The 71,381-nt window shown below is 36.7% G+C and overlaps 2 protein-coding genes across 2 annotated transcripts; one reads left to right on the forward strand and one right to left on the reverse strand.

Moving 5' to 3' along the window:
* Nucleotides 1-3,306: 3,306 nt before the first annotated feature.
* Nucleotides 3,307-41,440, reverse strand: LOC119798154 (myosin-1-like). The gene is made up of 12 exons (XM_038307519.1): nt 41,206-41,440; nt 32,795-32,899; nt 20,831-20,913; nt 19,760-19,978; nt 16,641-16,692; nt 13,246-13,328; nt 11,501-11,594; nt 11,308-11,381; nt 8,124-8,351; nt 7,920-8,009; nt 5,466-5,565; nt 3,307-4,001 (listed from the first exon to the last, which is right to left on the reverse strand). The coding sequence occupies exons 1-12, from the start codon at nt 41,245-41,247 to the stop codon at nt 3,684-3,686; spliced, it is 1,488 nt and encodes a 495-aa protein (XP_038163447.1). The 5' UTR covers nt 41,248-41,440; the 3' UTR covers nt 3,307-3,683.
* fgl2a (fibrinogen-like 2a) lies at nt 27,711-39,752 on the forward strand. The gene is made up of 5 exons (XM_038307518.1): nt 27,711-28,583; nt 29,212-29,416; nt 34,453-34,672; nt 37,099-37,269; nt 38,263-39,752. Exons 1-5 carry the CDS (start codon nt 28,005-28,007, stop codon nt 38,576-38,578), a joined length of 1,491 nt encoding a protein of 496 aa, XP_038163446.1. The 5' UTR covers nt 27,711-28,004; the 3' UTR covers nt 38,579-39,752.
* Nucleotides 41,441-71,381: the final 29,941 nt, after the last annotated feature.

The raw sequence follows: 71,381 nt of genomic DNA on the forward strand, positions 1-71,381 counted from the left end.
TTCATTGTGCCATATGGCTTGTAGCTATGACCCAAACTCAACCAATTTCTTCAAATTACACTACCAAGGCCTGTTGACCCCACACCTAAGTGCATATTTCTTAATCAGGTTCTAAGATTTACACTCTAATAAAGCATCTGCTAACCTCATAACATGCAGCCTAAGCCTGCCAACGGTGCTGTCATCAACACAGTGGCTCATAACATGCAGGTTAGATTTTTTGATAAATTCAGCTCCTTAAATTTTATTAGCTCTCATTTTATAAGCTTCTCTCTTTGTCCTTCCTGTGCTTCTTATGGTCAGTCTTGTACTTTGGTTTGTGGATTTTCAAGCTTCTAAGGATGACACTGTTTTCTCTATGCTGATCAACTGACACATTTTAATTAATTTAAATTTTGTTTTACAAATCTTTACTTTTCCACATATGATTTCAGACTTTAATACTTATTATACATATTCAACATTTATCTTCCTTTCCTTAAGCTACTAATTTTTTTCTTCAACTAGTTAAGATTCAACTTTTTTACTGTTTATGTTACCGTTTTTGCTATTTTATAAAATTTCTGCATATTTTTTCCAATTTTGGCTTGATTCTGCTCTCTTTCTGGAAAGGCATTAAGCTTTTCTGCTTGCTGTTAATTGATAACATGTCTGCCATGTTTCTGCTGTTGGCTTCAGCTACTTTTAAGAAACTAATTAGACATTTTTTGCTATTCCATACCATTCCAGCAGCTTAAATTTCAGCTTGTTTCTGCCATTTTAACCTTACAGCTTACAGTTTAGCGTACAGCATTCACACTGCATTTTCGCAGGAAATGCAACTTTTTCTAGTTATTATTATTCTTCCGAGGTGCAAATCTTCGTATCGCTACTACTTCTGCATACTTTATGCTATTTCAACCATTCAAATTTCACAATATTCAGCTCATTTAGGACATTTCGGGAATGTCTTGCTTTATTTCTACCTCTTTTGCTTTTTAAATTATTCTGCTTTTTCTGCAAATTTTTGCCTCATTGAAATGAATGGCATTTTGCTAAAATTCTGCTAAATCTTCTGCTATTTTGCTCTTTAACTACTTCTGCATACTTTCAGCTAGAAACACCATTCAACTTTTAAAATGTTTCCGTATCTTTCTGCTATTACTGTTTAACTCGGCTTTCAGCTAACTTTTACAGTTTTGCTTCAGTGAAGCTTCAAACTTTTAAACAATTTTTACAGATTTTCAAATTTATAATGGAAGTCTATGGACGGAATGTTCAGCTGCTAGAGTGTGCCACTCTAGCGTTTTCAAACATTTCACTCATGCCGAACAGCTTCAACTCACTCGCTCATTTTTTACTCTATCTAGATAAATTTTACATCAAAACGTAGGGATTTTTGTCAGGATTCAGGAAATGTAACCCTCATTTGTGTGGCATTTACGGTTTTCCGACAGTTTGGCCCAGACCACGAAGAAGTCCACACTTCTCCAATAGAAATCCAATGAGAGCTCTCTGAAAATCCGAAGTGAAAATTCAAAAAAACAGACTTTTTCGTATCGCTCCCATTCGGGAACCGTTCGACGTAGCAACATGAGCCTTGTGGAAGTTGTTCCTCAGACCTTCCTAGCACTCACATTGAAGGAAGTGTGTCGATATCTTTTATCGTTTAGCTAGGAAAAAGGTTTGTTCGGGGGTAACAAATCTGTCCGAACCCCAAAATCAAGATTTTGACAATTATACACTTTTTTACATCGTCACCACGCCTAGACGAAATATTGTAGAAATATGAAAGTTACACCAGTTGTAGTCCAAAGATGGCTGACGCTCACGGTGAAAGAATTTTTTGAATACCTAATACGGTTTTGGCTCACCGCTCGTTTGTTCGGAGGGAAAGTTTTGCTTTTGAGAGTTCTGCTCTACCATTAAGCTGCATGTTATTCAATGAGACCAGCAGGATTTCTCAAACCTTTTTATTCCTCCTTCCCATTAAGGTTGTGAATGAGCTACATCCATGAAAGTTACCCCAATCGGAGACAAAGGATAGCTCTCGCTTAGACTGAAAGAATTTTTTAGATACCATTTACGGTTTGTCTTCAGCACTTGTTTGTTCGGAGCTGATAATCCCATTCAAAAAAGCCTGAGAACTAAGGAACGAAAGTGATGCGCATGTCTCTCTGTCACTGACAGGCTCGTTAAGCGTCGTCAAGGTAACCGTGCTTCAAAGAGATTTTACCTCCACCACTTTAAACAGCACATTTTAATCTAATGGAGGGAGACAACACTGATTTAACATTAGGAAGTGGATACAATATGACTACTGGCCATGACCCTTCCCTTCACACGCAACCCTGATAGACTTTCAAAATAAGACTCCGGGGACCCTTCAAAATAAAAGCCCCTACATTAAACTCATATTTTTTTCCCAGCATATGGGTCAACATTATGACCCAAACTCAACCACTTTTTAAAAATTAGACTCTAGGGGGGTTTTCAAAACACACCCCACAGCAAATTTCAAAATAAAAGCCTCCCATTGCCACTTCATCTACTGCCCTAATAACAGGGGAAAAGAGTGATTTAATGATTGGAAAGTCATCAAGTATCACTGCTGGGTCTGACCACTTTACTCAACACACAACCATGCTAGACTTTCAAAATAAGACTCCAGTGACCCTACAAAATAAAAGCCTCTATATTATACTTGTGTATTAATTGATGCAAATGGCTCAGCATTATGACCCAAACTCTACCAGCTTGTTTCTATTAGACTATTAAAGAATTTTTTAGATACCTTTTACGGTTTGTCTTCAGCACTTGTTTGTTCGGAGCTGATAATCCCATTCAAAAAAGCCTGAGAACTAAGGAACGAAAGTGATGCGCATGTCTCTCTGTCACTGACAGGCTCGTTAAGCGTCGTCAAGGTAACCGTGCTTCAAAAAGATTTTACCTCCACCACTTTAAACAACACATTTTAATCTAATGGAGGGAGACAACACTGATTTAACATTAGGAAGTGGATACAATATGCTCTCTTTCTGGAAAGGCATTAAGCATTAAGCATTAAGCTTTTCTTCTTGCTGTTAATTCATAACATGTCTGCCATGTTTCTGCTGTTGGCTTCAGCTACTTTTAAGAAACTAATTAGACTTTTTTTTTGCCATTCCATACCATTTCAGCAGCTTTGACTTTAAATTTCAGCCTTTTTCTGCCATTTTAACCTTACAGCTTACAGTTTAGCGTACAGCATTCACACTGCATTTTCGCAGGAAATGCAACTTTTTCTAGTTTGGCCATTACATTGGTCAGACCTGAACCACATAGATAACCTATGGATTATTAAGAGGAAGATGAAGCATTAGCATTGCTGATCACCTCCACGTCATGCTACATTGATGCACTAACTCATGCAAAAGAAGCATTTATCAACAGTTGAGTACACAGAAATGAATATATTTTAGAAGCATAAAGGTGCTGTAAATGAATTATTTTATTGATCTCATGTGGTTTTCTTATTCCCTTAGACATATAATTGTTTGGGGTTTTTAATAATATGTAAGCCATGATCTCAAATCATAAGTCATCAAAATTAAAAGTAATATTCTCAATATTCGCATTATACTCTATGTGTGATGAATCTATGAGATAGTAGTTTCTTTATTAAATGAGTGAAAACAGTATTGAGTTTTTAATGGTCTTCTAATTTACTTGAGATGTAACCTTGGAAATGACATAAGGAACAAGAAAGTAATAATAATAGGAGGGTGTAAGGATAGAAGGGAGGAAGACCATAAAAAATGATGTTTTTCTATACTTGTCAAGTAAAAAAAATACTTAAATGAAATTCCGAATTCTTCCAGACTGTGCAGGAACCCTGGATACAGATAAAACTGCTTTAGGCTGTTGCTGTTATAAGAGCACATCCCCACCTGCTTTTCAAAGCTGGCTTTGAGAGCATCCATCTCCCTCTCAAGCTCCCTCCTTTGCCGAGCGCTGGCCTCTCTTTCGGGAACAGCATCCAGCTGAATATTTAGACCAGAGCGCAGTGGAAATCAAAAGCCTGTTTAAATTTTCATCTGGATACAACATCTTTCATCTGCTTAGAGTTGGTCCTGGATCTCAGCAGCAGAGCTTGTAAGAGATTGTGATTGCAATGAGTTACATGATGAGATAGACGCCTCTTTATGATACAGTCGACATTCTCATAACAAATTTAATCATTCTTTGCATACTGTTACCTTAATCTTAATGTAATAAGCTGTAGCAAAGCACACTTTTAATGGATTAATCCTTTCAGAAAGAATGGGATAGCATCAAATGCAAATATTTTAAACAGGACAATTTAATGCCACAAGTTTGCATCAGCTGCAGTCAGAGCTTAATTAAGGTAAAGCCTTATAATAAAACACAGTACTTTTGAAATATTAAACTCCTTAATTACAAAATAATGTGCATTTCTGTGGTGAAGCCTTAGTCATTATGAGAAATGGCTCACGTGAAAATCAGTAATGGGAAAACTTACTAAATAATTCTGTACAGCATATTTGTTTTGCAGAACTTTTTATTCCCCATTGTGCCGTTTTAATTTCCTTTGCTTTTAGTTTGTGCATGCCAAATGTGCTGATGCATATCCAATCGAGTCTGGTTCTCACCCTGGCTTCCTGCATTCTCTCTAAAAATCTGTGCAGAACAGTGAAAAGATGGGAAGATGCAGGATTTCAAAAGTCCTCTGATGATAATAAATGCCTTTTATGTTCTGATAACTGGATATGACTAAAGCCTTCTGTAACTGCCCCAAAACACAGGTGCACCACTAGGCTTACATTTCTTTGCAATTTTTTTATTTAAAAAGGCTAAATGTCACTCTGAAGAATGCGTTACAGTTTGTGTCTAAACTGGAAGAAATTAATATTTTAGTTACCTGCAATATGTTCTAAAATTATGCAATAGCTTCTCAGGTTTTCTAATTTTCATTTTTCAAGAAAAAATTAGGTTACTCTTTAACAAAGTAACTTTTTGTCAGTATGTTGCTTTTCTGTCATTTTATTGAGATGTAATGTCCCATAAGGAAACTGTAGTAAACTTAAAAATAAACCCAATCACTTTTAAGGTAATAAAGGTTAATAACCCTAAATTTAAGCCGTTTCATTAACCAGCTCTGGCTGTAGGTTCACAGCAGAGTTAAACTCAAACCTCTGAAGTCTTGCCGATTAAAAGATTATTTTCATCAGGACTGTTTTTTTTTTATCTACATGTCTTCATATAATTTTTGACCTACCTCATTGTCTTTCCTTAAACAAAATGATTCCTATAGAGTAATGTTGCTGCTGCTGTTTCATAGTGAGGACAGTGTGTTCATGGTGATGTTTTACAATTTTCTACAAGTTTGCAGTGTTTTCTTTCTTTCCATCCCTCCACAAAGGCTGCATTTTGTAAAACGAATAAATATGCATATCTGTAAACTATGCAAGAAAAATATTACAAACCAACTGCACTTGAATCTGCTTGTAGGTAGATTGTGTGAACTCAAGCTGCTCAGTGGCCATGGCTACTGCTTGCTCCATCCGTCTCAGGGCTTCCACCTGCCTAAGGAAAAACAACAGAACCTTTGAAATATTTATTATATCTATTGCAGGCTCTACTTTCTACATTTTTCCACAAGAACTCTTTTAGAAAAGTCAAGTAACTAGTCGATTTTGTTCATAGATTTCTGTCAGAAATAAAAACAAAAGTTAAAGTCATAGATACAATCTAGAATCATTATGTAACGAGTGATACATTCCAAACATTTGTTTGTTATAATTTTGATGATCGCTTACAGATAACAGAAATTTAAATCCTTTAAAGGATTATCAAGTGAAATTGATTCAAGTTTTGGGGGAAACTTTACAAGTCACAGAGGACTACTAGAGAATACAACCGTCACATTTCTCATGTTAAGCCACTCTTGAACCAGAGTTGATGTCAGATGCATCTTATCCGAGCTTCAGTGAAAAATGTCAGGACTGTTATTCAATGATGCAAAGCTTTTAGTTTGTTTTCATTTAAATATACAGCCATCCTGCATCTGCAGGTGTCCTTTTGTCATTTTAGTCCTTTTTTCCCACCAAAAACCATGTCAGCCAGTGATGCTTTGGGGTGCCATGTCATCTGCTGGCGTTGTTCCACTGCGTTTCCTAAGTCCACAGTCAATGAAGCAATCTTATGGGGGAATTCCAGCACTTTATGCTGGTCTATGATGAAAGGCTGTGTGAAGCAGCCGATTTTATTTTTCAAACAGGACTTGGCACCTGTCCATAGTGCTGAAGGTAGCGCCACAGTGATCCTGTTCTTGACTAGAAAGCAAACTTCCCTGACCTGAACCCAATAGAAAATCTATGGGCTGTTTTCAGGAGCACGATTAGAGACATCAAACCCAGGAAGGCAGATGACCTGAAGGCAGCTATATAGGACAGCAGGCTTATTAAACCTACACAGTGCCACAGACACCTCTATGCCACAGCACATTGACGCTGTAACTCATTAAATAATCGTTTCAGTTTCCAAAGACTCTGCCAAAAATATTCTTTTATCAAAATTTTTTTTTCAGATTACTTATGTAAAGATATACACTAATTAGTATAGCAATACTAGAAAAAAAAACGTCAATATTTTATTTTAAAGTGAGAATTTGAAGAGAAGTGTAGAAGAGAATTAAGTTCAGACACCGTCCTTTGTAAAACCACCTTTTACTGAAGTAACAGCTACACAATTTAGGGATTTGTAAAGATAATCTCCGTAAACCTAGATAATTTTTACCATTGTTATTATTTTATTTCTCAATGCAAAAAAAAAAAAAAAAAAGCTTGAGATTATTCAGTAACACTTTCAAAGCTGGGCTTATTGCTTATCATCATCCAAACTTTGCTTTAATCTTCTTTATTTCTTTATTCTGGACAATTCTGCTGTGTTCCCTAGTCATAACGGTGTTTTATTTTCATATCCTATATCTAACAACCCTAAGAGACCTTTGCACAGCTAATCCCCCCCCTCCGGACACCTTGTTTTCCATACTATAGGGAGCACTGGATTATAAGGTGTTATCAATAAATGGTTTGTTTCTGAACTCTTTTCATATACAAGGTACACCAGACTATGGTGTAGGTCATTATCTTACGTCTCCCACTTCTGTACTATTAATCCATTAACACTCAATTCACTCTTAGCATCTACTGCTTAACTGATAGTGGTAAGTTTAAAGTCTGCTTTGTAAGCATTTTTCTTGTATAAATGGATTATAAGGCGCACAATCATTTTTTGAGAGCATTAAAGGCTTTTAAATGTGAAAACTAGGAGAAGTGACTACTTAAGTTTCCACCAGATTTATTTCAGAACATCAGTTTAAGAGGTGGCCCTGTTTCCTTGCATTTGGACTTTCCAATTTTTTCGACTTTGCTGGAGTCCTTAGGAAATAATGACAGTGTATGGTTGTTCTGTAACTGTTAGAGATGGGCAACATTTCCGCCAGCAATCCAAGGGCAGGTGCCTATAGCGAACGGATGGATGCACAGTTTACAGGACTATTGATGAATGCATTACACCTCAGATCATCTGTGCACATTTATTCACCACTTTGTGAGGGTCCATCACACTAAATGCTAAGATAATGAATAAAGGTTTTTGGCTGATCAGATACTCATTTTCACAAAGTGACAAGAAGGTAGAAATATTTTTTCAAGGTTTTGTAAAGTTATACCTTTTTTTTTTTAAAGTGAATCTTATTACCAACTAGGCATTCACTGTGCACATTTGTTTTATGGTGATGTTATTAACTTGAGAAAAGCCACAGTCTCTGTAACATCCTTTCATGTTGACTTTGAGCTGTGTAACTTAAATGAACAGAGGGAAAATGCATAGAAGGAAACCAAAAAGTGAGAATTAGATGGACACAGGAAGTGTACCTATGTTTCTTTCTGAGCTGAACAGATTGGCTGTTGCAAATCTGCTTTCTGTCAATCATTAGGTTCAGCAACTTCATTTCTAAAATACCACTGGAAAAGAAAAAAACACACACACACACTTATATGAACACTACTACATAAAAAAAACCATAAAGCATCTCATTCCAGTAAATATTTTTATAAGTTGAAAGACAAAAATGCCACCTGCTGCCCATGATTTCAGCGAATTCCTCCCTGCTGATCTCCTGCTCCTTCAGTAGCCGTCTGTTTTCCTTTTGACATGCCTCTATTTGGGCTCTGAGCTGCTCCAGCTCCTGCATTGCCTCCTGTCTCCTCATCTCCAGGGACTGATTACCCTCACTCACACTCCTCATCTGATGCTTAGTTTCTGAAAGCTCCATATTCAGGGACTCCATCCTCTTCATTGCAACTCTAGGGTTTATTTAGAGACATGACAAAAAAGATAGTTGAACATGTGAAGATGCTGTTAAAATGAACAGCATCTAAAAAATAACAATAATAGTACAGGAATCTTTTAGGTTTTAAGTTTTAAATTTTAAGCCATTTTTCATGGTTAGTTCCCCAGCCTTGCTCGAAAATCAAAATATAAATATAGAATCAGTAAAATAAATGATTAATGCTTGAGACATATGGTTGATTTCAGCCCGGTGGCACCAGTTCTGAGTGACTTTTTGCTTTGGATTGTGACAACAGCTAAATAACAAGCATCTTTTAGTTCAGCGTTTATGTGAAACATTCTGGAAAGCAAAAAATACGTATTTGAAGCAGTAAACCTTTTAAAATGAGACCCTGGAACACTGTCAGAGGAAGTTCAGAGGAAAAAAAAAAAGAGGAAATGATCCAGTTAGACTGGAATAACAGAGGGGTGTAACACTGGTAAAAAAAAAAAAAATCCAAAGACTTGAAGCATATGGGGAACAGACTTGTTTCTAATACACTGTAGCTGCATAATATACATTTTCTATGTTGTGTCAAAAGTGCTTTTCTTGGTTCCCTCTGTTGAAGTTCATGTGGATAGTTTAGTTTACACTAAATGAAAAACATGTTTCAATGATAAAGTTTGCTGCAGTTTAAAAACTTGGTTGAAAAGACCATTAAAAAATTTGAAAAACTTAAGCAAATGCATCTCAACGCGTTACTAAAATTAGAACTCAGACAATTGCAGGGAAAGCAACACACCAAACAGCATGAAAAGGGGATTCAAGTGGCTTATAACATGGCATGGTTGTTTATTACTACACTGGTTAGTTTGAGAAATTCAAGAAAAGCGGATCTACTATGATTTTCAAAAACAAAAATCCCTTGGAGTCACATAAACTGGGGAAAAAAGGAGAAAATAGCAGCTGAATGTATAGAAATCAGTGATGGGCAGTTATTGGCTTATTGGGCGATAAAAAATATTGCCACTAAACTATTCTTAAAGTTGGGTTGGGAGCTGGGTCTATACTAAGTAAGCTATGATGACTTTCACCTTAATATTTTAGCGTGGATGTTTATCTGGACGCTACAATGACTCAGTCTTCCAACCTGTGTAGACCTACTGTGAAAAAACCACATCGAACATAGATGCAGCTATAAAGCCACTGGGTTTGCCTCATGGAGTTTTTCTTTTTAAAGAAGCTACCCGATTGAAACTTCGACAAGATAAAAGCTGTGCAAAACAGAATTAGTTTACTGCAGGAGTTGCAGGAGTTCTTGCAGTCTCAAGTACCACCTAAATGCAAGCATCCCTTAGCCACTGCGGAAGATGCTGGGCCAAGCACTGATGTAGCGCAGAGGAAGATTCGTGTTCATCAAACTACAATATTTGAGTGCAACCGATATACATATGTCAAATATCATGAATGCCTTTGGCAGAATTCAAATGAGCCATTTTAATCTAGATTAATTCCAAGATTACAGTGAGATTAATCTAGATAAAAGAAAGAAAAAAAATTTGTGCCGACCACTACTAGAAATTCATTAGTATATTAGAAGAAATTGATTCTAGATGACAGAAAGGCAACCCTGTTAAACACAAGAGTAGATGAGCTGCTGTACCAGAGGATGCCACTCCTTTTAACTAAAAACAGGAAACCGAGGCTACATTTGGACAACAGATTGGGAAAAACGTCATCCTAAGCAGATGGAGCACTTCTGGGATGGGTTGAAAACTGGAGGGTTTCATCAAAACTAGAAAACAATTGTGTGATGTGATTATGTGAAGGTGAACCAAAATCTGTTGAATTTATGCCAGGAGGAACTGAAGCAAAAAGGAATTGTGTGATACCAGCTTAGTGAGGGTATTTTACCTTGATTCTGAAAGAAGATTTGTAACTGAAAAATATATATTAAATTTTAGCAAAATGTTCTCCTTTAAGGAAGCATATAAATAAGCTATTCTAATGTCAAGGTTTTGGTTTTAAGGTTTGGGCTCAGATGACCATAAAAGAAGGTTGATTTTATCTGTGATGAACAATGGATTCTAATAAGAAGCATGGCCTTTGGAAGGAAAACAAGCCCACAGCATCAGAGATCCTCCATCACACTTATCAATGAGGATTCTTACCACCAACTTTCCCTTATTTCAAGAAGTACATACATGTAATATTTACTTTCTTCAGTTCTATTTGACATTACGGGGCAAATGAGCTCTTCTGATGTAAAAATATATCAATTTTAAAGCCCATCGCAGGACCTATAAGGGCTTCGACTCTAGAAAGGTGATTTATTCATATGTATTTTGCCATTTTATCTATTACATAGATGAGCGCAGTTTTGTAATATCTTTTTGAAGCTACGTCTTCATAAAACACATCATGCTGCTTCGCTGATTTTGCTGTTCCGTGTGCTCCAACCTTGTCCATTTTCTTCGCCAGCAATCTTCCTTTCCCCTCGACAACTCAGAGAGCAAAACATTTAACTCTTTCTTTTCCGAGCCCTTTGGTCTACCCCTGCCTCACATCCGTGTTGTTGACTTGTAGCAGAATCTAGGGTCATTTATGAGATATTAATTGGGTAGGATCTATTAGCAGCTCTTTCCATGCAACAATAACAGCAATTTTCAATATGCATAGATGAGCTGTATAAATCTTAGAAGCATCTCAGCATCCACACCAGCTTAAAAAATGCTTAAAATATAACTATTTCTACAAACTACTGGATAAGAAATGAAAATGTTTTGATTTTGGGGATTGTTTCTGTACATCAATGAAAGTTTGACCATGTGCAACATGAAAGAAAACAATCCTCATATGCAAAACTGTAATAAGATCCCAGTGGATGGAGGGAAAGCTTGCTAAAGGAAATGTACAGCAGTTCTGAATATAGACATTTTTTTCTGTCTAACCCATCAAGTAAAAATTGACAAAGGGTTGAAATCACTTACTTCCATACAGAGCGTTTTCTTTCAATGTCCCTCATTATCTGGTTAGGTATGCAGGCAAGCTGCGCTTTCTCAGCCTTGAAACAACAATATAGAGAAAGGCGATCAAAGGCATAAGAGGACAGATGTTATGTATGTATTCTATTCATGGTGTTAAGGCCACCAACTGAGCCCAGTCACTCACACACAAACAAACCTCTTTGATTTTGATGATCATCTTATTTTCCTCCAACTCCTTTTGTTCTTTTAATAGCAGCGTTTCAAGTGTTTCCAAATCCTCAATCAGTTTTCTGTTAATTAAATAAATGCAGATGGATATATTACCATATGTGTTTGTCTTATTTTTTATTTCTTACCCGCTTAGAAACTAGAAAGAATCTGGTAGAGGATCCAAGAAAGGACACAAGGAGGTACAATTTAAAAATCACAAAGTGGACATGTCAAACTTGATTTTATAAGCCATAAGACATTTAGTTCATTGACGTTTTGAAGCCTATTGCAGCAGGGTTAACCTGTTCCTGGCTTCTATTTTATCTCAGGACACTTGACATACGCTCATCTTTATCAAAGTATTTACCTTTTAATATATTTTCATTTTTATTTTGTCGCTTTTACTTTGATGAATTCTAATGGGATTTAATATCAGAAACCAGCTTATTGTCTTTGTAAAGTGCCTCAAGATGACATGTGATGTGATGTTGGCGCTATATAAATGAACTGAATTCAGTCTGGTGACTGCAGGAGTCACCTTCTTCATTAATGTAAATTAACTCAACAAAAAAAAAATACAACTGCTCAGCAAAGACTTTAGAGATTTTTCAAAGAACAAAGGAGAAGTAACACTTTCATGAAGGAACCAAAGAGGTTCAATCAGGAATAAAGATGGAAGGTTTACTATGAAAAAACTTCATGCTGTTTTCAGTGAAATTAATCACAGATGGGAAGGAGAAGAACAGATGTAAAAAAAAAAAAGTTTTGATAAAGAATAAAAAATAGAAGCTTGTTCAAGGCAAACGATGTGAAGATGGAAATAATTAAACAGAACAGAAGTCGCCAAGATAGGTCAAATTAGGGAGATTAACAGAACAGAGGAATGCATTCTGTTAGCAGGTCGCAAGTTAACAGAAGCTTAGAGGGGAGTCTCAAAAGGGCGAATGGGTGTACATAAATGAACACGCAGGACAAAAAACAGAACATTCACAAAGCAGAAAAAAAGCTCAGAAACAAAAGCAAAACTAAAGTCAGCAATAACAAACTCAATGGTAAAAGGGATCAAACCATCAAATTAGATTTACAAAAACAAAGCCTCAAGTTTTAAACATTATGACATGTGTTTCAGATTAATAAACAATATTCCAAGTTTTGGGCATCTTATACAACGTTATTCAGAATCCCAAAACAATGAAAAAGATATGAGATGATGATTATATTTAGAGCCATAAACAGAACATTTCTGTTTAGAGTTTCCTGCAGTGGAATAAAACAGAGGCTGTGTCAGAATGTCTGCCCTAACCCCTAGATCCCTCAATCTCTATAGAGTGGGAACTATATAGAACACTTTATAGTGGACTTAATTAAGTCACCTTTTGGACATATGATCACTACTATTCGCTCCATCTTGGTCATGTGACTCCGCCTCTCTGGAAGGGTGTCAGGCTGTGACAAGAAATCCCATAAAGCTTTGCGAGGAGAGCTCTTCTCACAAAGCATTCCAGGATATATCTGCTCATCTAGTGACCATCGATAATCACTACTTTTCAAGGTGGATTATATGAAAATTCGAGTCCACTACTTTTGCATCCACTAGACATTTGGACACCGATTTAAAATGGCGTAACCACTTTATAGTGCCTTATATGGATGATTAGGGCAGACATCAGGATACAGCCCCAGTCATGGAGCTCCACCACTCAAGTTCTGCCCTCATGAAAGATTTATTACCTTACATCTTGTGGTCTCTGAGCCACTTCATTCTTCAAAACATCAAGTTTGCCCTTCAACAGGTTTGTGTTGCTCTCCATGTCCTGAAGGATAAGCCAAAAAAATTACAATAGGAATAAATATCATTATTGAGCATTTTCAACAGACCTCAAAATTCTCAGAGGAGTTATCATTATTTATCCATATAGACTTTAGGTTTAATGTTTGAAACCCGAAGCATTATTCATAGTTCAACTGAAGGAATTTAGCCTATATTGTCTTATATAATTAATTCTTAATCTCTACACAGGGATACATTTTCTCCTTCAGCAAAATGTAAATAGTAGTTAATGGTGTAACCAATGTATTCCTGGAGTTGCTGCTATGAAATATGCATTTAAACAGTGCAAGTACTTCATTTAATAGCATCTCTGCCCATAACAAAGAAGTTGGCACGGCAGATAAATATGCAAATATTATAAGTCCATTTCATCAGATCATCCTTTGAGTCTTAATAAGATGAAAGACAATTCTCTGAAAGACAATCACTTGACATGTGAAAATGTTATTCAGGATATTCTGCACAGAATTCAGGCAATGCATCAGACGCAACAGAAATAAGGTGAATATGTAATTAAATTTTTATGGAAGAAGGATATTTATCTTATGGCCATTTTTGGCTCAAAAGCTGCGATCAAAAATTAGCCATGAGTGGAATTGCAACCAGCCAGAGAAGCACATTTGGAAGCATCTGAAATTACATAATCAGTAAAAAGTTGCAGCAATATATCTCTAAAAAGATATGGCCAGCAGCTGGTTTAAGTTATTCAAAGCTCAAACTCCGCTCTTTAAAAGCAAAAGCGGCAAAATATATTCTGGTGCAATAATTCCGAGAGTCACTAAAGGGCCTTTGGTTCATTCAGGCAATACTTGTCATATTCTATTCAGCAAAATTCATGTTTTTATTATCGATCCCTAAAATAATATAGTGTCACTTTACTACATTCAGTAAAGTTGCACAATATTGTGACTAAAAAAGACTAAATTAAAAAGATTTAAAATGCCCTGTGGCATTAGAGTTCTGTACACAAAGCACAGCTTTAGAATACACTAAAGAGCAGTAGGAGCCAATGACTTAATGTTTTTCTCTTAATTAAACATAACAGTAATTGCATAAAATGGATATTTACTGCACCCTGCATAGTAACTGCCACCTCTGGTAAAGATTTAATTAAAGTCTTGAGATCTGTTGAAATCTGTTATTGAGAGTAAAAACAAAAAACAAAAAAACAAACAACATAAAACCTTTAAGTATTATTCAGTTAGAAGAAATCTCATGTTAACTATAACATATTTGGTGAAATTAATTTTAATGACCTCACAGAATTTGATCATATACTATAGAATGAGATAGTCTAGAGTTTTGAAACTCCCTTCAGCTCATTTCACATGTTTATTTGTTGTATTTTGGTCTTGGGACTGAGATAACCTTGGAAATAGTTTTTTGTTGTGTCTGGTGAACCATGCATTGGTTTGATCTATTCATATGCTTTGCATTAAGATGCTGGCAGACGCCGGGTTTGTAATCAAAATGTGATTCCAAAGGCATATAAACTGGCCTACAGTATTATAGATAAGTCTTTATGGGTGACAGTAGGCCTGAACTGCTCCCCAAACTTATTCATAATTTTTTTATGTCAGACTTGCCTTTGTTGCTCAAAAACTTGGTATTACTGTAGTTCTCCATGACTACAGTACCTTGTTTTAGTTAAAATGAGTAGAAATAGTCTGCAAATTCCACAGGTTTACATTTATGATGGTAGAACAATAGAAATACTTCTTTGGCATACTTTATGCCTGATTGGCATTTAGATGGGGTCTATAGTTGTATAGGAGACTTTGGGATCCTAAGATTGCCTCTCTTGGCTGCATTTCTCCAATAGAAGGCTTTTTAAATAAATGTTTGGAGGAAAAAAAAAAGTAACATATTTTCTAGTTTCTGTAAGAGCTTTAGTTGTTTTAAAGGGTAAATATAATTTACTGTTGACTTTTTTTAACTCTTACATAGATTTTATAAAGTCTAAAGTTCAGGGGGAAAAAAATAATTTAATCACTCCCGGTCTTATGCCTATACATCTTACTTGCTCAATATGTTGTTGCTCAGGCCTTTAGCTAGTGATGCGTATAACAAATTGTACACCCTGTGTTTCCCCGGGAAATTACGCTCAATTGTTCAAAATCTTACGAGCAGATGTTCGAGTAGGAAAATTGTACATTTTGCTGCTCAACGTGTCACATCAACCAATCAGAAACTGATCTGTGAGCTGGCAGAGAGAAAGAAACCGTACTGCTGAAATGAAATGAAAATATCTAAATCTGACAGAAAAATATGTTCTCTCTTATTGTTCTGTTAGCTGCTGCAGGGGATTCCCGGTGATAGAACACCTTGGGTATGGGAGGGTCTGTGCGGCTCCGACAGAAAAATAATATTTTAAGACAGGATCGTAATCTCGATGAACTGACTGCACAGACCATGTTTTAGGTTTTCTCGCATAAAAATATATTACAACTACTTTCCACCCACTTATCAAAGCAATATATAGCAAAGCCGCTCTCTTCCATTGAACACAGGAGCAGCAGAAGCAAAAGACGCATTTGTACACACTTTATTGAATGTGTTTTTTGTTGCTCATATCGCAGTGTGAATGTAGCATTACACTTCATGATTGTCCGAATGAACCTATAAAACATAATATTTTACTTAAAAATTATTTAGTTTCTGTCTCTAGTAATGCACACATGCTTCCCATAATCAGGACAAAAGTGTAATTGCAACAAAGGCAAAAGGTTTTCTGCATTCCACTTCAAAATGTGGAAAATGGCGTTTCAGAGTCTAAATTTCCAAATTTAGACCCCCCCCCCCATGCAACACAAAGCCTAAAGATGTGATACACCAAGGTGTACACCCTATAAACTATTCTTAGCTAAAAGCCTGGTTTTGATGTTCCCGTAAATAAAAGTAGTTTCTTTGAATTAAAACAGAGGCTACAGGAAGTCATGGATCCTCAATTAATGTATGAGCTTAAATAAAGGCTTGGATTTATGCTGCTGCTATTAAACGGGTATATTTTTCAAGCGCCTAAACACATCTTTAACCAAGGGTACCAAAATCGCAGAGAACAAATTCTAAGCTTTGCAAACTTCACTGCTTTTGGGTTAAAGCAGTATAATATATTATGGATTCACATATTTTCATGTTACTTTAAATTAAACAAAAAAATATATATATATATATGGGGATTAGTCTCAGGATAAATATACATGTTACTTTAATCCTCCAACTGTGTTAAAATTGCTGTTACAGTAGTAATCCGTGCCTCTGAACCTAATTCCAGATGGTGCAATGATGAACTTACAGCAGGTTGAGTTTGAATTTCTTTCTCCAAGTACTGCTTCTCCTCCCAGAGACTGCATGGCGGTGCATATTAGTAAGATAAGGTGGGGTAGGGTAGGGGTGATGGGTGGGGGTTCAGTCGGGAGAGAGAAAAGGCATGTTTCAGTTCCTGATTCCACAGAAAGAGGAATGCACTACGACAAAGTTGGAGTCACGTTTTTTAAGAATTTGACTAATGTGCATTTTCTTGTAAATACGGCCTCCAAACCAGGCTAATAAAAAAGTTGATTACCAGTAAAGTATAAAAACCTTCTTTTCTTTGTAAAGACACATATAGCATACAGATGGTTGTAAACGGAACAATCTCGATCTTAAAAAAAAAAAAAAAAAAAAAACACACACACACTTCTTGGTTTCAGAGTATGAATGTGCCTATAAGAGGATGATTTCTATGAATTTTTCATCTCCCTGAGGCAGATGCTTTTTGAGCAGTCCATTAAAGTTTGTATGAAATAATTTCAAGTCAGCTTTGTCATTATGAAAAACCTTACAACAGCACATACTGTACAGCTGCACATTTCACAAGGCAAATGATAATAATCTTCCTGACAAGCTAAAATATTGGATATTAACTGATATAGAGAGAACTGGAAGAATGCTGCAATGGGGGGTTGGTGGAGTAGTGCTGAATTCCTGTGGGTCTGTATGGATACAGATAAACTTTTATTTATTTTTAAAGGGGTATTTTTATGTCGAGTGTCTGGTTGTCATGTGTGGACTGATAGTGTGGAAAAGAGGCGAAAGAGGAAAACAAACCAGAGAAGAAGGAAGATAGAAGAGCTTGAGCTGGAAACGGGGGAGAAAGAGATAGTGAGAACACAAGAGAGCTCACTAGTAGAAAAAAAAAGTAGTAATAACTAACATGCACTCTGTATATCCCATGCAGATATTACCGCATCTATAGACAATGCCCTGCAAGTATTTTTATTTAATATTTAAATTACTTCTTCATACCAGAGTCTGCACTAAAAAAAACCACTGTCTCCTAGTGACATTGTTCCCATACAATAAACACACACTCATTAAATGGTTTAATGATGTAGATGGAAGGAGGAAATTGTAAATATGAATGACAAACATATCAAGGTTTATTAGAGCAATTTAAACTGCTATTTCATCCTTCTAATTTTGTTTTCTTTCCACAGTTTCAGCAAACCCAAATTGGTTTCATAAAAATAATAATAATAACACCCTGCTGACTGGTTGCTAACCAGCAAAAGAAAGAAAATCATCAATATGATAATCAGTCTTACAGTTGCTTTAAAAATAAATCTTTTCCTGAACTCTTTCATGATAGAATCACATAGTTCAACATTTTTCTGTGACCAGGTTTTATTCTCTGTGCCCAGAACAAGATTAAAGACAGAGGCTGATAGAACTTTTATGGTTCCGGGCATCTCTTGTGGAATGCTCTGCTACTAAACAGACCTCTTTAATGGATGTTTTTAAATCTCTTAAAAACAAATTTCTATAGATTTCCATTTATATGGTGATTCTATGCATGTTTTAAGTATCGCTATTCATTGCTGATTTTTCTAATGCAATATAAATCCATTAACAATTACAATTTACAATTAAAAAGCATTATCATCGTATTTTATTATTTTGTGACAGGCCACCACAAAGGAGATAGTATTGTGAACAAACTGAAAAAAAGGTCTTCCAAGTATTCCACAAGCAAAAACCTACAAAGTGAAACCCGTGTTTGTCGTTAGCCTAAATTAAATGATGTGCAGCTAATTGCCTTTAAAGATCACTTAATAATAAACAGTCATTAGGTTTGATCTCACTTCTTGGCAGGAAATTGAAAATCATTAAGGTACAGAATCACCACTATAAAACATGGTGCTGGCATAATCATGCTCCAGTAATAATCTGTTTTGTAGAAACAAGGAAGATTACAATGCATGATGGGAGGAGAAAAGGTGTTAGAGGCTAAAATTAGACATTAAGCATTCATAGAATGGTCCAGTAAAAGTTGGCATTTATGTATTGGTCCAAGCAGGATGTTTTCTCACATATCTTGGAAAAAATAAATTAAATTAAATCTAATTACTCTTTTTAACAATACATTCATAGAGCTTAGAGGGTAAAGCATCATATCAACTTTGAATAAATGCATGCAAAACTCTTTAGATCCTAAAATTAAGCTAAGTACGTCACCCCACAGACACACTTTAAAACTTATTTTGTATTGGTTTATTATATAAATTCCCCATAAATTAGATTCAAGTTGTTTTCTTCTTGTGACAAAACATGGAAAGGCAACGGATTTTCATTCCACTTCACTCTAAACAGTTGCACAACATCTATTTTACGGCCTCTAACGTCAGATCACAAGTACATGTTTCACTGTTTAAGAGTCAGAAGCCAAGATATTTGGCAAAATATTCTGGAAAGGGTATGTTATCATGTTGCCTAGTAATTTTCCGCTAACCTCCCGTTGACACTTGACAATGTGAGGTTTGTGTATGTAGATACTAAAGTAAGTGGTTCTTTTCCATAACTGTGGGTGTGTTTGACCTTTTGGACAAGTGGAGCAATAAGCTTAGGGAGGAAGACAAGAATCCTGCAGCAAAAATAAGAGGGTTATTGGTTGAGATCATGAAAGGGGCTCTAGAGAGTAAGAACAAAAGAAAGTTAGGGAAGAAAAAGAAGACACAAAATCGTCTATGAAGGCAAGTAATAAAGCAATATACTTTATTTTTTTTTTGTTTAGGTAAATCAAAAATGATGTTAGTATTTCTATGGATATATCAGTATGTGTACATTAATCTCTTTCACCTTCACCTCAATCTAAAGTCACTAAAAAGATGCTGCCTCATGGAGTTAACCTCAGTGTTTGTCCCTAGTTACAGTCGTGTACATTAGTGTGAGTCTTAGTGCGCACGCAAGCTTTCTTACCACATCAGTTCCTCCTTCAGCACTCCAGTTTCACTTCTGTCTTCTGTTCTTACTCACTCCTATCCCTTGTGTTCTTTGCTGTTTCATGTTTGTGTTTCTAAGTTTCCTTTTACCTGCATGTATTTGATATGAATATTGCTGCACATGTGTGTAAAGGCAGGCATGCATCCATCTCACCACTGCAGGTCGTGCTGTGCTGTGTGCCCCCTCTCCTCAGCAGCTTTTAGTTCGTTGTACGCCTGCAGGAGCTGTCGCCTTAGTTTGCTGACCTCACCATCAGGCTCCTCAGAGGGGCTCTGCTGCTCCTCCAGACTCTGTACCTTAACCTGGATCCGCTCCAGCTCAGCCCGACACCTCTGTGCCTCTTCCAGTACATGCATCTCAGAACTGTGCGCACTGCAGAATATGACAATGAAATAAATGTGTTGCACTCGTACAGTCTTTTAATTCTGTTCCTTTCTTCTTTTATGAAGAAAACTGAGGACAAGCCAGCATTTCTCCTGCAGTAGTCATTTATTTTCCTATAGAAAAAAATATTGGTATTTAAATTGTTTGGTTATACTAAAACAGTATAACTAAATGTAATATGAATATATACTTTATAGGATAATATTAGGAATAGTAATGTTTTATTAAGGCAGATTCCATAATTAAACCTAAAATTCAACTGCAGAATAATAGGTAAACCTTTAGTTTTTTCCTTGGTTTTTTATTCTGCTTTTTTGTAGTACAATTGTTTTATTTGCTCTACAAATGTTTTATTTTTCTTCTATTTTATTATCAATTCATGTAAGGCACTTTTAATTGTCCATGTACTGAATTGCACTATAAAAATAAAATTGCCTTGCCTGAAGAATAATCTCGACATAGCAAATTATTCCTTTATATTTTTAGAATAATTAAAAGTAATTTGGTACAACACAGCTTAACACAGTGCCAACCCAACAAAACAAAAAAAAGGGTCTGGGTTTGGATTTTTTTCCCCTTGCTTAAAATATGTAATTCAACTTTTCATACATCAATTAACTTGGAATATTTAAAAACTCTGATCAGACGAAGTCAGAATAGCAAAATATTCATTGACCTAGAGATGCCATCTTAAAACATCCCTCAGGTATAGTTTGTAGTTATGTTGTTAGAATTATGAATCCCATTATAAAAGCAACATGACTCATGACAAACTCTCATAAAGGTAATCAAATCAACAGTTCATCCAAATATATGGAGTCAGAAAAAATAAAAACATACCTTTTTAAAGTGTCGTGCAAATGCTTGAAACCATCTTTTAGTTTTGTAAACATTGTCTGGGAAATTTTGCCCAAGGATAACATCTGAAAAACAGAAAAAAAATATTGCAGATTTTAAACACCCTTTCTTAAAAATTTATTTTTATTTTTCAACAATTAAATGCATTCCTATAAGGCTTCTTTGTGAGATTAATGGTAGGTATCTTTTCAAATAAAGCAGGTATTAAACATTTATTTAATTAAGTGTAATTTCAATCCCAGTTTTTCTCAAAAGATGGCCACTCATACTTAATTCATAGAATGAATCTTCCAGTAGAACCAGGCTCAGGAGTAATTTCTATCTATTGTGTCTATTGTTTGCTTTCTCAGAACCAAGGTAACCATTCAGCAATAAATAATGGGATAACTGAATGGTTATACATAATAATTTGGATTAAATTGGATTAAATGTAAAATGGACTGTGACTATAGGTTTGTTTTGCATTTAAATAAACTGGAAATATTGTTCCACATTTGATTCCACATAAAAAAGCATGAGCCATGAAGGATCATTAAAATTCCCCTGAGATTACATTTAGAGATAAAGTAAGCTGTAAAAATAAACAGAAGAAATAAAGAAAGAAAAGGGAATATTGGACCCGGGGATAACTTTTAAACTACAGAAAAAATGGTTATTGTGTTTGAATCCTTCACAGTACATTTGTCAATCTTCATTATAGAATTTGCTCGTCTTTAAAAATCTGATGCTAGAAAACTGCTTACAGCTCAAAAGTCTAATGTTATTTTGAGGGAGAATTGAGTCCTGGAAGTGCACCACTTTAGTCCTTCCTGGCTTCAGAGTTAATAAAAGGAAGTTTTTTTTTGTTGCTTTAACACGCAGACATTTCTGTTTCCAGAAAAGCTACTTTATATATTGACTGAAATCTTCAAAGGAGAATCTTTTTTGATCGCAACAAAATAAGAACATCCCTTTTTTAAAGGAATTAGAGCAAGCTGAGGCAAATACATTTACACAATACTTTTTCATAGTCTAACGGTCAAAACTTTTTTATTATCTGGGAAACCACCTCAAGAACTGTGGGGAAACTATTTGAAGGGGTCATAGAATGATTATATAGGGTATTTCATGCTGGTACTTAAGGTCTCTGAATAGGGTGTGTAACATTGGTTGGGCTGAAAATGGCATATTTGCCATTCTATGCGCCCCAATGCAAGCCTGGTTAAAAGCCCTAGAATGAAACGACAGGTTTTCTTCCTTTTATGGTATGTTCATGAATATTTAGATGAGCTGTGCGCTGATTGGTTGGTTTACAACGATCAAAGCTGCTAGCAAAGATGCATCATAGCAACAAGCACTCAATCACTGAAACATAGAAATTGTCGATATGGTTGGGTGACTAGATGTCCTTTTTTTCCCCAGACATGTCCTACCTTTCATACCAAAAAAAAAATTTCCGGGGGGAATTTCGAAATCCTCCTGGATTTTGGTCGACTACAGTGCAGCACGTAGGTGAAACACACCGGGCATTCGAACCAAGCATTCAGCTCCGGGAATCGCCAGTGGACGGAGGCAGGGAGCCAGCGGGGACGGAGCGACCAAACCCGACCCAGTGAGCTGGCCCCGTGCTTGCCCCCACCTTCCTTACCAGCCCCCAGCCCTCCTCCTCTAGCTGAGGATGGGCGGCTCATGGTTCTCTGCAGAGGTCTGGTCCCGTCAGCGGCCCAGCAATCGACACTTTATATCAACCCCCCTCCCTTGGGCCAATAAACCAGTGAGGTGATCTTTATGTCAATTTCGGGTCGTGACAAAAGTACAGGCCAGAACTAAAATAACATCCCAGAGTTTACGTCAATTCTGGGCCTCATTTGAATTTGCCCGTTTTATGGTGGAAGTTTAGAATTGGGAAATTTGCAGAGAAAGGAGGTGTCGATGGGTTTTGAACTTCTCTGTACGTCCATTTAACCCACTGAGCTATCGTTATTCATCTATGGCAATCTAAACTCGGTTTTGCATTCTATGGCCCCTTTAAGGCAGTACTCATTGAAGCTCAACTAGAGAATACCAGGAGTGTGCAGACCAGCAATCAAAAAAAGGGAAATCTAAACTATAAAATATGTCTTGGATTATATCACAATTTTAGTTTCCGGTAAAATAAGGTATACTCTTAAGTTTTGCCATTTTATCGCTGCATCTACAATGTAAAGAGTTATAATTAAGAAGACCTATTGAATGGCAGATGTGTATCCAAGCGTTTGACTACCTAAACAAAAATACTAAAGGGAAATAAAATCTACCACATCAAACTGTTTGCAAACTTCAGCATAAAACAGCTTTGATTGGAACTGCCTAATGAATGGATCTTAGTGTCCAATATTGCAAGAAAACAGCTGCTGATCGATTGATACAACTGATTAAACTTAAAAACCAACAACAACCAAAAAACTAAAAAGTAAACATGAACAACACTATCAACTGATAGGAAAAACAAAGCAAAACCTGGATCAGATATCAGCTGGCAAACAGAGGTGAAATTATCTCCAGGTGTTTGAATTTTCTCTCCTTGCAACAGGAGCTTTTTTTGGGTATGTAACAGAGATAGAAACAAAGGACAGGTGGTGTTCCTCTCTTATCTTTAGAGCCAGGTTGGTGAAGGGGAGAGTAATGAAGGATAGCCTTGTCTGTATCACAAAGCTGCAGAACTAAGGATATCGCTGGTGAGACATTGTAGTAAGTTTTCCAAACAGCATCTGCACACAAACACTCCCATTATATATGCACTCCTGTGGACTTATATCTAGCTCCAACTCTAAACAGTGAGGATGGATGGTTGTGTCTTTAGTGTCAACCTTTATAAATTGTTGTCACCCGTGTGTTTGTAATACGCTCACGAAACACCCAAAGGTTTGAACGGATGGAGATATGAAAGGGATAAATGTTGTGGCATGTTACCATGATATGTTCAGATCGTTTCTTTCATACAGTCACCAATGGTCAAGTTGCATCCTCAATTATAGAAACTTCTGACATGGGGATGTAGTGACAAAAAGAAAAAAAGAAAAAGGAAGGTAATTTGCAGCCAAAATATACTCTTAAAATGGGGAGTTTGTTTTCAGCAGCCCAGATGACATCAGTGAAGGAACAAACAACCTGGCTGTACAGCGAGAATTTATCTATGAGAAGTAGCCTGAGGCACTTTCAGCAGCCTTCTCTTATTCCATTGCCAAAACTGATGTGCTGCAGTAAAGGAGGTTGGCAGCTTCATGAAGTGCTTGCATGTGGCTTACATGTGGTAATGCACCTTTGAAATGAGCGATAAACAGTGACCAAAAAAAATTATGAGTTCATTGTTGATATTTTGCCAACACAAAAAAGGAATGCCATCAGAGGATACAAGTGTTTTTCAGTAGGTATGTGAGGTATATATATATATATATATATATATATATATAAAAAAGCTGGAAGCTTTAGCATTCTGCACCCTATGGGAAGAAAAATAATAATGACAATAGCCATGAGGCATAGCACTGTGTTCCAGTTGGTGACTAGGAGGATATACTCCTTTTAATAAATAAGAACAAAGGTGTTTTGAGTTTCCTGGGATATTGGAGCTCCTAACTCTCTTTATCCAAGTCCATTTCAGTCTCTAAAGTTTGGAACCTACCATTTTCTTACAGTATATGAACAAGTATTGGATTGTTTCCATCACAAACCCGCTCAATAATAGTTTTTTATTCACTGATATGAAAAAAAAAACTAAACTAAAATAAGTTGTAGACTTCAAAGAAAACTAATGTCCCCAGACGTGTTCTAACAGAAAACTGTATTTTACCTCATTGATCTCAGTATACAAACACAATTAAAGTACCTGAATGCAGCAGCATCAGACCAACTTCAAGAAGTTTTGATGATGATCCACAAAATCACCTTCAATGCATTATGTTTAGATCCGTTAACAGTAACAGTGTCACTTTCTGGTTCATTTCCTTATTCAATACAACAGATCAAAGCAGCACCAACATTGCTGCAGATGAAGCCCTGGTCTGTTTAATCATCTCCTACTCTGTCCTAAAGTTATTTGTGTCACAGCAGGATACTGACCCTGTTCTACTTCAGGCTGGTCAAAACCAACCAAGAGCAAGTGATCCACCATTTTTGGTAAAGAAAAACAAAAAACTATGGCCTGCAATGAAAATGGAAGGATGTGGCCAAAAAGTTGCCAATAGAAGAATTGTATTGGCAAAAAGGTCAAAATGAAAGCTTAAGGTTTCCAAGTCAAACAACCTTCCTCTCTAGAACTACCGTATGAGCATAACAAACTGGATCGTTGACAGAACAGCCATGGTGTTTTTCAGCCAGAATTGCAAACAAGCTTTCTGCTGAGAGAGCATGGATAAGTCCTGCTTTGGATCAATACATTTAAAATAGCTCTAAGAGCAATTCAGACACTCCTTTAACACTAACAAAATGACTAAAGAAAAATGTCTCCCACCAACTTCTGTAAAACAACTGAAGCCCCACTTCAAACCACCCTATTCCGACACTCCAACCCAGACCAAGAGCTCCTCACCGTACTCAACAGAACATGTGCAGCCCCCCCATTCTACATCTCTCTTACCAAAACCTTGACCCTGAACAGAATCACCTGCCCCAAACTCTATTTACCCTGACCGCTCCAAAATCCACCCTCTCTCCATCAAGCCCAGTTTTATCATCACTTGATTTCCCTGACAATATGAAAGAAGTTTTTTCTAAGATTAGAACCTAGATGAGATTGACAACCTCCCTATACAGTTCCCTCCATGGAACAGAACCTGCAACTAGATCAGCATACCGTATCATACCATACCAATTTATTTATAAAGCACTTTCAACACCCAACAGGTATGCTATACACAGTCATCTTCAGCATCTTAGAAGTACCACTTTTCTAATATAATAATTTTATTTTGCGGTGTCACTGTAATTCTCTTCACTTCATATGTTTCTGCAATGTAGGCTTTATTTTCTCCTCATGTATAAAACTATAAATTGTCTTGCCAATAAATTGTGCTTAATAAACTTCCCTTAAGGGATATATTTGAAAAGCTAATCCAGATCTAATAAAACACGCATCAGACAATCGACTCCTAAATCCTCTGTTGTAGGTTTTACAGTTAATCAAAAATTCAAAAACTTGAAACAAAAATTCTAAAAACAAATCACTATGAAGAGTATGAATAATTCAAACTATATCTAAACTGATATATTTTTTTATATTTCAGAAAAAAACTGGACATTTTATTCCAAACTAAAATCAACTCTAAGTATATTAGCCTGGGAGAGAACTGCTTTAGGAAGATGTGTGGTTAACTGTAGAATTAAATTGTTGATGTGTTTTAATTTATATAAGATGGTAACTTAATAATGAATGTGCCTTTCAAAGTGTTAATTTATTTATGGCCATTCTAAACAAAACCACAGAGGAAGACTACTATAATATTGTGATACACAAAACAAGTCTACTGTTTATTGCTTAACAGAACTATTGTTTGTGTTTCAGCAAACAAACTATTTCATAAAGCCACCACTGGTTACAACACAGCAATTAAAACATGCAATCTTATTATCAACTGGTGCATATGAACAATAACAGTGAGGCTACAAATTAGGACTCCTCAAGCTCCACCAAAGCATACTTGAATGAAAACATATTTTTTTATAGTATAGTTTTTTTATATTATATATATATTTTTCTTTTTACCTCAATATCCCTTAAGAATGTTTGAATTTAAGCATTAGATGAACAACTGAAACAAAAGAACAATTAGATTAAAAACAAACTTACATCTGTATGGACTTAACCACATCTTGGACTTTGGATGGCTTGCACAAATTAAATGTTTCATTATATGTGCAGTTTTTAAAAATATACAAAAAGGTGTTTTGTAAGATAAAAAAAATAGAGGAGACCTGGTGACCCAAGATGTCATTTTTTCTGCACTTTAATCTGAAAGCCCCCTCCCCAATGATATTTGTATTGAAAATGTAAACTTTATCATACAGCCTTTTTTGTCAAAGGTTCAGTTGTTTAAATATTTACATTTGCTCTCGTTGGAGATGAAGGTGAGATTTTCAGATTTTCTTGGAGATAGAAACACATTAGATTTTATTCAATAACATGTTTTCTTGTATTTCCTTTGAGACTAGCTTTGACAAGTTACCTAGTGTATCATATAATCTTAATACCTCAAAGGAAAGGAATGTATAGATTGCTTGTTGACTTTGAAAAAAAAAAAGTGTCTAGCAACATTTAAAGAATTGAAAGTAAAACAGGTTCACCTTAAGGTCTTGCTATTCTATACACATGTTGATTTTATGTATACACATGCATATTTTTATGCGGGTAGTGCTTTTATTTTTTTATTTTTTTTATTTACTTTTATTTATTTTAGTTATTTTATCATTTTTGTGCAGCACTTTGGAAACCTTGTGTTTATTGAAATCGTGCTATATAAATTAAGTGGATTGGATTCTAAAGGTCATCAATAAAAAAAAAAAACCTAAAAAAAACCCCCTCCAAATCAAATCATTTCTGCTGAGTTCTAATTAATAAATGCAAAAGTATTTTACCCCACCCAACTGCGCAAAATTATCTTAATGACAGTAAAAAACCAATCTTTTATCACTGTTCATCCCCGTTTACATTTTCTCTGCCTCTCTTTTCCCCAATGTAAAACTCACTCCAATCTTTCTTAATTTTTGTACTTTCTGTAAATGCTGTGGAAACTGTTTTGTAATACGCAATAGTACAGCCCCTCCCAATCTCCTATACTTGGTGTTGCTCTCTCCCATCACTCTCTCTACCTCTCTCCCTCCCTCCCATGTCCTGATATTAATGACACAGCTATCTGAGGCAGCAGCAGTTCCCCTGCACTCTCCTCCTCCTGCAGGCTGCACTCTTACACACACGCGCTCGGAAAAATACAAACAGAGCAACCCGCTCAATCCAGAGAGATACTGAACAGATATTTGTGTTTTTTTTTTATTCTTTTACTTACAATCTTCAGGCAAGTACTTACACACTCAGACAACTCAACTCTTTCAGATTGCAAAATCATATTCAAGCTACTTCCATCCCCTCTTCTTGACCTCCAGACTTGTTTTGCTTCAGCAAATCTTGCTAAAAATAAGGACAATGTTGCTCTGCATTTGTGCCTCCCTCCTGCTCATGACCACTTTGGTGCCGAGAACCATCTGGGCAGCAGACTACAGTGTAAACTCTCACCAGCGTTGGGATGCCAGAGGACCTCAGAGTCTTGGATCTGAATCGGGTCACTCAACCTCTTGCTCTGTGAAACTTCGACCTTCTGGCCATTGTAGGAGCTCAGGAGTTGGGGCAGATGACAGTGAGGAATGCCCCTACCAGCTCACCTTGCCTCCCCTTACCATTCAGCTACCCAAGCAGTTCAGGCTGCTGGAGAAGACTATGAAGGAGCTGCAGAGCCTTAAAGAGGAGGTGAACAAGCTGAAAAGCGGGTGTCAAGAGTGTCTTATGAAGCAGAGCAATGTGGTCTTTGGATATCAGCAAGCAGACCAGGTACAGACACAGATTCCCATTCAAAGGGATGCTGAGGAAGGGCAGGATCTTCAGAGGGGGTCCAGCCAAGAGGAAAGGGGAGATGGCATGATTTCTGGAGCTAATTTGGATGGTACCAGACTTGGTTCCAACTTTCGGAAAATTACACCTAGCCCAAGTAATATCCAGGAGATGCAGGTAAGATGCTAACTTTATGCCTTGAAATTATTTTTCCCAAACAGGATAATTTCTGTTGCCATTTAAACTGAGGTTATTGTTACAAATCCCACATGTACTATTGTTATAACCTGACTTGCTTACAAGGAAATGCAAACACTGCAATGACAGTAATGCACCAATCCATTCCATTTTATCAAAACTATGCACATATTTAGCAAGCTGATGGCATTGGTTCTCCCCTTTTTAATGATCATAGATAATTATCTAATAAAATGGACAAAGGTGGAGCTGTATAAACATTGGTGAAACCCTAAACATGCTTAGCCAAGTGCACCCAAGTGGAGCATTAACAGAGCAGATGCTTAAAGACCCGTAAAGTCTTTCTTGGCACCATTCCAGAGGAAATTCCTAACACTGTAAACCTTGATAAAAGGTAGGCATTAGAAAACCAATCGAAATGTGGTCAATTTGGGGACTAGGCGGCAAGCTTGTTGATTCTCACAGCCACTTTGGCAGACAGCCAATTGTCTCGTAGACACTGTTGCCATTCTGAAATTCAAATTGGCTGGTGCCTGCAGTAATCCACCTGCTTTGTAGTCTGTGCCAAAAACAATTTTCTCTACCCCTGCTCTTGGCCTTTTCTCAGGTGAAACTGAATAGGATGTCCGCAAGCCTTCGCAACGCCAGGAGCCAGATCTCAGCTCTGCAGGGTAGATTGGAGGGACTAAACCTGCTCAACATGGACAACGTGCAGGCAATGGTGGACAGACAGGTGGAGAACATCACCGGAACGGTCAACAAGCTGAGCTCCAGCTGTACTACTCAGTGCGCAGCACAGAACAGCCCCCAGTGTAAGCAATCTTCTTCTATGATTCTAGGGGTGATTATGTAAATAATTTAAATCCTCTAATGTTTTTATAATTTTTTTCTTGTAGCATAAAATTTACAAGATCTTTACATCCTCAGATGTACATTTCACAGCATATTTCTAGCACACTTTGATAAATATCTTCTTATCTGGTTCACTTGACTCCCATGCATGTTTTTTAACACATTTGAACGAGATTAAGAGCATTCCTAACTTTTCATTTCTGTTTAATGAATTCCCTACAGATGTAAGCCCCAGCACAGATATTGCTTGTGCAGTTTGGGTTGTGGGGAGGCAAATGTTCTGGCACAGGGACGGTCCAATCATTCCAAAGTGGACAATGCAATCACTTGAAAAAACAAACTGCTCGACGGCCTTGTCCTTACAGGGGCTTTTGTTGTAGGAAATGGGAAACGAAAGTATCTACATTAGACATTTTGTTTTAGAATGCATTTTTAATGAACTTTATGTAAATTAGTGTTTGCTTTGGATGGCAGAATTGAGCACACTCATAGGTCTTTTAGACAAGACTTTAAACTGCAAGACCTCACCACTATTCGTGGGTAGATGGAGGGATCAGATAGGACAGGAGGTGAAGGCTAAAATACTATTTCTATACCGTTACCTTTTCCCTTTTTAAGTTAGGCTAGTAAAATATGCAAATACAATTCCAAACATTACCAGAGCATACAAAAATTTTCCCTCACCAAAGCAATTAGCAGCACATAATTATGGATTCGAATAGAACATAGCCATCGTCATATTCAGGTAGTTTTATTTTAAACACGCAAAATTCTTTCAAATTGAGATCATAATGAGCAATGGTGAAGCAATGTTAAACTCAGACAGAAAAACTCCATTCCCATTGGCTCTTACATAACCATTTCAAGTGCTTTGACTCTCCATTAGCCTGATAGGCTGCAACTCTAAAAGGCAGAGGCACATACTTGGCTTTATAGTCACAAAGAGTTCAAAAAGCTTTGCATGTAAAATCTTATTATAGTCTCTCTAAAATCTATTGGTAGGAACTAAAAACTAGCTAAACCCCACAAGCATCCCAATTTGCATTGATGTAAAAGCTCCCTTGCATGAGAGCACAGCAGAAATGCACTCTACAAAGTGAATAATTTCCTGATACTGCATGAATGGATGTGACACTGTATTGGGGCTTTCATGTGGAAAACAGATGTGAGCTTATTTCTAAGCAGATTAGCTGGGACAGCGGTGTGAAGGGAATTACGTCTCTTGTCTTTGTCTCCTCCAAACTTTGCTCTAAATTCCTATCATTTTCCCCTTTATATCTAATTTGAGAAATCAACTCAGTTTTTTCCATTTCTGTCTCTCTTGCTTATTTAACTTCTGGCTTCTTTAGGCTTTGTTCCAATTCACCTCAGTGTGTCTCTCCCCTTGCTGTTCCTTTTGCATTCATGCTTTTACATTTTGCTGCATAATAAGACTTGATAATAACATGAGCAGCAGTTGATGCAGCTCCCCTGACATTGCACAAGTCATGGATGGCTTAACCAGTCAGTCATACTTGTCTTTGTACAAACAATCCATCAAGTTAAGCTCAATTTAGAAAGTTAGTCTCCCTCGGGTCGAGAAAAGGACATGGCAAAGCTTGTAGAAAGGAAACTGGCAAACCTCTTTTGATGAAAGTGCAGTTTTATATCAAAGCTTAATGTAAATAAATAATTGCTGTAAGACTCAAGGGACATTGCTTAATAGAGTATTTACATCCTTAAATGTTTTAGGAGAACAATTCAAACCCCTCCATATCGTCTGAGGGCTTGTAATTCATTGAAACTCAATAAGACAAAAAGGTAATTTGGCATAATATTATGTATTATGTACCATAATTGTGCAATGAAGTGAAAAAAAAACAACCCTGTCCATTACTGACTGTTAATTTAACAAATTATTTTACATTTAGAATGATGTCCATCAGCAAGGGCCTGATGAGAATCAGTGTGACATAAGCTTTTGATGGAAATTTCCATTAAAAGCTGCAGAAGTTTTCTCTAAACCAGGCGTGACCAAAGTGCTGCCTCATGGCCATTTGCAACCTTTTAACCAATTTTCTAGAGTGCTATGAATTTGGTTTGCTCATTGACTAATGGAAGAAGTTAGTAAAGCTTTTTACTACTGCAAAACCCCTAAAAAAAGGTCATAATAAAAAATACTTGTCTATAGAAATGTGAGGTGCCACACCTTTTTTCTTAAATCAGCAATGATTTTATTTATTTCTTGATCTTTTCTTTTGACACTGTTGGAATTAGGTTAAATTAACTTTTGATGAAGACACCCAGAACAATCTAGACCAAAATAGTCAGTCTGAAAACATTGTAAGCTGCTTACTTTATTGTTAAGCAGGTAACAATGAACAATAAACATTTGGAATTTGAACATTTTTAGCCCCCCATGGAAAAAAGTTTGGTCACCCCTCAATGTATCCAGATGTGAGGTACAGTAAATATTCACTTAGAAACGCCATGCATGGATGTGTAAACTGGTAGAAAAGTTCATTGGGCACAATATAAACCAACAGTGCAGGAACTAAAATTTCAGTGAAATAGTAGTAAATAGCAATAAAAGCAATTTACAGTGTTGTAAACATGCTTTTCCACCCCTGCTGCCAATTCTGATGCTTCCCATCAGAAGTCTGCTAATGCTCAAGGCAAAATGATCGCAGTTCAAGTGTTAAGCTACATTAACTCAGTAACACAAAATGAAAATAGATCTCACAATGTGCTTTTCTACAAATGAATGTTTTCTTTTTGATGAGTTTCAATCTATCCTGAGCGAACAAACCTTTTTAAGCTTACAATGACCTCAAAGAAGAAAGCCATTGTTTTATTGCTGCCTTGTCTTTATATTTGTTTCCTTTCATGATGGAAGTACTCAGTCTGAACTACACAGATAATGTGATATTCAATCAGATTAGTGTTCAAGAGGTTTTTAATAAGCATGATGACTGTTTGTCAGACTAAGCGGCTTACATTCACTTGCCAAACAAGTTAATAAAAGACAAAGACTGCAGAGAACTTAGCCTGATAATGTAGTGAATGCTCAAGAGCATATTTAATCCTTAACTGCATAAAAAGAGGAAAACGATACATGCTTCAATATCAATAACTTCCTGTGTCAACAAAATGTTTTTGATTTTAGCTGTAAAGTGTTGCATGTTTTTCTAATTATATTAAATCTGAATCCAAACTTCATTTAAACCCAGTAGGGGGCTTCTGTGTGCAAAAGCGACTAATGCCATTTTCTCTTGCCATGACATTCTCAGAGCAGCTGTCCTCTAATTCCTCAATTAGAGACAACGTGCAGTCGTTCAGATATCAGCAAGGACCAGTACTTGAATTAAAGCTACTTTCAGGCTCAGAGCCAGATTAGCTTGTCCATCCAGGGAAACTGGCTGTCTTGTCAGATGGATGAGGACAAATACAGAGGAAGTAGTGAACTGCAAAAAAAAAAAAAAAAAAGACACTGAAAAGCGAATAGGACAGAGGAACAAAATCACAGGTCAATACTTTAAATGCCAAATGCTGACAGAGTCATTACTGTGACAAGGATACAATTTAACCCCACCCTTGACTTTTAAACCATTCTCCACACTGAAACTCGCTATCCACAGACCTTTTGCAGTTTAAGTGTCTTCTGAAACGTGCTGAGAAAAAGAATTGGAGTCCTTAAGCATCTGAAACCTCACAATGATCCCTTTTCATCTAGTCATCACACATTTTTCAGTCTAGACTTTCCCTCCAGTTACCTGAGGTTCATGTCAGTTTTAATTCACCGTTGCACTGAAAAGCTCTTGCAGGAGGAGTCAACAGCGTCAACAATGGAAACCCAACAGGGTCTACACGCAACTAACCTGGTGTCGAAATCATTTTAGAAGGAGCCATGCTTCTCTAATCCAGTTTCACACTTTCCCAGGTTTTGATAAGTCCATCCCTGTCACTTCATAAATACTTCCTGACACACACCTTTAAGCTCGTATTTGGAGGTTGGACTTGTACTTGCTGTGGATCACTTAAAAAAATAAATAAAACAAACAGCTGGAGAAAGATAGAGGGTGCAAAAACTGATAAAATGATTCTGATATTGAACATGCAGTATCTATCTATCTATCTAGAATTGCTTGGATGACAACTTAAGTAGGTTTTTATTAATTAAGACTTTCCTGCACATTTCTGCCAACCAAAAGATTTTAGGGTTGAGGTGGCAATGATCACGTAGATAAATGGGAAAGTTGTGATTACTGAAAAGCGAAGAATTCGACAATTAAAGAAATTGTGATCATTACAGTCATATAATATTCAGTCATAAAATTGCAAATGTCATTTTTCCTAATACAGTGGTGTAGGCATGTGCTGAATATCACTCCTAACTATGTATAAAAATCTTTTTTGTGGTCCAGTTCTTATTAAAGTGAGTTTAAAGAAACACCAGAGAAAAATGACAAAAGGAAAAGAATCTATGACAGTACTCTACTCCTGTCTCTCCCATACTTGTTGCTGCACACTGCATACTCTGGCCATGAGACAATATTTTTAAAAGTTATAAATAATTTTTGACACAATCTAAGTTTTCAAAACAATAATGACATGTTGCTGTTTTCATGGAAAAGCAAATGAATATTTTCACTGTAGATTGCCTTAATAAGTGTATAAAAATTTCAAAATGCAGAGTTGAAATAAGGGGAGGACCTGTCGCTCATTTTTATTTGACTCCTCACATTATTTCTTAGAAATGCATGTAAAAAAATAAATAAAAATCGAAACCATTTCCTTAAAATGTTTGAGAAAAGGGTTGCTAATGGTTTTGATTCATTTGAGTATTCTTAAACAGATAAAAAAAATAAAAAATAAAAATCAGGTGTCAACATTTTTGTAACATAATTTAAATAGTTATATTTTACTGCTTTTTTAGAAACAGACTTTCACTTTAGTAAATGACACCCAATTAAAATAACTTCCAGTGTTTTCTCTCTGTGTTCCTCCATCCACACAGTTATCATAGCGCCTCGAGACTGCTCAGACTACAACGCGATGGAGGTGAGGAAAAACGGCGTGTACCGTGTGACCCCTGACCCTCGCAATGGAACATTTGAGGTTTTTTGTGAAATGGAGTCCTTCGGTGGGGGGTGGACTGTCATTCAGCAGCGCGTCAATGGGTCTGTCAGCTTCAACCGCACATGGACAGAGTACAAGAAAGGGTTTGGAAACCTAAGGTACATTTCTCTCTCTCTTTTTTTTTTTTTGTTTAAATTCATAAAAAGAAAACGGCTGGACACATTATTCAAGCCATACAGAACAAAAGCTGCTGCTAAAATGGGGTCACAGAAGAGGTTATAGTGCAAACCCTCAGCATGCTGACTGTAGTGTTGAGGTAAACACTTTGCGGCTATGGAGTGAAAAATAACCCTATTTACATCAAGGTTAATTTAACCTGACAAAGATCTGCACTATAAACCTCTGGATTTAACAGCATGGAGGATCTAATAAAATCTGCAACTGAGAAGCATTATACGATTTGTAGGATGCAGCGTTTTATGAAGCTTGACTCCCCACTTTTATGGTGACTGTGGCACTAAACCAGAGTACAAAATTGGAATGCAAGCCATGCAGAGAAAGCCATGCCTGACAGTGTCATTATTCAGAAATATTTCAGTCAAGAGGATGGTTCTACAACAGCCTCTTACAATGCAGAGCATCTATACTGCAGCATAAATGAAGAGGGGATTATAGTCTATATAACGATTCTGATCTGCTCCGCACAATGGATCAGAAAGTTATGGCACAGCTTAAGGGTGGCATAGCCCAACGTGGGGTTAAGGGTGGTACTTGAAATGCTGTTTAAGATACTGAATGGAGTATTTCTGGAAAACTACCTGTAAAGTAATTGTACATTAAGCGTAAAGCATCAAGCCGATAATGTTATATGCAGCTATTTTATCTATTCTGCACACGCAATCATGCCATATAAATTTATCAAATTTACCCAAATTCGCAAAGCTTTGCTGACAAAAGCACTTTAAGTAATACTGCAAATATAAGACAAGCACTCAGAGATTGGAAGGCTGAAAAACAAAGTTTGGTCTGAAATATAAAGGGTGAGGAGGAAATACAAAATTAAGTCTATTGTCGGTATAAAGTGCATGAAATATTCAGAGCTTTCACTGCATAGTTTAAAAATGTAATAGGTGGCTTGGAAAGCAATTTAACAAGTTTTAATACGTCTCATTTTAAGAATATCTACCTAGTTAGGAAAGCCAATTACTCTGTTGTGGCCAGCTTCCTCTTAATAGGTTTGATATTTCTGTTGTGATTAAAGCTTTAATGTATAAAAAGTAAGAAAAGAGTCCAAGGCCCAAAAACAGAAAAAAGAAAGGTAGTTTGCTTTTATTCTATTCTGATGAATTTGCTCCTGTTTTATTATATTTTTCCAGTTTAACCTCACTCAATAGAAAGTTCCTGGAATTTGGAAACAGATTTTTTTTTTTGCCCAGTTTATTTTTGCCCATTTGAAACTCTGAAATATTCATATTGTTGTTATATTTATTTTTTGATCATATAAAAAGGACGAAAGTAAACTGATGTTTGATGATTTGTAAATCCTTGTCTAAAAAAATAAAAAAAAAAATAAAAAAAAGGGATAATTTTTTTTCTTTAGAAAATATTGCAAAACTTATTTCCATCAATCCATGACAAAATAAATCATTTTGTCGGATAAGGCAGCATGCTTTTGGTTGTGTATACTGACAAGAGAAGGAAGAAGCTGGAATCAGACATAAAAATTAAGGGTTACAAAATCCCTCTTTCCATTAAACCCCAGTCAGACAGCTGCAACATTTAAACTGAAATTAAAAATCAAACTACAGTGTGTGTTTGCAGTCATCGCCGTACCTGACAGCCACACTGAGAAAGCTTTATTCTTTCACCATCTGCATTGAAATGCAGCCCTGTGTTCAGGTACTCACAGAATGTACAGCTTATTTACATGCAGTGCTGGATCTCAGGGCATAAGCTTTAATAGAAAATGAATCCATCTAAAGAATTTCACTTCACAAACCTCCAGTAAAAAGAGCCTGGCCTGCTTTGAGATGCCATAACAATAACTAAGCCCAACTGTTCTCAATATCCCAGATCGTTTGCCACCTGTTTCACTAACATGGATTGATTTTCACATGGAAAATGAATAAAATTCTGACCACACAAAATTTTTTTTTTTTTTTTTTTTTTTTTGCAGGCTGCAAACGTTTCAGAGTAAAATCAATTATTTAGCACACAAGGCTGTTGATGTTTGGAAGTAATAGCCAGTGAGAAGTGCACGAGCTTACGCATTATGAAGTCAACTCTCAGATCAATATCTTCATTTATTTTTTATCTTCTGTTGTTTTTTTCTGAAAAATAACCATGGTAACTTCAATAACTATGCCAAAGGCCCCAACACTCCCTTTTACAAAAAAAAAAAATCTTTATCATCCATTTTTATGTGTCACATTCTTCACTTTTCTCCCCCCTCCATATGCTGAGATAAATTCATTTGATCCAAATAGATATGTAATTTGTAACCGTGTTTGAGCTTGTTTTTAATATATGCCTAATTCTCGGTTTCTCGTCTTCTATTGTTCTTCTCCAACCTTGTATCTGGCAGAGGGGAGTTTTGGCTCGGCAATGACCATATTCACCTGCTGACGAAGGCTAAAGACATGGTGCTACGCATAGAGCTGGAGGACTTTGAGGGAGTCCGGGAATATGCAAAATATGACCAGTTCTACGTGGCTAATGAGTACTTACGTTACCGACTTTCCATCAGCGGATACAGGTACAGTATTAGTTAATTTATCACATGATAATTCCAGCAATTCCAGCTCAGTGCTTGCTTAAAGTCAGAGGTACAATGGTCCTATTTGGGGGTCATTATATGCAAGGCCAGAGGAATAATCTGGTAGGATGTTTGATCTGGTAAAAGTCAGACTTTTAAATGTAGCCCACAAGTTTAGATTATGTTGAGGTTTTAATAGTTTCAAAAATAGTTTTTAGCTTGTTTCACCCATCCCAGAGTCCGTGTTTGGGACCATTTTCCTGTTGCAGCACTTCAGTATTTTATAACAAAATCTTAATCGATTGTGTTCATGGTAGTTGGAAAGAACTTGAATGTAGCCACCCTTCACTACTTAACTCACTTAGTGCAATGTACCAGTCCCATCTGCAGAGACAAAGCCATGCTTTTGTCTCCATGACCATCTGAATTTTTTCTACAAGATATCTGACTTGTCTTTGTTGGTTGCAGCAGATTCTAGCTAAACCTATATCACTACCATACAGTCAGTTTAGACAGTTTTTTTTTTTTTTTTTTTTTTTGGTTTAAAAGCAGAACTCTGGACAGTGAAAGCTGAGTTGTTTCTAGTGGCCAAATGATTTCCACTGTTACAGGACAGTTTGGTTCAAATGGATTACATTTTGATAGCATTGGGTATTCCAACATGGCACAACAAAAATGTCACAATATAGACCAATCAGACTTCTTGAATCATCATCCCAAAGGTTGAACACTAACCTTAAAGTCTGTTATGTTTAGGTGGTGAAATATCCAATCAGAATTATGTAAGATAACTTCCTGCAAACATTAACAATATAGTAAAGGTCCAGATTATCTATAATGAGGGGTGCATGCAAAAACTTTAACCTGTATTTGGGCTATTCGATAAATTGAAAAACATTAAACTTCTATACATATTTTTGGGCTACAATTAATGGTTATTATGAGTGTATATAAGTATTTCACTAAAACTGTATATACCCCAATCTGTTACAGTGGAACGGCAGGGAACGCCATGAGTTTCAACAAGCACTTCAACCACGACCAGAAGTTCTTCTCCACCCCTGACCGTGACAACGACATGTACCCTTCTGGAAACTGCGGTGGCTACTACAGCTCCGGCTGGTGGTTTGATGCCTGCATGTCTGCCAACCTCAACGGGAAGTACTACCACAAGAGGTACAAGGGCGTGAGGAACGGGATCTTCTGGGGAACATGGCACAACATGACGACAGAGTACTACCCCACCAACTACAGGCAGGCCTTCAAGACCGTCAAGATGATGATACGGCCCAAAAACTATGCTCCTTAGGAGGACAGACACATCTTTACCCAAAAGGAGGGGAAAAAAATTAATCCATGAAATTTAAAGTGAATACATTGTCCTTTAGCTATTCACATGCTTACATAGACACACACAGACACAAAAAAGATACGCTCTACAGAAAGTTTCACTGCAGTACTAACAAAACTCAGTGTGAAATACCATATTACTGTCCACCATCTCATTTTCACTGATGCAAGTGTGGCCTTTGAAATCTTGGATTAATATGAAAATAATAATAAAGGAGGAAAAATCAGCTGTGAAAAATGACAGACAAAAAAAAAAAAACAGTAAAGGCCAGCCTTTTTCGGGTGCTGTAATATCCTACAGCATAATTTTTCACCAGTCCCTGACATTTCTCCCACTTTCGTCCCCCTGCATCCTGCTATAATCCCTGCTGAGCCTCAGCACAGCACAGCACATACCAGTAGTAAAAACTAATGAGCTATCATTTTCTCTGCTGTAAATGATTTCATAATTAACAACGACCACTCAAGTGAGGGAGCTGATGATGGAGTTTTGCCTCTGAAATTACTCATGAAAAACTTCCTGCTGGGACTGTTTAATTACACTGGGGCAGTGTGGTAATGTATCATTATCCTAAATATTATGAATTTCCCCAGGGAGGATATGCAGCCTGACAGGTCTCCTCATAGTTCGACTTGTATGCGGGACACTTTAGGTTGCAGACTCTTGATAAATTGGGCTAGACACTAAACAACTTCAATTATTTTCTCTCATCATCCCTTGATGCACTGCAGAGCTCCTAATGTTCCACATTTTTAACTTGCAGTTTCTCCTTATCAACCATATGTACAATACTGCCATCTAGTGCTGAGAGACAGTATATCACCACACATTTCATTTTATACACATTGAAAGGCAAAGATGGAGGGAAAAAAGAAGAAATGTTTATGTTTGAGGATCTGTACAGTATTTATTTTACCCTGTTATGTATCAGAGCTTTTATATGATAATATGTACTGCTGATCATGCAGTGCAAAGTCTATTCACTGTTGACTGTGTATAATTGTGAACATTCTAAGCAAATCCGTGCATATTTGGACCTCTGTGCATCAATCATACTGATCTTTTCTATTCATATTAATCTGTCATGCCAAAATTGATTCTACATTTTTACAATAAAAAAGAAGAAAAGAAAGTTTGATGGTGTATAGTCAATTTTTGCATTTGAGAGTTTTAGTACAAGATTCAATTCAGTTTATTTCTATAGCGCCAATTCACAAAACATGTCATCTCAAGGCACTTTACTGTTCACCAGATCACACATTCAATTCGATTCAAAGTTTTCTATCTAAGAAAACCAGTTGATTGCATCAACTCATTGACTCGAATGCAATCCCTCACACTAAGCATGCCTGTAGCGACAGTGGAGAGGAAAAACTTCCTTTAAACAGGAAGAAACTGCCCAGTCTGCCCAGTCTGCCGAGCCCGACTGTGGTTCAATGAGACAGAAGCAGAGATGAAAAAAAAAAAAAAAGCAACTGTAAAAGGCAGACGAGCTCTGAGCCAACTCCTATGTCAGAGGATGAAGAAAGCACATACGCGTACTAGAGCATGGTAAACAAATGAACAGCATTTCAATTCATTTTTACCAATCTGGTCTGTGCATTATTTAAATATAAATTCAAAATGCATTATTAAACAGGGTGCCCTTTATTTATCATGTGAGGAACTAAGTACATGTCTCATTGGCTTACACAAAAGCCTATTTGTGCATTTTCTGTACAACTCAGTCCTATTTTTAATGCACTGTGATCCTGTCTTGTATACACAACACAGCATTTTGACTATGCAATGGTCTAAAATGGATTGAACCACTGCTTTTCTACCCATTCTGCTATACATTTCTTGCTATGTTTGGAATCACTTTCAAATACTAGTTTGTACTCAGCTTAATTCACCCTCCTTTATATTCAATTGCTATAAAATCACTAATAAGTGTGCAGGGACATTATTGTATTTTCAGATAAAATGGAAGTTTGTTTAGACAGACCCACAGACAGATGGATATCCTTGAAATGGAGCAGTTATTCAGGTTTTTATCTCACCTTTGAGGGAATTTACTGGGGCATCAATAGTTTTTACGGTTTTTATAAACTCTGCACTAATTTTTTTTATGATAAAGAAAACACATTTCAGAGCTGAAAAAGTGCCAAAACTCTAACTTTATGTAGTGGTGGTCACATTGATAATATTCAGGTAATGAAGTTCAGCTGATTGGCCAATCAATCAGGATAGGAGCCAGCTGCTGCCAATCAGAGGCGCTGAAAATTGATTTATACCGTAAAAGTAAAAATAAAATAAAATTGATTTATACTTTTCAGACTTAGCTTCTCCTACTTTATCAATTGTATGTCAAATACGCATAAAAGTAAGTATGATAAAATATTGTACCATGAGTATTTAGATTTAAAAACTAACTTTTCTTGCAAGTTTCAGACAGTCGCTCTCTGTATTGAAGAAAGATTACTTAGGAAATATGTTTGTAAATAAAATACCAAAGTCAAAATACTTTTTAAAACGCCTTAAATGTGCCACTCGTGTTATAATTATTTTATTTTCTATTCTAATCCGATTATCGGTAGTTTTACCTCATCCAGGACTTGAAAAACAGGAGTAGAAGATTCTTCCATGGCCAGAGCCCAATCATCAGGGAGGGGGGAAAAAATACAAAAAACTGCTTTTCAATTATTAAACTTCGGAGAGTTTAAAAAGTTCGTCCTTTCACTGATTTACTGGTCCCTTACTGGTGTGTTGCGGTTACCATAACAACGACGTCTCCGCCCCCTTTCCGAACAGAGTAACAGAGTTCAATTCAGAGCGATTTTTATCTATCTATCTATCTATCTATCTATCTATCTATCTATCTATCTATCTATCTATCTATCTATCTATCTATCTATCTATCTATCTATCTATCTATCTATCTATCTATCTATCTATCTATCTATCTATCTATCTATCATCATGTCTTTTTTTTCCCATTTGCAGCTATTATCCAGCAGGTGGCAGCAAATAGATATACTTTCATCAAAATACTGGAAAATGTGAAGGACCAAAAAATAATTATAATAAATAAAAAAATAATAAATACAATAAAAATGAATCCAGATACCTCAGTCTAAAAGAAATAGGTAAATATGATGACTGTGCTACTGATACAACATTTCTGTTTCCTTTTAGGGTTTGTTTTTCTCCCACAGTGCAGCCTCAGATTTGGACTGGACTATCATTCACTTTATGCAACAACTGCTGGGATGAATTATTCATCTCATTGCACGGGTCATGCTGAACCCACACTTAATGCAGTGTTAGAGACAGTTTTACTCTTATGGTTCTGGTCACCCTGGCTTCAGTGGCTGTTGAAGGAACACGACTCAGCTTTAAACACAGCTTTGGGAGAGGTTTAGGCAATACAAGTGAACATCTAACAAATGAGATCAGAATGAAAAAACAAACTCTGCCAAGACAGTTCTCACTTTCACAGCAATGTCTGACCAATTGAATGAAATCTGTTAGGAATCTTTATCGCCATCAGGTGTTGATTTTCCATCTATCCATTATCAGTCATGCTTATCCCTTTTCGGGGTCACGAGGGGTGCTGGTGCCTATTTCTAGCTGTCTACGGGCGAGAGGTAGGGTCCACCCTGGACGGCTCGCCAGTCCATCACAGGGCAACACAGAGACAAACAGGACAAACAACCATTCTTGCACACACTCAGACTTGAGGACAATTTAGAGAAGCCAATTAACTTAACAGTCATGTTTTTGGACTGTGGGAGGAAGCCGGAGTACCCTGAGAGAACCCACAGATTCTCAGGTAGAACATGCAAACTCCATACAGGAAGACCCCGGTCTGGGAATCATGCTACGAACCTTCTTCCTGCAAGGCAGCAGTGCTACCCACTGTCCACTGAGCAGCCCAGTGTTGTTCTTGTCAACACCAAAATTGTTGGCTGATTCATGGCTGGTATTCGTCAGTGATTTCGGATCTATGGGCAAATGCAACCTGATGAAATAAGTTCAGTTTATAACAATTTCTATTTTGATCATTTAAACTTAAACATTAGGGCTGCACAGTGATGGAGTGGGTTGCTCTGTTGCCTAGCAGCAAGAAGGTTCTGGGTTTGAATCCTGGCCCTGGGTCTTTCTGCGTGGAGTTTGCATGTTCTCCCCGTTCATACGTTGGTTCTCCTGCTTCCTCCCACAGTCCAAAAATATGACTGTTTGGTTAATTGTCTTCTCTTAATTCTCCTTAAGTGTGTGTGTGCATGGTTGTGTCTGGGTGTACCCCGCCTATCACCCTTAGAATGCCGGAAATAGGCACCTGCCCCAGGAGTAAGCGGGATTGACGTGTTTATTTCTTTCAATTTAAATTATTATAACTGAAAACTAATGAAAACCCAAAATTTAGCATATCAAATTAGAATATCAAGAAAACGTTTATAATATTTAAGGAGCCTGGTTCCACTCCAATCAGTTAATTAACTTAAAACACATTGAAAGTCATTTAAAATGTACTGTTCTGTCAGGTAAACAAAGATGGGGGAAGACTGATGACTTGACCAATGACACCTTATGCAATGAGGGCAGGACATAAAAGACCATTGCTAAAGAGGCTGGCTGTTATTCTCAGAGCTCTGGGTTTAAGCACATTAATATAGAGGTGAAGGGAAAGAAAGATTTGGTAGAAAAAATGCATACAAGCAACAAGGATAATTGCACCCTTGGGAGGACAGTAACCCATTCAAAAGGTAAGGAGGGATTTACAAAGTGTGGACTCCAGGTGGAGTCAGTGCTTCAAGGACGACTGCATGGTAAGACATGGGTTTCAGCTGTTGCATTCTTTTTGTCCAGCCCCTCTTGAGCAAGAGACATCAGAAGCTTTCTGTTTTGGCTAACAGTGAGCAACTGAGTGGTCCAAAGTTATGCTTTCCAGAGAAAGTAAATATTGCTTTTTCTTTGGAAATGAAGGACCCAGAGTCTGGAGGAAGATAGAAGAGGCAGAGAAGCCATGTGGCTTGATGTCTAGAGTTTCCACAGCTAGTGATGGTTTAGTGTCCCATACCATCTCCTGGTGTTGGTCCACTGGGTTTTCTGTTGTCCAAGGGGAATTTTTCAGAGCATTCCATGCTCATGCACCATCTTTAATGAGATACAGATTTTATTTCAATGTCATTTGATTCTTCCACCTGTTCTGTGGATCTGTTACTAATCTTCACTAGCAAACTTTGGAGGCCTTTACAGAACTGCTCTTTTTAATATAAAAATAGATGACACATAGGCAAATTCTTCCACTGGTTTTTATTCCAAAAACATGATAACCACCATGTCTGGCTTTCTTTACAATTATACACTGTTTAGTGTCATATCAGATCAAATTAAATTAAAATAGATCAAAGCTGCAGCTGTAATGTGGCACAATGGAAAGATCCTCAAAGGGTAAAGAAGCCTTTTTTGGCACTTTGTTTGAACCCGTGGTTCCTGGCAGCATCCACTGGACTTTTGATGACTATGTGGTCATTCTGGTGTGCTCAGTGTTACCATTTTTGGAGAAAAAAAATCACAACTAAGAATTAAGATATTCTAAGTATCACAAGTTGATAATCATGGGTTTTGTTTTATTGTTTTTTTTTATATGGCAATACTTTTCTTTTACTCATGCACAAGTGAATTTACTTTAGATTTATTGTGTGTGCTGACTAAATTTGTTTTGCACGTTTCTTCCCACCAGCGTTACCATAATTGCTGTCTGGTGACTCATGACTTTATTCTTTGCCACAGTTCAGGGCATCTGCTGTGAAGTTTAACGATCTTCAACAGATGTTGAAGGTGCATCTTGCATCAGACAGCAGTGATTAAGAGTGCTAACCACATTTATGGGTTTTTATGCAGCTTTTCTGCAGGGCTCTGCAAAAACAACCCAAAAGAAAGGAAAAAAAATGTATGCCAACAAACACAAATGTTATGGTTGGTTGTAGATTTTCAATATAACCCAAAACAGCAAATGTACTGGTCAGTTAAGGTGACCAGATCTCCCTTTTGAGACATTTATAGAAACTTTTGATGATGCTGAAGGCTTTTTCACTTACAGTAGAGGAGGTTGTGGAAAAGCGGGCAATAAACACACTCTTAAAGCTTTAATTCGTTTAAAAAAAAAAAAGGAAAAAACACTTTCTGAAACCGGAGTCTTTTATTCTTATTTTCTGGCATCTAAAAACCAAATGCAATTGTAAACGGGAATGAGTCATAACAACTATATAAAACAAAGACCTTTTTACTTCTGTAGCTATTTTAAAATTGAGGATAAGCAAAGTTATTTCAACCCACAGGCTCCAAAGTCTGTAAAATATGTACACAATTTAAAAACATTTAAACATGGGTTACCTGCAAAATAAATAACTGGGAATTTCTTTTTTTATTTATTGTTGGCAATATCCATGTCTGCTGTCATTACTTAGATTTTTCCCCAGGATCTCTGTGGAGAATCCACAGCTTTGTTTCACCATGTGTCAGCCAGTTGACTCCAGACTAAAAGACCCCCTTCACCATGAACTCTTCTGACTCATGCAGTTCTTTCTGAGAAAACAAAAAACATATGTACTGGACATCCATATGGGTGTTTTCCCTATCTATGTCTCTGAGGAAAATAAGCTGAAGCTCCATGTTTGTGCTGATCATGAACATTTTTAAAAAGATGACTCGGTTAGGATAAAATGTTTTTTTTTTTTTTATCCTTTGTTGTCAATGTATGATGTGGGTTTGATATAAGTGCTCCACATAAACTAAAATGGCAGCCAGTCCTGAAACACAAATGGTCATTTTCTAGTCAGAGTCAATCAGTGATCAGTTTCTGGTATGTAAAATTACTCAACTTTTACAGTTGATAATTTAAAGTTATTTTCCACAATTCACTCCTAATCTACTGTTGAAGAAAGAAACATTTATCTCTGAAAAACAATGCAGTTTAATAAAATCCCACATAAAACTTTTTTTATTAGTTACTTGTGAAAAATTCCCATTTAGGAAACGAAACAGGCATGGAACGATTAAATACAAGAACAGAAAATGTTGTTTTTTTTCCTTTTTGGTACAAGAAAGAAGGAGCTTAGGTTACAAAGCAGGGGCTACAAAACCATGACACAGCATTTTCCTAACACGACCAAGCATTTGCATTTTTCCCCTCAAAAGCCATTGCTGCTTTCCAAGGTGTATCAATGTTGCTGATCATTCTTTTAAAATAATTGGACAGCAGTCATCAGATACTAATATTGCTGCAGTCAATGCGTCTAAGATTCTTAATCCTCAGTATTAGTGTGTGGTTAAACTAGCATTAGTTCAAAAATGTCTTTCTCCTTCCATTTCTAGGAGATGTTGTTAGTCTGTGATGTACTGCTCTAGATTTTTCTTGCTGTAGTTCTCTGATTTCTATTCTGCTCACAGTATACAGGTGCTGGTCATAAAATTAGAATATCATGAAAAAGTAGATTGATTTCAGTAATTCCATTTAAAAAGTGAAACTTGTATATTATATTCATACATTACATACAAACTCATATATTTCAGATGTTTATTTTGTTTAATTTTGATGATTACAAATGACAACAAATGAAAATCTCAAATTCATCATATCAGAAAATTAGAATATTGTGAAAAGGTTCAAAATTGATGGCCCCTGGTGCCACACTCTAATCAGCTAATTAACTCAAACCACCTGCAAAAGCCTTTAAATGGTCTTTCAGTCTAGTTCTATAGGCTACACAATCATGGGGAAGACTGCTGACTTGACAGTTGTCCAAAAGACGACCATCGACACCTTGCACAAGGAGGGCAAGACACAAAAGGTCATCGCTAAAGAGGCTGGCTGTTCACAGAGCTCAGTGTCCAAGCACATTAATAGAGAGGCGAAGGGAAGGAAAAGATGTGGTCGAAAAAAGTGTACAAGCAAGAGAGATAACCGCACCCTGGAGAGGATTGTGAAACAAAACCCATTCAAAAATGTGGGGGAGATTCACAAAGAGTGGACTGCAGCTGGAGTGAGTGCTTCAAGAACCACCACACACAGACGTATGAAAGACATGGGTTTCTGCTGTCGCATTCCTTGTGTCAAGCTACTCTTGAACCACAGACAGCGTCAGAAGCGTCTTGCCTGGGCTAAAGAGAAACAGGACTGGACTGCTGGTGAGTGGTCCAAAGTCATGTTCTCTGATGAAAGTAAATTTTGCATTTCCTTTGGAAATCAAGGTCCCAGAGTCTGGAGGAAAAGAAGAGAGGCACTTCATCCACGTTGCTTGAAGTCCAGTGTAAAGTTTCCACAGTCAGTGATGGTTTGGGGTGCCATGTCATCGGCTGGTGTTGGTCCATTGTGTTTTCTGAGGTCCAGGGTCAACGCAGCCACATACCAGGAAGTTTTAGAGCACTTAATGCTTCCTGCAGCTGACCAACTTTTTGGAGATGCAGATTTCATTTTCCAACAGGACTTGGCACCTGCACACAGTGCCAAAGCTACCAGTACCTGGTTGAAGGACCATGGTATCCCTGTTCTTAATTGGCCAGCAAACTCTCCTGACCTTAACCCCATAGAAAATCTATGGGGTATTGTGAAGAAGAAGATGCAATACACCAGACCCAACAATTCAGAAGAGCTAAAAGCCACTATTAGAGCAACCTGGGCTATCATAACACCTGAGCAGTGCCACAGACTGATCGACTCCATGCCACGCCGCATTGCTGCAGTAATACAGGCCAAAGGAGGCCCAACTAAATACTGAGTGCTGTACATGCTCATACTTTTCATGTTCATACTTTTCAGTTGGCCAACATTTCTATAAATCCTTTGTTTTTATTGGTCTTCAGTAATATTCTAATTTTCTGATATGATGAATTTGAGATTTTCATTTGTTGTCATTTGTAATCATCAAAATTAAACAAAATAAACATCTGAAATATATGAGTTTGTATGTAATGTATGAATATAATATACAAGTTTCACTTTTTAAATGGAATTACTGAAATCAATCTACTTTTTCATGATATTCTAATTTTATGACCAGCACCTGTAGTTTCTTCTGCTGCCAAACAAAATGGAGAGAGATGATTCTTTGTGATACCAGAATGAGTTTCACTATAGAGAACAGAGTGCAAAATATTCTTATCCAAAGTTTGATTTTTGTGTGTGTCAGGCTGGATAATTAGATTCCAGGTACATGGCCCAGCATGACTCAGAGGTGGAGTCTTTCCCAGGCCTGAATGTGTGTCCCAGAGGATCAGAGGAAATTGCAACCAGCTTCTTGTTTCCACAGAGAACATGTTCATAATTTCTGTACTTAGTTCACAATTTCCCAGTGACATACATAAACTAGGTGGTCAAGGACCTGGGGGAAAGGTTACAGTAGAGTAACACAGGTCTAATTCACTTATTGAATACAACTAAAATAGACAGTAGTTTGGGTTATTTTACCAAAAAATTGGGGGGGGGGGGGGGGGGGGGGGGGGAAACTCCACAATGAAACTTTTGTTAGTAAACTAAGCAGTCACAAAAAGAGAGCAATGTTTCATTTAAATCAGGCGTCCCTAAAGTTGGTCCTTGAGGGCAGCTGTCCTGCAGGTTTTAGAGGTTTCTTTGCTTTAGCACAGCTGATTCTGATGATTGCAGTTCAGCAAAAGCCTGTTAATCAACTATCAATGTAAATCAGCTGTGCTGAAGCAGGGAAACCTCTAAAACCTGCAGGACAGTGGCCCTCCAGGACCGACTTTGGGGATGCCTGATTTAAACGATAAAAAAGTCAAATTTTCATGTCAGCTCAGGACTGGAGAAGGGTCTTTTTCCATTAAAAAGTTAGTAGTCCTTCTCTAACACCTATACCTGTTTACAGTCTTTAAAATAAGACAGATCAGATAATTTAATACATTTACATTCCAACAGTCATTTTTTCAGTTGTTTTTTTAATTCAGAAACTATAAGATAACATAAAGTTGACAAAAAAGGCAAAAACCTTAAGAAATAGCAGGACATCATGTCCTCACCATAAGAGAATTAAGAATGAATGAAAAACAAAGTGAATTTCATCTATTTATGTAATGCAACCAAGTTTTAAAATCCTACAATTTGCTTTAAAGTAAGCAACAAAGGCAACACAAAGGTTCAAAACAATGAACCTTTGCAGGATGCTGTCCCCAAAACAAATTAAAATGGCTCAAACAAACAAGATTTATAAACTCTTGTGTCCTAGTCAAAGCCTGCACCATAATCGATGAGAGATGAGGCAGTTTTACCTTAAACTGACCACTCCAACTTGGAAAACATTCAGTTTTGATAAATGCAAACAATTCTGCAAGGAGAGGAGGAACACAACTCCTCCCCAGCACCATATATGAAGCACTGCCATTGACCTTAATGCATGATTTCAATCTCCACAAATTCTAGGACTGACAAGTAGTTTAACCGGACAATAACTTCATTAGGGCATGAATTGTTGTCTTTATCCTTTAAGAACTGTATGTTCTGTGTTAAGTTTTATTTTCTTCCTAATGCATACATTTTATAATCGACAGAAATGCAAAAAGAGGAAATCTACAATTCACAGCACCTAATATGTAAAATGTTGTAAAAAACAGTTTCATAATTATCTTAAATTACATTCGACACAAACTCAGTCCTGTTTAGATTATGCATACTTTTCTTAATTGATGACAAAAACAAACAAACAAATTAAATACCAAGCTGGCCTGTTAGGGTGTAGTTATCTGGTAATATCACATTTTTATAGATTTTTAATCTAAAAGCATAAGCACAACATCTAAATACAAGGTTTTGTTTCTGCTGTTTAAATGAATTATTTATGTTTATTACTTATGTTTAAGTAAGTAAAATAATTGACTAGCTATGAGAAATTTGCATGGAAAACAAAGTCTTTAAACTTTTAGTGATGAAACTGCTAAGATAAAATGATGTTAGAAAATGAAATGAGATGAAAAGAGAAGACCTACTTTGATGATGCATGAGATTATTCATGACATATGTTGACCAAGGATTTAAATCCCTTCTGTAGAGTTGCAGTGTTCAAAATAGTTTTTATGTATTTTTTGTTGGTAATATTAAAAAAACTACAGCTGAACATTTATTATTAGCTGGTTTGCTGCTTAAACTGGACCAATGCTTATATCTAAGAAAGAAATAAAGACAGGTGAGAAGTAAGCAACCAGGAAGTAATTCCTTAAGAATTGCTTTCTTGCATGCTGTAAATAATAGATTAAAACAATGAAATACATCTGTTTCCAGAGCTTGATGACAACCGTATAAGTTTGTCAGTGTTTGAGCTTTTCATCAAATCTGGGAGGAATCTTCCACTGCCGTCTGGCTTCCTTTTTCTTTAATCCTAGTCAGACACATCTTTTATAACAGAGCCTTCACCAGTTATGATATTCACAATTAAGGCTTAATCTCATTCCCTGTTACCACATCGGCCTTACCATTTTTTCCTTAAATTAGAAGCTACAAAGTAATAAGTCAGACTTATCATTACCGGTAGTTATTTCTGGCTCCCTTTTACTGGAGGTTAATAAGGACTGACAGCTGTACCACTCCAATAATTGATCTTATGTCTTGAGTGACATAAAACATGCAACATTTCCTCTCAACCTTTGGAATCACTATCAGGGATTTCAGCCCTCTGATAAATTCCCTCAAAGCTGGGTACTGCAAACCGCAGACAGACAGACATACTTTATTTCTCCCAAGCTGGGACTTTGCAGTGTAGCAGCAGCTTTACACATATATGGACATCTCTTTTGTAATTCTAATATATTGTTTACTGCATTTTCTGATGTCACCATAGAGATGCACTTATAAAAACTTGTTGTTGCAAAAATTGAACAGTTTTTTCCCTAGATTTTAAATATTGTTTAATAGGCAACACACAATAAAGAGTACGCTTTAGGAATTTGCAGACTTTGACAGCTGCTTGTGTTTTTTGGCCGTATTTTATTTTTACATGTTTATTTCTTGGTTTATCTTTATAACTTGCACATTGAGTATGCATAAAGTTTCTTCTTATCTTTTCACTCCTGCTGTTAGAAATGGCATGACTTAAAATACTCTAATGTTTTCCTTCAATTCACTTTTTTTTTATTGCCAGAAAGATAAACCACAGAGACAGAGTATAATTTTCTATGGCTGGTGGTTCTTCTTCAATAAGGCAAAGTGAAATTTTATGGCATGATATGCTGTATCAACATCTTTTTAATGTGTCTATGCTATTTTGCTGTGGAAAAAAGGGGTTTTACTGTTCAATTCAGGGTGTAACCGTTACAGCAAAACCAAAATTACAGGGAAAAAAGCTTTTACTGTTTTAGTGAGGGAAAACAGAGTTTGATGATAAAATACATTTATGACATTGATGATAAAATACATTTAATCTGAGATGAATAATTTGCATGTTTGTCAGGAGAATAGAGAGATACGTGATCAAAATATGCTTTAATATAAAGGCCCTTACTCATTTATTGTTAGGAGAACATGCAAATTACAAGTTTTCTTGCACCTTTCTGATCCTAAGCTGTAGGCCAGTCATTAAAATCAAAGTCAAGTCAAGTCAAAAAGCCTTTATTGTCATTATATTCTGCGACAGATACAATGAGATTTGGGACTTCCATAACAGCTACCGTGAAACAGCTTAATTAATCTCTTTCTCAACCTTTTTTTAAGTCAGCTGGGACCAGACAGAGTCCAGACTTCCTTTCTTGTGATTCAATGGCACCATATTAAACTGCAAACCCACCCCCTGCCTTGGTCCATTCTTTACCAACTGACACCAAATCCCAAATTCCCTATACCTCAGTCACAGCTAATAACTAGTATTTGCTGAGTCGACAAGTTAACACATGCATTGCGTGAAGCTGGGAGAGGAACAGATGTTGATGTTAGGGTAAAGGTATGCAGCTCCAGTGTCAGTTACTGGCTCCCTTTGCGACCTTCGAACCGCAAATAAATGGGGTAAGGGGTTGGGAATGTAAAAGCTGTGACCTTCATGCTTGTGTTCAAACCAAGAAAAACAGATATTATGGATTGGCATACAAAGTAGAAAAAACAATATGTATAAGCAAAAAAAAACAAAAAAAACTGCAGCCCTCTTGAAGGGATTTATCACCAGTAACTCATGCTGTAAAGCTAACTCTTATGTTTGACTTAACATGAAAAAAATAGGCACATCTAGTGAAATATTAAGTGCATTTTGTACAGCATATGGTTTGGCATAAAGGGTACACAATTCAAACTATATCATCAAGACAGAATAATTGCAATAATTCCCCTTAAATGTGGGTGAAACATTTTTGTGACTGCATTTAAACCAGTTCATAAGCTAAAAATCCTCTAAAAGTAGTATGCTGCAAAGACAGGCAACAAAACAACATGCATTTTAAAGCAGGTTTAAATGCCATGATGCAGATGTTGCACTCCAATAAAATGTTGGCGTGTTTTAAAACTGGAAGATTCTGCCAAGTCTTACCTGCACTTCCAGATCGCCACGTCATCAGGATCTACATCTGCCAATCTTCTCCTCTCCAAACCTCCTAAAGAACCAGTCGCAGCATAGTCTCTCCTTTATAAGCTGCCTCCAAACTTCTTTATCTTCAATCTCACCACCAGGCTAGGCCCCCGAGAGGAAGACATCTCTATTATCATATACCTATCAATGAGATCTTCATCAGCAATGCTCAGTTTTATGTCTTTTTTGGGGTCTGGGAGTAAAAATTGTTTTATTTATCTTGATGAACTCTCAAATATCCTCCTTGTCTCTGAGACTCTCCCGGTTTAAAACCTAGTTGTCATTACAATGTAATTATTCAAAAGAGCACGAACATTTTCATAGAAACACAGGTTTTCATAGCCAGATGTAGAGAAAGCTCTATTAATTAAATGCAAATGTAAAGACATGACTGTCAAACAGCAGAACTAGAGTACAAGTGTGAACAAGATCGTGTCATCTATAAATTGTGCACAACAGCACACAACATAAAAAAGGTGTTCATGCCTGTTTTTATGTAAGGTTTCTATTTTACATTTTTGTCAACAGTATTTTTCTCTGAAATGCACAGCCTATCAAAGGCAGCAATATATATAAAAGCTTTAAAAGAAGTTAAAAACACCAGCTCATGTGTATTATCCCAAAAAATAAAGATAAAGACTTATTTTCCTGAGTACGAGCCAAAACTGTCTATTCCTGTTTTCTGCTCCGATGATTGTAAGTCTTACCTTGATTAAACTGCTCTACTCACAAACCCCCCCATACGCCAGCTAGTCTCTACTTTTGGTTCCAATCCAAAAAAACTCCTCCTAACATCTGGACGATGTCCAGTTTTCAGGTTTGGGCAGACTGAGTAGAAAGAGTAGCAACAGTAAAAGAGGGAGGATGTTTAACAAACAGAGGAATCTCTATTTATTATTCCACCCAGAAAAATCTGTTACCTGTGAGTTTTGTCCATATTTACTACATGTAGCACTAACTGCTACATTAAGAATCACTTTTCTAGAAGCAACATTCTCAGGTTATAAGCTAAAATTTGTATTCGTAACCTTCAATCTTTTTTTCTACACTCCAATAAAAAAATATACAGTATTTCCAACTGTTTATAAATCAAATTTTAATAAAAGTTTTGTCTGTTATATACTGTAACAACACACGATTTCTCTTCAGAGATTCATTTTAATATTTAGAGAAATGACACCCTATTAAATATAAGTATGTTCATGTTTAAAAGTATTCTTTACACTGGAAATAAATGTATTATATTTGTAGTTGCACAGCCTCAATTCACGTTGTTTCACAGAATAAAAGAAAATACATAAAAAGCAATACAAATATATCTACAAAAAACATTTACAACAGCCTGCATAATAGTTATTATTATCCCCTTTGGCTAAAACGACAGCAACGGGATGCTTCTTGCAGTAAGTCTATTGGTCTTGGACTGAGAAAAGCAGAACCTATTTCCTCCTGCCAGCTGTCAGTTGTTCGATGTAGGCTATGACAACAAGCACAAGTCACCCAAAGCATCACAGTGAGATTAAGATCTGGGCCGTACTTGTCAAATCACATCACATTTTTTCTTAAGCACTCTCTGATAAACAGCGTAATTCATAGTAGATTATGATGCTGAGCTGCAAAGGCTTTTTTGGAGATCCTCTTTTCTTTCTGGTAAACTTCAGTCTGCCAATGGAATATCTTCTATTAGCTTTGAACTTGTGCTGTCCCTCTCTGCATGTAGAAACATGTATGTTAATATCAACAACAGCAAGAGTCTGATGTAATTTGAACACCCTGCTATTTTGCAAGTTCCCCCACTTAGAAATCATGGAAGGGTCTGAAATTGTTATCGTTGGTGCATGTCCACTGTAAGAGACATGATCTAAAAAGAAAACCAAGGAGTGGCTCTGGCAGAAGCATATCAAGGTTCTGGCGTGGCCTAGCCAGTTTCCAGACCTAAATCCAATAGAGAATCTTAGGACGAAGCTAAAACTCTGTTTCTCAGTGACAGCCCAGAAACATTGCTGATCTAGAGAAGATCTGTGTGGAGGAGTCGGCCAAAATCCCTCCTGCAGCGTGTGCAAACCTGGTTAAAAACTGCAGCAAACGTTTGACGTCTGTAATTGAAGACAAAGGCTACTATTCCAAATATTAACATTGATTTTCTCAGGTGTTTAAATACTTTTTTCAGCAGTATCATACAAATAAATAGTAAAAAAAACAAAAAAAAAAAAACATGCATTGTGATTTCTGGAGTTATTTTCTAAGAATAGTCTCTCATAGTGGGCATACACCTACGGTGACAGTTTTATAGCCCTCCATGATTTCTTAGGTGGAGAACTTGCAAAAAAGCAGACTGTTCAAAAAATACTTATTTTCCTCACTGTAGATCATCTGATGAAATTTTAGGTGTTTTGAGACTTCTATTAGCATCTTGTTGTCTGATTTTAGGGCGAACCTATTCAGACACTCAGATCAAGCTTGTTGGGATTTTTTCAAATGCTTATCAGCCTAATGAGCTACTTCCATCCTCTCTTTGAGGGCATTAGGTCACTTCTTTGATCCTACCGTTATGTAACTTTCATGTCAACAGTCTGGAGCATACAAACTAAACAGGGAAAGCCTCCTTCGAAATGCTGAGCAATGATGTTCTTGTCTCTAAAGTGAAAAAAATAAAACTTTACTGGCAACTCTAAAGGCACTCTTTATGAGAGAGTCATACAGAGTGTTTTCAGTCGATGTTTTCTTTAGATTTGCCGTGACACTGGCAGCTAAAGGAACCTTTAAATAACGCCAAGGACACTGTACTGTGAGAAAGTTAAAAAAAATAAAGTATTTACATTTTTTATGAATTAGAATGAATGTTTGAAATGTTAATGAATTAAATTTTGTATCATATTTTACATAGGATTTTACAAAACATCTTCTTTATTCCGTAGATTTTCCTTTCTTTCTGCCTAACACAAGTAAAATTATAATGAAAAATAGATCTGTGTGCCATGTCTTATAGTAACAGAAAGTTTGCTTGAAAGCAAAAGCAGAAGAGGGAAAGAAAGGGAGCAAAGAAAACACGGTATGTGGGTTAAATGAAAGGGTTTGTATGGTTTGGATGGAAAAAAATCAGAGGGTGAGGCTGTATAATAGTGGCCTTTTTTTTACCCTGACGGGTTGATTTTTGCCTTTAAAAATCTGCAGCCTTTACTTTGGTTTGATGAAAGCATTCACTCTAGTCTGACTACTCACAGAGAGAAAACTACTTTTCATATATTAGGCATCAAGTTCTTCCATACTTGCTTTTACTACAGCTGTGAATGATTTGTAGATTGTAAAAATATCACATAAACAAGATCCTTATATGGCATCTTTATTACCCTAAAGGGAAGCCCCCACTTCCAAAAAAGAAGTCATGTTATACATTTAATTTAAGTATTATCACACCCAACCGGGGCCAGCCTAATAAAACTGTATGAAAAAATGAAAATGACTGCAAACATGGCTTATGTCTGTAGGATAATCATAAAGCTGGTATTTCTGTATACGCTATCCTCTTTTTGCACTCTTCAGGTCGAACACAATGGAGAGCAAACAGGGACGGCAAAAACAAGAAACGCAGACCTATTAGAGTGTGCGATAACGATCAAACACAGACGACAGCTTTGAAGATTGTAAAAGCCAGTGACATTCCACAAGCTCCATGAAATCATCCCTGTGGCTTAAACAGATGTAAACAATCTGCTTGATGGATTCGTCATTATAAAACACCTGGTAGTAGTGGTTTTGTTGTCGGTGTCTTCTTGTAGTTCCTTTCCTAATACTTTTTATTTTTACAGATGCATGAAAAGTTTGGACTCTCTCTGAAAAAAACAGCCTACATACCTTTCTCCTACTTTTGTATAATTGTCTTGTGTTTCAAAGGCTTAAAAATACCTAGTACCATTTAAATAATAAAGCTGATAAGGTTTTATGCATTTGATAGTTTATCATTTATGATTCCATCCGTCCTTCCGTTTTGATACAGGCTATCAACTACACTCCAGGTACATAAAAAAATAGACTACCATTTAGGAAGTGAAACTCATATATTGCATTGATGACATTGAATGATATATTTCAAGTTAAGCCTCTGAAAAAAAAAGAAATCCTAAACATTTCTGAGAAAATGGAAATAAAAAGTCAAACATTTTTGAATTAAACACGACATCCTGTGTAATAATGGCATCTGATAATTCAGGCTTTTGGCTCTGTTTGGCATGAACGGATGAAAAAAGATAAATTTCCTAAAAAGAAAAACAAAAGTTAAAGCACAACTTTTGTGTTGCTCCGGATTTTCCTGGCTGATTCGGAGCCATTTAATACTCAGACTGGACATACTTCCAATGAAATGGGTGGTCTTTGTGTTACAGCAGACTTTAGTTTATATTTAATAATGATTATAATTGTCTCTGTAGAGTACCTTGAAATTATTGGCAATATACTATAAATAAACTAAATAGAATTGAATATTTTTCCCCATATCTAAAACTGCCTCGTTAACTTTGGCTCTCCCATATAACAATTCAGCCAAGCCTTTTTCTGTGTAACTGCTTTTTTACAGTAATATACAATTTTTTTCTTCTTCTTTTGGCTGTGTAAACATCAAGCTGGCTTTAATCAATGTTTTCCTGCCAGTAGAAATTTCCGGGACTGGATATATTATCATAGTGACCTCACTATGTAATTCCCGAAGGAAGTACAGGTATGAGGCTTCGTTTTTCTGCAACAGTAAATTTTACTCATGTAGAGAATTTTGAGTTTTGAGAGTTCCAAAATGCAAAAAATATTATGTCTGCATGACAATCTTGCCCAGGTCTAACTGTTCAAACAAAGCGTGCACACTAGCATTTAAACAATGTAGATTAATTTGTTTTATTTCATGTAAACGCAAAGACACATCAGATATAATCAAAGCAACTAAATATTCTCATGTTGCGGAAGCAGAGCCTTATGTATTTATCTTCCCTAAGCATTTTAAAATTTTTATGTCTTATAGTAAATAATTTCATCATACCTTAATGTTAATTTATGAGATACAACAAAATAGTAGCCCATAATTTATACTATATATATATATATATATATATATATATATATATATATATATATATATATATATATATATATATATATATATAGACCTTTTTTTTCACTCACCACCTTTATTTTGAAAGTAGTCTGACCCTGCCATACTCACCAAAAAAGGGAAGTTTATTAATTTTACTGTTTCACTACAAAATCTAATGCACACATAGGCCTTAAAAGATACTTTTATGGAAGAGTGCAAAGACTATAGTCGTTCTTGAAAGAAAGCCATGGAAGGTCCTATTTTCCACAAGTAGCATGGTGGTGGCAGTATCATGCTGTGGAATTGTTTCTGTTCAGCAGTAGGATGCTGGAATATTTTAAGTGAAGCTGTAAAATGCTTTAAGAAACTTGAGACTGAGTAGATGTTCACTCTTCAGCAATGCAGTGACCATAAACAAACAATGACATAGTTTAAAATCCTTTTCTAAATTGAATACATTTTGCAAGTCTATGGCTAAACCGCTAAATCCTTCAATCACAGTAATCATCATATATAGTGGGGACTATATAGTGGACTTAATAGTGAGCTCAGTTAACTGACCGTTTAGACAGATGATCTCTACTTTTCACTCCCCGTTGTCACCACAGGGTGCCTGCACCATTTTTGTTATTAGTCGCTGCTGTCAGGTAGCGACAGCCCTAAGCGACAGCGGACCAATGTGACAACAAATCCTATAAGGCTTTCTGGGATATATTTGCTCGTCTAGTGACCATGGATGATCTTTTCAAGGTGCATTGTGGGAAATTTGGAGTCAACTACTTTTTCCTCCACTAGGCGTTCGGACGCTCATTTCAAATGGCGTAACCACTATATAGTGCCCTATATAGTGATCAGGGTGGACGTTCAGACACAGCCTATGTTTAAAGACACTACCTATCCATTTGTTAGCATTGTTTCCTCTAACAGGTTTGAATCCCATCTAGGCGGTATTAGTGCTTTTTTTTTATTTCAACCATGCATGAATACGTTTTCTCAGGGTCGCTTTGCCTTCTCCCAAAGTCAATAATTTTGCTCCTCAAATGAGATAACCTTTCTCTTTCTTTGAATAGAAGAGAAAATAATATCTTTACTTTAGAGTTATCAGGTTTAATCAGATTTTTCTTTTACTTACAAAAAAAGGAACACAGACAAAAAGGAAATAAAAAAGATATTAACACATCTTCAGCTTTCTAAGTACAAAAGATGCAATGCAGTATGTGCAATGGCCTTAGTTGGCCTCTTGGACTTTCCCAACAAACTGCCAATTAAAAGCTGCGTATTGTAAAGACCTCCTAAACTCAATTTAGATGTTTTCAGAAAAAGAATTGAAGTATGATTATTGTTCAAAGCAGTTTATGACATCAATATTTTATCATTCAAAAGCTGCAACTAAACTAAGATTACAGAGGCTTTATATCCAATTGGGAGGATTAAGTCTTTAAACACACTGCTTCAAGCCATGGTTGATGGATGAATTCACCACATATTAGCAAAATAATAAATTATGTGGTAATGCTCAGAACTTGTTTGAAAAAGGATAAAACGTTAAGGGTGTTGCATTGATGAAAGTGCACTTAATTTCTCATTTGATGCTGGCTGCTGTCATGAAAATCTAAACTAAAAGCCACATTGAGGTTATTGGTCTTTAATGTCTGCAAACAAAACCTCAGGGAGACACTAATGCATTCTTTGACAAGTCTTTCTCTTTCTTTGTCCCCTTTGTTCCTCGAGGATTCGTGTTTACACTTTTTTGTACAGACATGTTATTTTTTAATTCACTGTGACATCTGGAGAAACAACTTTCTGCAGACAGTAGGCTTATTTGAAACAAACCCAATCCAACAGATATAAACATGAACTTCCTTTTCTTTTCCTTTTCTCGGCTTTTAGGCAACACTCCTTATTTGAAACAATGCTCCTTTATCCTGCCCTGCAAAATAAAATATTCAGTAATGTTTTATATTCCATATAGATTATTTTGATTGTTCCAAGAACCCTTTTGCAATTCGTTGGAATTTTGTATGAAATCAAACAGAAATTATATTTAAAAATGTGATCTTATTTGAATAGAAAATACAAATCATCCTTTACGGTAATTTTGCACTAAGTTGTCTTTGAGTATCAAGCATATTCCTAACAAAATACAGTAAAGATATTGGTTGTAATGATACAACCCTTCCATTGGCAGCAGGGGGAAAAAGGGAGTGAGAAAAAGACAAGAAATATTACAAACAAGAAATGATGTAATAGACATTCACAAGAGACTGAAGCATAAAATATAAAGACAGAGTGAAATTTTACATTTAAAAGTTTTGATTAAGTGCAATATTGCAAAGAAGATAAAGTGATTTCGATAACTCAAGAGAGATGAATGCATGTTGCCTTTAAAGTGATCAATTGCCTCCAGAGTGTGGACTGAGTCAGTGCTGTACTAATAGAGCTTAATGGAAAAGCTTCCTCAGATAAGGCTTTAAAGAAATTATATTTAAGATCCCAGCATTATGAGTCTGTTTTGTTTGCATGGGGAGTTTCATCTGTGTTGTGCTTGTGCACAATTTCTTTTCATTTGTCCTTTTTTGGTCTCTGCAATGGGGCATGGATATGTAAATAGAAGAAATTGCAATGAGTCAAAGCGACTGAAGATCAAAAAAAGGAGGCAATAAACACAAAAGCAAGGTTAAGAAGGCTTATGTAAAGTAAGATTATTGCAGACGATAACTAATTTCCTTTTAGGCACCACCTCTATGCAACTCCAAACCAAAAAAGTAGTTATTTTCAGATTAGAGTTGATAATTTCCCCCCTTTATGATCCATATATATCAGATTTAGACCACTTTACAGTCTTTGGACCTCTGATACCGAACTTGGCTGGTATTTTGAAAACTTTTTTTTATGCCAATAACGGCCAATCAGACTTAGAGTATTCAGAAATAAGTTTTTCCCCGTCTTTGCTTTCCTTTCGCTTCTGTAATAGTCTCACTGCCACTGGTATAGAGAAGCCATTCACTGCGTCTAGAATAAGGATTATTGAGAAAAAGAAGAGCCTTCACAAAGAACCAATTCTGGAAATCTACAAAGCATCCACACATGTCTAAAGGTAATATATGTGATCGATGAAAAAAATTGTATATATAGCAAAAAAAAAATTTTCTTAAAAGGTATAGTATAGGTTTTTTGCAAAATTTTGAAAAGACTCGCCCCTTAAAAATGCACATGCACAACCCTGTACCCGCTCCCAAAAGGAAACGCCTATTACAGTTTTTTCTGATTGCTTAAGCACATTTTTTGTAACTATTGGCTATTTTTGCAAAACTACACACAAATAAGAAAACCTTTCACCCAATTATCAAAACACTGTAGTTCTCTTGCAAAAGCGAACACAGCTATATTACAGTTTTTCTTGATTGTTTACACACAAATATTGGTACTTGAAACACAATGACCACAAAATGTAACTCATGCACCAACCCCCTGAACCAATTCTGCTAAACTACAAGCACAATTCCTGCTTTACACTCAAATTGCAGTTCTAAAACACACTTTTTCCAAAACTCTACACACAATTGTCATAAAGAAAATCTTTTGTTTTCACAAGGAACACACTGTTATTCAAAACTCTAAAGTTAATTTCCCTACTATGCACACTGACTCCTCACATGGGCAAACACCTAACACACATGTTTCCACTCAGCAATCAGAGCTTTAGCATAAAAGGGCAACAGGTGAGCTCTTCTGTTTTGGAGCAATGGAGGCCAATGTTGTAAACAGAGGCAGAGCCAGAGCCAGAGGAGTGAGAGTAAGAGGAGGACGATGGGGAGGACGAGGAAGGCCAAGGACAATCATTTCTGATGAGTTCCGAGCCACTTTGGTTGACCATGTCTACTCTCACTACAAAACTGCAGTACTGCATATCAATACAGTACTCAATGAGTACAGTAGTACAGTATTACCTGTGGACTGTTCTGTAGGACATTGTGTTTCGAGTATTTGGGAAATGTATTCCTACACAGTATTTACAGTATTGCACTCTTTGTATTGCAGAACTGAAAGATTACCAACAAGAGGTGGACGGGGCCGTCTTCTGTCTCCTGAACAGGAAACAGAGATCATGAACATGGTTCTTGAAAATAACGCCATTACCTTACGACAAATATAAAGAAAAACAATAGAAAACAATGCGATATTTCAAAATTTTGATAGGGTAAGTTTATCAACGCTGGACCGTGTCTTGCAAAGAAATAAACTGAGGATGAAGCAGGTCTACAGGGTGCCATTTGAGCGCAATTCAGAAAGAGTCAAAGAATTGCGATATAACTATGTGCAAGTACGTCCTATACATTCCCACCCTTGATGCATACTGTCAACATTGTATAAATCATACATATTTCTTTCTATTATATTGTAATCATAATGATTGTGCTTCACAATAGTGACCGCTCCATGTCTACTTCTGATATTGTCATGTGTGTTTCAGAGAGTCCTTGAGCTGGAGGTGGATGCAGTGGAGCACCAGTTCTTCTTCATTGATGAGGTTGGATTCAACCTCACAAAAAGACGAAGGAGGGGAAGGAATATAATCGGCCAGCGTGCCATTGTTGAAGTCCCTGGCCAGCACGGAGGGAACATCACAATGTGTGCAGCGATGACCCACCATGGCATCATCCATCACCATGCTACCCTTGGCCCCTACAACACTGCCCATCTGATCACATTCCTGGACACCCTACACAACACACTCATTCCACCAGATCAGATAGACGGCCCAGAGCAGCTCAGGTACGTTGTCATTTGGGACAACGTAAGCTTCCACCGGGCTGCTCTGGTTCACTGACCCCCCACGCTTTTCAGTTGTTTATCTCCCTCCATATTCTCCATTCCTCAATCCTATTGAGGAATTTTTTTCTGCCTGGAGATGGAAAGTGTACGACCTAAATTCAGAAACGCGTATACCCCTTTTCCAAGCTATGGAAGACGCATGTGGAGATATAGCAGTTGATGCTTTTCATGGCTGGATTCGCCATGCTAGGCGATATTTCCCCCGCTGCTTGGCCAGGGAAAACATTGCTTGTGATGTAGATGAGGTGCTGTGGCCAGACCGAAACAGAAGAGAGGATGCAGCATAGTTTATTTTGTTTTTTTTTTTTTTTATTATTACTGTAACTGTATACAGTAAAATCTTCTGCACTGTATGTGCAACTTTGTGTCGGTTGGGATGTACACTGTGTACATTGTTTTGTGGCAAAAATAAAACATGTTTGTTACAGTATATTTGTGTGTTCTGAGTATAAAAACAATATTCTATTAGTATAAGTATTTTACTACGCACTTATATATTTAATGTCTGTAGTAAGTGTAACACTGAACAAAAAGTCATTATGATGAATGGAGAATGGTGTTTTACACTGAGCACATCAGTGTTTAAATGCTTTTTTTAATTGTCTGTTCATATGATAGTTTGTGTGTGTCATCTGAACACAAAATGGCCTTTTGTGAAGAGATAAAACTGTTTTGAATGTAAAGTTTCATTTTGCAGGAGATTTGAAGGGTTTTGCCCATTGTGTGTGTGTTTGTTGGATTTGTGTGAAGAGTTCTGAGAATACGAGGCATGTTTTCAGAAATGTGTGTAAACAATCCAGAAAAACTGTAACTCTTCACACCTTTGTAAAAATTGTGTTTTCGTATCAAACAGTAAACACAAACCATCATCTACTAAGTACACAATGTGCCAATTACACACTGATGGTATGAATACAAAACACATCTGGCTTTCTCTTTCTCTGTGTACAGATGTCAATTTGAGGTCATACTTTTGTCATAGTGTCATGTAAACATACAAGGATCCAAATTTCAAGTATTGCTGTTTATTCACACTCATCAAAACCAAGACAAAGTCAGAACACAAAATAGTAATTTCACAAAAAACAAAAAAACAATCAGCCTACATCATGTTGTCTTTCAAGGTCCAGCCACAAAATTTCGTCCACATCCAGGCCTGACATGATGCCTGGTCAATATCTCCACATGCCTCCTCCATTGTCTGTAAAAGGGCTACCTGTTGATGAGGATAACATTGTCCCATATGATGACATATCGGGTATGCTCTGATCTATGAACAGTGAGCATGTCATGTAAGGTGTCCAGAAATGCAATAACATGTGCAGTGTTGTATGGGCCTATGGTTGCATGATGGTGAACAACACCATTTTGGCTTATAGCTAACTCTGTAAATATGTTTCATTCTTATTCTGTGGCGTGCAAGTACACGACTTCATGAAGAAATGCTTATTGCCTATTTTGAAAGATGGTGTCATTATCAATTATTATTTATAGTGCTTAGGCTGAGTGAAAAGTGAACTAATTATCTAAAACAGTTTTCACATGTAAAAGTGTGCCAGACAGTTGGCAAAATAGTGTTAATGATAGCCATACGTGTATAATTTTGCTAGGAGTGTGTTGGAAATTTGGTAACAGAGTGTTGTGCAGTGAGTTGTGCCTACAGTTTTGCAAAATGTGTATTACAAAATTGCAAACTAAGTGCAATGCAGTGTTTGTGCTTTTAGTTTCGCAAACTCAGTGAGTGGTTTTGCTATACGTTTTAATAGTTTTAGAAATTGTGCTACAAGAATCTAACCTGACAACAGCCAGATGCATGTCTCACTCCGCCTAGCTGGGCGGAGCGAGACATGCATCTGGCTGTTGTCAGGTTAACAAGAATCACGATTAGGGCTTAAGCATTCAGAAAAAACTGTAAATGCTTACAAGAGCATGCATGAGCGCATTTCTCCTCATGAACGATCTGTTAAAAATTTGCTGTTTGCATCGCTCATATAAGCTCACTTTCCAAAAGAATATTTGCAATTTTTAAAATATGTCAGACTCACCACCGGTAAGTGAAAATGGGGACGAGCACGTAGGACGGCCTTATGTAAACATATTACCAAAATGATTGACAATTAGGAGGACCACTTATTTTGATGATCCACCCGGAAAAAGAACATCCTGCACTATACTTTTAACTAGATATAGCTTTTTTGCTTGTTTCTTTGTTAGGGGGGACACTTATTACTTCTATATTAAATGGATAGTAACCTTGGTTTCCACTTATTTTTTTCCCTCTTGAGAATTGAATTATTATATCTTAAAACTCATGTAGTTCCTTAGTATCGATGGTAAATTAAATTAAGTCAAATCAGTAGCTGTGCATCCAAAAAGCACAAAAGCGAACTTGTAGTATTATATCATTAGTCTGGATCTAGAGTGAGTAAAATAGCTCTCATATCAATGCACAAAATACACTCTTATTTTATAAATACAGTGCTTGCCTTGATAAAATCCAATTTTTCAACATTATGTTTGTGAGTCAATAGATGTAATAATCCAAAGTAGACATAAAGGCCTTATTCTGCACTCATAAATAATTTGGTTTTTGCATGTATATATCTTTTTATAATCAGGCTTTGAATCTGCTCTTAGATTGTTTCCTGTCACATATCTAGAACTTCTAGCCTTGAGCTAAATATAATCTTTTACTGAAGGTTTTAAGCAACTTTAGAATCACAATTAAATGCCACAGTCAACTGAATGTTTTGTAATTTATGTAAATGATTGCAACATAAACATACAGCTGGCTTGACTTAACTATTGGAAGTATATTTTTATATCTTAGGTTATGTCTAGTCGGGCTTACTAAGCATGGGCCAACCTTAGCTTTATCCTAATTAGAAGGTTGCTCTTCTGTTTACATCTATTGACTGTTAACCAATCTTTAATTAAAATGATTCACATTAGTTTCTGAAGTGATTTTTCCACCTCCCAGGTTGTTTTGTAATATTGCAACTTGTAGTGAAAGAGCTAGTTTTGCCTCCAATGTACACATGTTTTCACTGGAATATATCTGTATATCTGAATTTACTAAACGTTTTACAGACCTGCATATTACTTATGTTAATACTGCTAAAGGTACTACTTGTTTAGTTCGGATTTTTTACAAAATGCATGTAAACTCGTCTTTGACTGCACAGCTGTCAGTTGGCTCACTTTCCTGGCAAAGCGCCAACAGACAGCTGGGCACGCTTTTGGTTGTGTCTGTGGAAGTTATGTGCATGTGTTTGAAATTCAATACAGAAAAACATAAGCTATGCCTTTTTACCTTGCCCTTGTTCTGCTGTATCTTACCCACTGAGAACAGCTCTGGTGAGCAGTATTCTATTTGGCAGAAAACGACCCCTTAAGATTTAGTTCAGCTTGGATCTTAATATGGAGCTGTTGCTGTTAATGATGGTGCAAAGTGTAGAACAAGCTATGGTGATTATCAAGCTTTACTGTCCCATATATCATGCAACAGAACACTCCCTAGTAGTTGTTATATTACTCCGTAGCTATTGCCTTCCAGATTTTGTAAATCATTTGAGTGGATAGTTGACACAGTTTGTTCTCATTGCATTTTATATAAAAAAGTTATATAAGTAGAAAAAAAGGAAAAAAAGAAAAGATTTCTCCAAGTCAAACCATCACTCAAACCCAAAACAAAATATGAGAGATTTTAACTAACTGAAGAAAAGGTCACATTTTATCTCCAGGCTAACCTTTAGCTCAAACTATTCTACTTGAATAAAATTGATCATCTTGATTTTACTGGGTTAGTTTTCATATTTACTTCAAAATAAAAGTTTAGAAACCATGGCTACAATCAGCAGAAAGCTTTTTAAGACTTCATTCTGGTTTTAGTTGCATCTTAAAATGGTAATGAGATCTAAGTAGTTTAAGGCTACTAGGATAGTGATTTTCTTTATCATACATGTTAAGTAAAACCACTTTTAAAAACAGCAATTTAAAAGAACACATTCTAATTAATAAATTGTGTTAACAAAACAAACAAACAAAAAAATATTGTGGTTCTTTATATCTATTAGTCATATTCCCATATTAATTAAATATACAATAATTTCAAAACTTGGAAGAATAAAAAAAAAAATGTAAATAATCATCCATCTCAGATTTCCTACTTGTTTCAACTTTATACAATTTGCTAAATGGTTGATTTGATCCTAAATGCTTTTTCCAACCATGCTACAGTTTTTTTTTCTAAATTCTTAAACCCTAACTGTAATTTTCAAAGCACAATTTCTAAAACTAGAGCAAATCCTATAACTGAGTCCCCAAAAATAAAAGCACAAACCCTGCTTTGCACTCAGTTTGCAATTTTTTAAAGCACATTTTTTAAAATTGTAGGTACAATCCACTGCAAATCACTCTTTTTGTGGAAATGTAAATTCAATTCAATTCAGTTTCTTTTTATAATTCAAAACACACGTCATCTCAAGGCACTTTACAGTTCAACCAGATCATACAGTCAAACTGATGCAAATTTTTTTCTTTCTAAGGAAATCAGTTGATTGCATCGACACTCATTGACTCAAAGGCAATCCCTCACACCAAGCATGCTTGTAGCGACAGTGGGGAGAAAAAACTCCATTTAAACAGGAAGGAACCGCCAAAAGAACCAGACTCAGTGTGAGCGGCCATTTGCTGAGGCTGACTGGGTTTAAGGAGACAGAAGCAGAGATACAAAAGGCAACTGTCAACCATCTCCGCAGCCAGGCAGATCCGAGCCAGGTCCCATGTCATAGGATGAAGAGAGCACATCCAGCCAGTCACAGCCAGAGAAACAGGGCTAAACTGAAAAACAGGCCAAGCTCCAATATCTATAAACAAAGATGTTGATGGCAGCAGCACAGCTGATATTTCTATCCAGGAAAGCCAAACAGGAAATGACCAGATTAAGCTACTATGAGAAAAAGCAGAGAGAGCATAACATTAGAGATTGAACTAACAAATTGTTTTACACTCAGTTTCCAAATGATCAAAACACTCCTAGCAAAACTATACTCATATATAGCTATTATTTACACTATTTTGCCAAGTGTCTGGCACACTGTCACATGTTGAAACTGTTTTAGATATTTAGCTCACATTGCAATCAGCTTGAGCACTATAAATAAGCCACAGGCGAGCTGTCTGTATGGAGTTCAATGGAGGGAGGAAGAAGAGTAAGAATTAGTGAAGGCAGAGTAATAGGATGTGGAAGTGAAGAAGTAGGAGGAAGAGGAGACCAGATACATCTTCATATGGGAAAACATTTGTTTCCATAGGGCTGCTTTCGTCCACAACTGGTTAACAGATCACCCACTCTACAGTGCAAGTGCACTCAACCTCCCGCCATACTCTCCATTCTTAAATCCAACTGAAGAGTTCTTCTCTGCCTGGCAGTGGAAGGTCTATGACCGTCATCCCCATCAATGCAGAGCCCTTTTACAGGCAATGGATGAGGCATGAGGGGCTAATAGCGAGGCATCATGTCAGGCCTGGATACAGAGATATTTTCCCCGGTGCCTTTGAGGACACTGCATGTGATGTGGATGAATTCTTGTGGCTGGACCCAGAGAGACGACACAATGTCAACTAATTATTGTTTGTTTTTTCAGAGATTTTGTTTTTTGACTTGGAAAAAACACTTGTGTTTGTTTTGATGTGTGTAAATAAACACCAATACTTGAAGTTTGGATCCTGTATGTTTTGGATCCCTTTATGTTTACAGAACTATGACAAATTTGTGACCTCAAACTGACATAGCCTACGTATCTTGTGCACAGAGAAAGCAAAAACCAGATGTGTTTTTTTTTTATACCATCAGTGTGTAGTTGGCACAATGCATGCTTATTAATATAAATGGCTTGTGTTAACTGTCTGTTACAAAAATAAAAATTTTATGAAGGTTTGAAGAGTTAAGCAAGGTTTATTAGCTTTTGTAACACAACTATAATATCTTGGTTATTTGGTGAAAGGTTTTCTTATTTGTATGCAGAGTTTTGCAAAAATTCCCAATAGTAACAAAAAATGTGCTTAGCCATCAGAAAAAAACTATAAGCGGCAACAAAACAATTGGATTGCCAAACAAGCAGTGTTCTTCCTACTGCCAACAAGCTTTCACTGTTATTACATAAATAAATCTATTTTGGGGTTTTTATGTGATTAAATAAAGTATATTGCAAGGTTTCTCTGGAAGCAGTGGCGTCAGAAGCTTTCGAAATGAAGGATGGACCCAGTGGCTGGGGAAGGAGAGGCTACAGTGCAGTTTAACAGCTTTTTCTCTCTGTCCACTAAAGCTCATAGTGGCTTTATCGGTCTGTTTAGGTTTGAATTTTGGGGAAAACTCTTTAAATGCATCTTAAGCCAACCAATGAGTTCATAGAAATCAATGCAAGTGGACATGAACTACTACCAAAAAGAGTAAAATTTATTAATGATGTGTAAATGTCCACCACTCCATAGTAAAAAGTCTTTCTGCAGCATTCATTGTATGTCTATTAAAAATAAAAAATAGTAAGTGAGAAGGGGTGTATTGGAGAAGAAAGTAGTAAAACTCTTATTATCTTGATTTGTCTACTTTTCCATCATGACAAAAATTTTGAGCAAATATGATAACATTTTAATCATCCAAATTCCATCTTTAATACCATTTTTCATTCATTTGTACATAATTATCTGTAAAACAAAAAAAAAGCTTGTTGTTTAGATATAAAAAAAAAACAAAAAACAGAAGCCGGTTTATTTTAAATATGTTAAGACTACAAGTTTTCTGTAAGTTAAGAGTAACTGGCAAATGCTCTTCTTTATTGCAAATCAAAGTACGCTTATCTTCATTTACAACCAGCTATAAACTAATTGGGCCGCAGAACATTAACCATAATGATCTCATTGAGTTTTATCAGATTTATTCAGGTCATTTTATCCACTTTGTAGCTTAAATGTTCTGAAAGAAGCCCATCTCCCCCAGGGTATCACTCCTCTGTTATTCGTCCCCTCACCACCATCACTTATCAGTTACAGCTGATCGAGACCCTGTCCTGGCAAAACTCCACTCCTGATTAATGCATTTCATCACAACAGGTGGGAATAAGTCCCTGCACTGCTCTTTTATCCTTTGCAGTGCGATCGAATGTCCTAAACAGCCGCTTTAATAGCTGTTATGAGCAACATGCTAAGTTTGCACTCTTACAAGCCTATAAGAATATATTAAAACATATTTTCTTTATCATATCAGAAGTTTAAATCAGGGACATTTCCAGGGACACCTTTTTCCAGGGACAGGTCCAAATCGATGACTGCCACCCGGAAAACGAAGAGGTCTGGTCACCCTAACAGTAGTAGTGGTAAGGCCAAGTTAAATAGCTTTCTCCCTTAATGTCTGTCTAGTTGTGCATTTATTTACCATGATCTAGGGTTCATTTATGTAAAGCCTATTTAAAAAAAGCCAGACATATGGAGATGTTAATAGGATGGATGTTACACTGATTATTTTAGAAGTATTCTGTCAATCTAGAGGAATGCATTCTCCTTGAAGAATTATTTCATACATGCAGAATGCATGAAAAACAGTACAAGTGGAAGTCATATTTTTGTAAATGTGGGCCAGTCTGGTTGGATTGCTTTCAAATGTGGAGGGATCATGTCCCCTCCACATATAATTATGTATATGCCATGTAAAAAAGTGTCTTAAAGCTGAAGTCTGTAAGGTTTTAAAAATCACTTTTTTGTCATATTGGCTAAAACTGTCCCTATGCCCAGACAGCAGTACATGTGATATGTAACCTGTGAAAAAAACTGCTTCAATTGGTACCGCCTACTGCCTGTATTTCAATCTGGAAAGAATAATTCGGGACGAGTCAAAACAACCAATCACAGCCAGAGGAGCGTCTGATGGAGTGTAAATCACAGCTCACACACGCTGAATCCCGCCCCCCCCCCTTCTGGTCGCATGCGGTAGCCGCACAGATGCTGTGAGAGGGGTGGAGCTTGGAGGTGGGGCATGAGTGAAACAGAGAGGGTGGGGGAGTGGCGTGAAACCTGTTTTTCTTCAAATTTTCAGTCGAAGTCTGCTCTCTTCTCAATGTTACAGACTGCAGCTTTAATGGGCTTTAAAGATCTGACCCACATGCAGAGAACCACCCGAAGACCAAGGATAAAAGTTAACTGGTTTATTGTGGGTTAGCAAAAACACAGATGGAGAGACGTATTCTGCTGGGTAATACTGTTGGACCTCAGGGGACTGGTGAACCGGAACCAGAAACTCTGAAGGGGTGATCACAATGATATATTCAGGGACCATGGGAAAAAAGACAGAGGCTTCTATAATGCTTGAGAGGCACTCACATTTTGGGGGGATCTTGGTTATTTCTTGGATCCAGTTTGTGGGGTAAGATCCAGAGAAGAAGGAACTTGTTGGGAGGGGACAGGCAGACTAACCTAGTTTTCCAGAGGTGGACTTGAACGGATCATGAGGAGGTTTCCCCTTGCTCAGTGTGACTCAGATAATCCTTCCAAAGGGGTAGATGGTCCAGGCTTATCCAGTGTTTCAGAAAGGCTTCCTGCCGAAGGACAAAGACAAAAAAAGCTTAGACTCAGAGAGACAAGACTAAGGTTAGACTCTGCTAATCTCAGTATAGCTAGCATGCATTGCACTGGCAAACACTCTGGCGTCGAGGTAGTGACAGCCCGCTGCTCAAATACTCCTCTGGTAATGACCCAACGAGCCGCAGGTGTGCAAGGAGGCCCAACGAGGCGAGGGCAACATATGGTGGTGGAGAGAAGAAAAACACAAAAACAACCCACAAATGTTGGAATCCTAACAAAAAGGGAAATTATCTAAAGGTCTTTTAAGAATTAGTGCAAATAAAATAAAAATAAAATCACGGCCATTGGTTTTCAAACCTCATCAGGGAAAACTTTGTAGACCCAACTTTTGCTGCAAAGATAACTGCTACTCTTTTTTGTGTAGACACCCTCCATCTTCATACATGAAGACTGGAACTTATGTCCAGTAGTTTATTTATTTATTTCTTTTTGCACCAAAGCATCATGCCACCACGTTTGCTGTATTGTGTAGGGCAGGTGTCACCATCCCTTTTACAGCTGAGGGCTAATTCAGTCATAGGAGGGGCTAGCAATACTGACCCATCAACTGCAAGGGACAGCGTTCACCTCAGCTTTGTACATTATAAACATATTTTTATTGTTTCTTTTAATTTCTAATTTTCTTTTAGACAATTTCATTTTGAAATATCTATAAATGCTTGAATGC

The sequence above is a fragment of the Cyprinodon tularosa genome, unplaced genomic scaffold (genome assembly GCF_016077235.1).
Source record: "Cyprinodon tularosa strain WSP-4 unplaced genomic scaffold, ASM1607723v1 ctg611, whole genome shotgun sequence".
NCBI lineage: Eukaryota > Metazoa > Chordata > Actinopteri > Cyprinodontiformes > Cyprinodontidae > Cyprinodon > Cyprinodon tularosa.

Bases quoted from the DNA above. Each gene is read 5' to 3' on its own strand.
- fgl2a (XM_038307518.1), top strand. From the start codon at position 28,005: ATGTTGCTCTGCATTTGTGCCTCCCTCCTGCTCATGACCACTTTGGTG. The intron at 28,584-29,211 runs GTAAGATGCTAA...GCCTTTTCTCAG, and splicing joins GTAATATCCAGGAGATGCAG to GTGAAACTGAATAGGATGTC. The intron at 34,673-37,098 runs GTACATTTCTCT...TGTATCTGGCAG, and splicing joins AAAGGGTTTGGAAACCTAAG to AGGGGAGTTTTGGCTCGGCA.
- LOC119798154 (XM_038307519.1), bottom strand. From the start codon at position 41,247: ATGGAAGAATCTTCTACTCCTGTTTTTCAAGTCCTGGATGAG. The intron at 8,352-11,307 runs GTAAGTGATTTC...AATAAACCCTAG, and splicing joins AGAAAACGCTCTGTATGGAA to AGTTGCAATGAAGAGGATGG. The intron at 4,002-5,465 runs GTTTGTAATATT...CTAAATATTCAG, and splicing joins AGCAGATTCAAGTGCAGTTG to CTGGATGCTGTTCCCGAAAG.